This window comes from Diuraphis noxia, unplaced genomic scaffold, assembly GCF_037042655.1.
Source record: "Diuraphis noxia isolate RWA-SAM2 unplaced genomic scaffold, SU_Dnox_SAM2 contig0001, whole genome shotgun sequence".
In the NCBI taxonomy this organism is placed as follows: Eukaryota; Metazoa; Arthropoda; class Insecta; order Hemiptera; family Aphididae; genus Diuraphis; species Diuraphis noxia.
The window spans coordinates 70,417,180-70,489,268 of record NW_028301711.1 but is presented as its reverse complement, the minus strand read 5'-3'; the positions used below and the strand labels follow the sequence as shown (position 1 = coordinate 70,489,268).

General features: G+C 27.8%; 6 protein-coding genes, 1 long non-coding RNA gene and 3 pseudogenes across 11 annotated transcripts; 5 read left to right on the top strand and 5 right to left on the bottom strand.

Moving 5' to 3' along the window:
* Positions 1-15,387: 15,387 nt before the first annotated feature.
* LOC149061539 (uncharacterized) lies at positions 15,388-19,445 on the bottom strand. Its single transcript, XR_016190151.1, has 3 exons — positions 19,285-19,445; positions 16,978-17,083; positions 15,388-15,482 (listed from the first exon to the last, which is right to left on the bottom strand). It is a non-coding gene; the product is annotated as an uncharacterized LOC149061539 (long non-coding RNA).
* Positions 19,446-33,497: 14,052 nt separating this feature from the next.
* Positions 33,498-56,849, bottom strand: LOC149061533 (uncharacterized; annotated as a pseudogene).
* On the bottom strand, positions 36,261-38,157 carry LOC149061538 (uncharacterized; annotated as a pseudogene).
* Positions 37,972-40,446, top strand: LOC149061537 (uncharacterized). 5 transcript variants are annotated; one of them, XR_016189734.1, is made up of 6 exons: positions 37,972-38,260; positions 39,029-39,253; positions 39,314-39,373; positions 39,434-39,613; positions 39,674-39,973; positions 40,034-40,122. XR_016189734.1 is itself a non-coding variant. In XM_089217345.1 (5 exons), exons 1-5 carry the CDS (start codon positions 38,209-38,211, stop codon positions 40,183-40,185), a joined length of 549 nt encoding a protein of 182 aa, XP_089073471.1. In that variant the 5' UTR covers positions 37,972-38,208; the 3' UTR covers positions 40,186-40,446. The 5 variants fall into 5 exon arrangements, 3 of the variants coding, with proteins under 3 accessions (XP_089073471.1, XP_089073472.1, XP_089073473.1); XR_016189733.1 differs by having other exon boundaries at positions 39,434-39,973; XM_089217345.1 differs by lacking the exons at positions 39,314-39,373; positions 39,434-39,613 and having other exon boundaries at positions 39,794-39,853; positions 39,914-39,973; positions 40,034-40,446.
* LOC149061536 (uncharacterized) lies at positions 40,515-41,757 on the top strand. The gene is made up of 2 exons (XM_089217344.1): positions 40,515-40,666; positions 40,728-41,757. Exons 1-2 carry the CDS (start codon positions 40,585-40,587, stop codon positions 41,603-41,605), a joined length of 960 nt encoding a protein of 319 aa, XP_089073470.1. The 5' UTR covers positions 40,515-40,584; the 3' UTR covers positions 41,606-41,757.
* Positions 42,105-46,233, top strand: LOC149061535 (uncharacterized). The gene is made up of 5 exons (XM_089217296.1): positions 42,105-42,240; positions 42,937-43,108; positions 43,937-44,045; positions 44,550-44,686; positions 46,033-46,233. Exons 2-5 carry the CDS (start codon positions 42,943-42,945, stop codon positions 46,068-46,070), a joined length of 450 nt encoding a protein of 149 aa, XP_089073422.1. The 5' UTR covers positions 42,105-42,240; positions 42,937-42,942; the 3' UTR covers positions 46,071-46,233.
* On the bottom strand, positions 53,789-56,543 carry LOC149061534 (uncharacterized). Its single transcript, XM_089220936.1, has 8 exons — positions 56,312-56,543; positions 56,147-56,218; positions 55,789-55,881; positions 55,403-55,549; positions 55,063-55,277; positions 54,813-54,975; positions 54,637-54,736; positions 53,789-53,879 (listed from the first exon to the last, which is right to left on the bottom strand). The coding sequence occupies exons 1-8, from the start codon at positions 56,541-56,543 to the stop codon at positions 53,789-53,791; spliced, it is 1,113 nt and encodes a 370-aa protein (XP_089077062.1).
* A 309-nt stretch (positions 56,850-57,158) lies between the features above and the next one.
* Positions 57,159-58,710, bottom strand: LOC149061532 (uncharacterized; annotated as a pseudogene).
* Positions 58,711-61,203: 2,493 nt separating this feature from the next.
* LOC149061531 (uncharacterized) lies at positions 61,204-62,785 on the top strand. Its single transcript, XM_089218221.1, has 3 exons — positions 61,204-61,385; positions 61,474-61,571; positions 62,616-62,785. Exons 1-3 carry the CDS (start codon positions 61,275-61,277, stop codon positions 62,737-62,739), a joined length of 333 nt encoding a protein of 110 aa, XP_089074347.1. The 5' UTR covers positions 61,204-61,274; the 3' UTR covers positions 62,740-62,785.
* A 192-nt stretch (positions 62,786-62,977) lies between these two features.
* LOC149061530 (uncharacterized) lies at positions 62,978-65,854 on the top strand. Its single transcript, XM_089215020.1, has 8 exons — positions 62,978-63,361; positions 63,497-63,933; positions 64,012-64,143; positions 64,296-64,507; positions 64,572-64,755; positions 64,819-65,151; positions 65,286-65,626; positions 65,703-65,854. Exons 1-8 carry the CDS (start codon positions 62,993-62,995, stop codon positions 65,852-65,854), a joined length of 2,160 nt encoding a protein of 719 aa, XP_089071146.1. The 5' UTR covers positions 62,978-62,992.
* Positions 65,855-72,089: the final 6,235 nt, after the last annotated feature.

Below are 72,089 nucleotides of genomic sequence, written 5' to 3'. Positions count from 1 at the left end.
ATTATTTTTTTTAACATCCGGTATTGAATATCTTATCATATATATATATATATTATGAGGTTTTTATTTATCGAATTATTTAAATAGTGTTTAAATATCATTTATACATGTCCAAGTGTTGTAGCCTGGTCAGTTAATGCGTTTGTTTTAAATGTGTTCTTAGTAAGATCGTAATTAGTGGGGAATGTGTGGCGCCGCATATTCTCCTGCTAATTTAATCATGCTTTGAAGACGTTTACAGTAAATTGGATAGGTGTAGGCGCCCACCTATCTAGTTCTACTGAAAAACTGTAGTTGACGATCAACAACACTTGGATAATTTCTCCCTCCCACGATAGCTTTACAGATATCTGTAAAAGAGTTCCGGCCTCCTTTTTTCATAACGGGTATCTGTAAAGCTGGGAATGATTTTACCGATTTTTTGCATTTTTTTTCAGATTTTTTTTTTCAATTGAAAATATTTGTTATTATTATTATTATTAAATATTTTAAAGTCTGATAATTCATTTAATAATTGATATTATCAAGTCGGAACAGCACAGATATTATTTATATACTTATCTACACTATATACTAAAAGTTTACCCCTCACTTCATATTTTTGATTTAAGTATAACTCCGGTAATATTTATGTTAGAAAGTTCATTTTTGCTTTAAACATTTTTAATTTTAATTCTCTTTAAGTCCCCCTCATAGTCTGATAGTCTAAAATTATTTCCAAAGATTTTTTGAAAAATCAAATAAAAATTTTTGCAATATAAAATGAGCGATGAATTATTACAAACTATACATTGTCTTAAATGTAAAAAAAGAACAAAAAATTTAAATCCTATTAAAATACAAACAGTTAATGGTCGATGGAGAATTTCAACAAAATGTTTGGATTGTAAAACAAATAAAAGTAAATTTACAACATCATCTGAAATTGAACAACCCGTCACCAATAAATCTATAAATCAAAATATTTCAAATAATACAGACAAATTTTTATTAGCTAAAGAACTTCATAAACCAGTCAGATTAAGATTTCCTAAAAGAAGGATTATCACTAAAGGTATTGATGATCTATGGGCTGCTGATTTAGTTATAATGAGAAATTATTCAAATGAAAATAAAGGTTATTGTTATATAATTACTGTTATAGATACTTTTTCAAAATTTGTATGGGCATTACCACTCAAAAATAAAGATGGTATTAGTGTTTCAAAAACATTTGAAAAAATAATAAAACAATCTAAATCACAAAAACATCAACCACCAAAATCACTACATGTTGATAAAGGCTTGGAGTTTGTAAATAAACATTTTAAACAAACTTTGGAAAAATATAATATTCATATGTATCATACTCAAAACGAAGAAAAATCTGCAATTATTGAGCGATTTAATAGAACATTAAACAAAAAAATGAGAATAAAATTTGAAATGCAAAAATCTAAAAAATGGTTTAACATTTTACAATCTTTAATAGATGAATATAATTTTGATGATATACATAGATCTATTGGTATGAAACCTTGTGAAGTAAATAAATCTAACGAAGACCTTGTTCTACGCAAATTATTTTTTACAAAAAACAAACCTAAATTAAAAATAAAATTTAGCGTGGGTGATAGAGTCAGAATAAAAGCTTATAAAAAAACATTTGCTAATAAATATAGTAAAAATTGGACAACAGAAATATTTATAGTTAATGAAATTTTAAACACAAAGCCTATAACCTATAAAATTATAGATTTAAACAATAAAGAGGTTGAAGGGAGTTTTTATAACGAAGAGATGCAAAAAACAGAATTATGTAAGTTATTAACTTTAACCCGTAGAGGATCAATGTTAATAAATTACATAAATTCTAATAAATTTTCTATATTATTGTCTCCAGATATTATGTATTGTTATTTTTAATCGAAATTATTCTATTAATAAATTGAATCTAAAAAATAATAATATTTTTTATAATAAATAATGAATATATTAAATATTACTGAACCCTTAGTTAAAGAAATTGATAACAATAATAAAATGAATATATTAAATATTACTGAACCCTTAGTTAAAGAAATTGATAATAATAAAATGAATAACAAAAAAACATATCCTCCCAAAATTTGTGATAAATGTAACTTAACAGTTGATAGCAAAAATTGGGCTGCTCATTTGAAAACTATTCGTCATCAATCAAATGATATAGATCAAACAATTGTACCTTTTAGATATAATAAAACATACAAAGGATTACCAATTAATCAAGAAAAACAAAACAAATATAATTATTTGAAATTAATGAAAAATGATATAAAAAAATATATGAAAACATTTTCAAAAAAAGATAATTTATATGTTGAATTTTGTGCTATTGAATATCATGATAATACTGAAATAATTAAATATAATTTACATAAAATTCCAATTTATGGAAATATTTTCATTATTGATCAAGAAGATGATAATACTAGAAATCCTTATATTTCTAAACTATTACATTCACCAAGTTGGTTAGAACTTTGTAGAATAGCCAATGATATGATAATTACAACAGGTAATTATAGACATCGTTTTCTAGAAGATGTTAAGGTTGTTCAAGATTTAGGAAATATTAAAATGTGTAAATTTTTTATGGGATCTTAATATTAAAATAATATTAAATTAAATAAATCGACTATATGTTTCACATTGTTTTTAAATGACATGAGTTAAAGGAAGTGATATCTATAATACAACAGATGAGAGGTGGGATAGTAAGTAGGTCAACTCTTATCTGTTTTTAAAAAATGTATTTTTAATAGAATAATTTCTATTAAAAATTTGAATGTAAAAAAAAAATAATATCCTCTATAATAAAGAATGGAAAGTTTAAATAAAATTGATTCCTTAGTTAAAGGAAATGTTAATATTAATAAAATGGATAACAAAAAAACATATCCTAACAAAACTTGTGATAAATGTAACTTAACAGTTACTTACAAAAATTGGTCTAGACATTTGAAATCTATTCGTCATCAAACAAATGATGTAGATCAAACAATTAAACCTAAGTTTAATAAAACATACAAAGGTAGAACAACAAAACAAATAAGACAAAAAAAAGAGAAAATACCAAAAACAAATAACAAACAAATAAGAACAAAAAAAGAGATAATACCCAAACCACATAGAGTTTTCAATTTTAGTGCAAAAATGTTTGAAAAGAACAACATGATTCGCCCTATTTTAAAAAATGAAGAAACAGCATTTCAAAGTAGATTAAAAACTTATGTTATTAAAAATAATAATATGGGTATTAAAGATGTTCAAGTGTTTTTAAATCGTTTAGATAATTCAGTAATAGGACAACTTAAACATGCATTAAAGAAGAAAAATTTAAAAGTTAATATTATATTTCTTGCTATATATAAGAGAGGTACTAATGAAGAAAATATGGAATATAAAGAATATAATTTTAAAACAACAAATAAAATTTTAACTACAAATTCTGACTTAAATGATTATTATACAAATGAAAAAATTAAAATTTTAAATGAAATTGAAGTGTTTGAAATGAAAGATTCTCAATGGAGACTTCATCAAATTTTAAGTTTGGGAATAAATATAAATAAATATGTTCCTTTTAAGGGTTCTTCATATATTCCATTACCTAAACATATTGGAGATAAAAAAGCTATTATCAATGTTAAAAATAAAGATGATAAATGTTTTCTTTGGGCAATACTCTCTGCTTTACATCCTGCTAAAAAAGATGCGCAAAGAGTAACTAAATATATTCCTTTTGAAAATGAATTTGATAATGCATTAAAAGGTATTGAATTTCCAGTAAAAACCACAGACGTTCCAAAATTTGTTAAAAGAACAAAAGATATTTCTATTAATATTTATTGTTTAGATAAAAAAGTAATTGTACCTTTAGAAGTAACTATTATAGAAAAAACCAATCATATAGATTTGATGTATTTAAGAAAGGATAATAAGAATAAAGGTCATTATTGTTGGATTAAGGATTTATGGAAACTTTGTGGAAGTCAAATGACAAAAGATGGTCATAAAAGACTTATATGTAAAATGTGTTTAAATAGTTTTGATACAAAAAATAAGTTAAATGACCATCAAATTTATTGTGCTAATAATAAAGCTGCTAAAATAGTTCTACCAGAAGCCTATAATAAAACTTTAGAATTTCAAAATTATAATCATTCATTAAGAGTCCCTTTTGTGATTTATGCTGACTTTGAATGTACACTTAAACCAATATATACTTGTCAACCAAATGATACAGAATCTTTTACAAAATGCTATCAGAAACATATACCTAATAATTTTTGTTATTATATTAAATATAGTAATGATGATTATAAACCTCCTGTAGAATATTCTGGTCCAAACGTTGCTCAAAAATTTTATGAATGTATGAAAAATGAAGAAATACTTATTTCTAAAATGTATGATAAAATAGTTCCTATGAAAACTTTGAATGCAGAACAATTAAATAATTATTATAATAAATCTGATAAATGTCATATTTGTGAAAGATATTTATCAGATTTACCTCCAATGCTAGAGAAAAAATTTAAAATAATTAAAGATGTTATTGAATATTACAAACAATTTAAAATAGTTGAAGACGATGATGCTAAAAAAATTAAAAAAATTAAAGGTGTTATTGAATATTACAAAAAATTTAAAATAGTTAAAGACGGTGATGATGCTAAAAAATTAAAATTATATAAAAAAAATTTTAAAATAATTAAAGATGTAATTAAATATTACAAAAATTTTAAAATAGTTGAAGACGATGATGCTAAAAAATTAAAATTGTATGAAGATAAACTTAAAAACGAAATAGAAAATAAAAATAAAAATATGCGAAAAGTTCGGGATCATGAGCACTTAACTGGAGAATATAGAGGAGCAGCACATTCTATCTGTAATCTTAATTATCAAAATCCACGTTTTATTCCAATTGTTTTTCATAATCTTTCAGGTTATGATGCCCATCTATTTATAAAAGAATTTGGGAATGATAATGAAAAAATAAAATTACTCGCAAATAATGAGGAAAAATATATTTCTTTTTCAAAAATGATGCCACGTAAAGTAACTAGGAAAGGCGAAGAAATAAAAATTTATACAGAATTAAGATTTATTGATTCATTCAAATTTTTACCTAGTTCTTTAGACAAGTTAACAAATAATTTAAGAAATGATTCAAAATTAAATTTAAAAAATAAATTTAAAGAACTTAGTAAATATTTTCCTGAAGAACATTTAGATTTAGTTACTAGAAAGTTAGCTTATCCCTATGAGTATATGGATTGTGAAGAAAAATTTAATGAAACATGTTTACCTCCTATTGAAAAATTTTATAGTTCTCTTACTAATAAAAATATAACTAAAGAGGAATATGAAAACTCACAGAAAATTTGGAAAGTGTTTAATATACAAAATATGCGTGAATTCACTAGTTTATATAATAAGATCGATGTTTTATTATCAACAGATATAATAGAAAATTTTAGAGATATTTCTTTAAAAAAATATAAATTAGATCCTATGTGGTATTACACAACACCAGGATTTGCATGGGATTGTATGTTAAGAATGACAAAAGTAAAATTAGATTTATTAACAGATATAGATCAAATATTGATGTTCGAATCTGGAATTCGAGGTGGTTTATCTCAATGTAGTCAAAGATATTCAAAAGCAAACAATAAATACATGGGAGATAAATTTAAAAAAAAGGAGGAGTCAATATTTTTACAATATTTGGATGCAAATAATCTTTATGGGTGGGCAATGAGTAAATATTTACCTACTGGAGATTTCAAATGGGTTGATAATGTGAAGAATTTTGATGTAATGAATATTTCTGATAAATCATGTAAAGGTTATATTTTAGAAGTAGATTTATCTTACCCTAAAGAACTTCATGATATACATTCAGATTTTCCTTTAGCACCAGAAAAACATTTTGATAACGAACAACTCCCAAAATTATTAACAACTTTGTATGATAAGAAAAAATATATAATACATTATGAAACACTAAAATTATATATTAATTTAGGATTAAAGATAGAGAAAATTCATAGAGTGTTAGAATTTAGTCAATCTCCTTGGTTAAAAGTGTATATTGATTTTAATACTAATCTCAGATCAGAAGCTAAGAATGAGTTTGAAAAAGACTATTTCAAACTAATGAATAATAGTGTTTATGGACGTACTATGATGAATGTTCGAAATCATGTTGATATAAGATTATGTTCTAATGCACTCAGCTTAGACAAATTAATTGCAAAACCAAATTTTGATAGAAGGACAATTTTTACAGAAAATTTAGCTGCAGTACATATGAAAAGAACACAAATATCTTTCAAACAACCAATATATCTAGGAATGTGTATTTTAGATTTATCTAAAATGTTAATGTATGATTTTTATTATAATATTATAAAGAAAAAATATGGAAATAGAGTTAGATTGTTATATACAGATACAGATTCACTAATATTAGAAATAAAAACTAATGATTTTTATCAAGATATGAAAATTATGTTAGATCATTTTGACACTTCAGATTATTCAAAAGATAATATTTATGGTTTACCTTTAGTTAACAAAAAAGTCTTAGGAAAGTTTAAAGATGAGTTAAATGGAAAAATTATGACTGAATTTATAGGTTTAAGATCCAAATTATATTCACATCGAATCTTAGATACTGAAAAAGAAATTAAAAAAGCTAAAGGTGTTAAAAAAAATGTTGTGGAAAATAAAATATGTTTTAATGATTTTGAAAATTGTTTACTAACAAAAGAATCAAAATATGTTAAACAAAATTTATTTAGAACTAAGAAACATGATATTTTTACTGTAGAACAAAACAAAAAAGCTCTAAGTGTTTATGATGATAAAAGATTTATTTTGGACAATGGTATTGATACATTAGCTTGGGGACATTATAAAACAAACATAGATAGAAATGATTTTGTAAACCATCTGAATACACTAATTAGAAATCAAAATCAAAAAGATTAGACAATTCAATTTTTAATTATTAATTTCATATTTTTTGTGAAAAATATTTTTGGGGAAATATTGCATTTAAATTTTCAATTATTAATATCATAAGTTCTATGAAAAATATTTTAATAATTATTGCATTTCAATTTTCAATTATTAATATCATAAGTTCTATGAAAAATATTTTAATAATTATTGCATTTCAATTTTCAATTATTAATATCATAAGTTCTATGAAAAATATTTTAATAATTATTGCATTTCAATTGTCTGATCTTTTTACACATTGTTTTCTTTGTGATCTTTTACTGATAAAAATAAAAGTGCGCCAGGAATGGTACATCTATACTACTTACATAATAATTAATTTCAGTTTATCAATTATCAGTCTCAATAGAAAATTGATTTTGTGTACCTAGTAATTATTGGTTACTATTTAGCACTACCTATATGTATTTCACAGTTTTTTTGTTTTTTTGAGTGTCCAGAATTTTTATTTATCGGTTACTGATTACTGATGGCTGTTTTAACAAATTTTTAATTGCAGTAACTTTCATGGACAAGGTATAGAAATAATTTTTTCATTTTCTTAAACTTTGAGGGTTGGGAGGGAAGGTTACAACTACACCAGCACCACCATGTCTATAACACTGGTATCTTAATTATTATGTTACGTATAACAATTTAGTGATCAATTAACGACCTCAATTTTTTTTTATCGGACATTTGAGAAAGGTTTTTGAAATTTACGATGGGAATTTTTATTCATAAATAGCTTACAGATTATAATAATATTATAGCAATAAAATAAATAAATATTTATTGCCATTTACTCAGGTAGATGAGCAGTATTGAATTTTATCAAGATGAATATTTCACTACCTATCTATTATTTAAGAATACAAAAACAAAGATAATTTGTATCACCAAACTCTCAATACTTTTAAACGTTTTAAGTTTTATTCACAATTGAATGTCATTGAAATAAGAAATATATTTTTCTATCGCTATATTTTTTCAAAGTTTCTTAATGTTATTTAACTTTTTGTTTTCGATTATTGAATGTGTAATAATGCAGTTATAAACTGATTCGTATGTTTAATCTTTGAATATTAAATAAAATGTATTCTAGGTATTTCCGAAAAATAAAAATGTCATATTGTACCTACCTACCTTATTACGATAAAAAATAATATGAGTACAGCATAGTAGGGTATACCAATTTCTGGTATTTTTGTGATACAATTATGGATTGAATCCAAAATCGTCCTTTACGAACTATTTCGATTTGATACACGTCAACTTACCCCCCCCCCCCACCCACCATGGGGCTATAATTAATAGCTTCGGAACTATGGGAAAGAAACAGTCAACCATAAACATAATACGAGTATACTGCATTACTGCAGTGTTTATATGGAAATTTTATTTTAAAGTGTTAATTATTGATTGTACTATACCAAGTGTAAACATATCAAGAATGTGGTAATACTTTATACATTTATAATAATAAAATAAATAAAATTATATCGTGATTATATTTATACTTAGCTACTAGAGCCCAACAATGCTTGGCATATAGAGGTGATGAATAATATGAAGAAATTGTACTAAATTCCAATCAAATTGAATTAATTGTATCCAATTTAGAGTAAGTCAAAATTTGGAATTATCCATCATTTTTGCAAAAAAATAAAATTTATTCAATAAATATTTATCGTACGAATTGTACGAACCTTTCACCCATCATGTTCTAAACATAATTCCAGTAGTTTCAAAAATTCAATCAAAGTTGTAGCCGTGATTTGGTCTTCACTTAAAAATATCACATGCTACTTGTATTTTGTTTTTTAATTCCTGAAGATTGACAGGTGGATCTGCATAAACTACAGTCTTCAAATATCGCCGTAAAAAAAAGTAAGTTGTACTGCGTACCGAGAGAGGTAAAAATTTGAAATTGGTCTGAAAATATGTATTTAAGTAATCCCTATCACCTCTCAAACCCCATTTAAATACAAGGATATAGTGTGATCACACTATATATATTATAAAAAAAATAATACAAATTAAATTTGATAATATTTTTTATCATGCATACCTTATATACATATAAGTGGTATATTATTGGTGGTTATATTATTATTTTTTAATTTAAACCTTATTCAATATAAATTATTTAATTTTTTTTTTTTATCGATATTTGATAAAATATATACTTTTAAATAAAGATAATGATATTTTATTTTCATGTAATTAAACTTCTTTATTTATATTACACTATATATAAAAACCCAAAAATAATTGAGGAAATGTAGTCATATTATAGTAAGTTATTAAAATTACTGTTTTTTATATTATTTTGGTGGAATCTAATACATATACAGTGATGTAGTGGAGGGTATGCGTGAGTATGCGGTGCATACCCACTTTTCAAATTTTTAAAAGAGAGCATACTAAAGAAAAAACTTGAGTCCGGAAGTATGCGCTCAAAAACATGCGTATACCTACTTCACAAAAATTGTTTTAAACTAGCTGGCAGAAGTATTATTATATTATGTATTAGGTAAATAAATATACTTTATAATAATATTAATTACATTGTTAAAGTTATTATAATTTAAAATCAACTTAATAAAATAATAACTAATTATATGTTATTAATTTATATAATTGAAAGGATGTGGAGGTGGAGGGGTTGATGCAGGCCGTAGCCAGACCAAATTTTCTGGTGGTGCAAAGCAAACTTTAGGGGGGGAGCGTTATATATAAAACAATGTCTGTCTAATATTTTTAAGGGGGCAGCGCCCTTTCCCACTGTGGCTACGGACCTGGGTTGATGACAAAAGCTGCCACATACCTATGTAGCATACTCACAAATAACTTTAGGACTACATGCCTGTACATATACACATAAGATAATACATAATCTGGATTTGAATATTGTAGTGTCCCAGCATACAGGAGGACGAACGACTTGTGTTGAGTTAGATGGTTTGGGTGAAATAAGTATAATAACTTGACTTGTGATTAATTATTACACAATTATTTGCTTGCGATGTGGACAAAACATTATTACTGATACAAGAATGATTTAATTGAAAATATTCCAAGTCCAAATGATTAATTTGGAATGGTGACTGGCGTGAAGGAGGTATTTATAACATACAGAATGAATAATAATTTTATCATTATTTAATTAACTATTAAATTAGAAATTCTATAAGCACCAATCTTCATAAAACATTTCTAATAAATAGTTTTATAAGTCAAAATAATTACAAATTCTGTACTTAATCATCAAATTAATCTATGCTGTTTAGAAGACATACACAGTTATCAATTCGAGCTTTTTTCTATAAAGGTAGGTATCTAATTTGCAAAAAAAGAATAATGATCATTTTCTGATATACAATCGGTAAGATTTAAATTAGGTATATGTCTATTTTCTATTCAAGATTAGATCAGTGCTGTTTGGCTGAAATGCGCGCAGGGACTTTTCCTAGCTTTGGCCTTGTTATCGACTTGTTAGCAGAAGTTAATTGATGTTTTTCGAATATAATCAAAATAAATAAAACTTGTTGCCACTGGTAGTACCAGTCTGGTACCTACTGATGTCATCCTTAATAAAATAACAACGTTACCTACTCGTATAGTTCATTTTATACGTTATTATAGTAATTAGTTACCTAACAGCATATATAATATTTACTGTAACTAGTGAAACTTGTAAGTTGAACGCGAAATAATACATTTTTTAGTGATAATTAATAATATAAAAAAAAATAATTAGAATTAAGTGTTTGGTATTAGGTAATATCAGGAACCAAGTCACCGAGTTAACAGTTAATTCATGGGGAATTCTGTGGTATCAATCACTTGAAAAATTCAAGTCCACACACATGCGCAGATCAATGGTTATATGAGCTGGCGTAGCATGTTTTAAAATGTTGCCTCCTGTGCAGTGTGCACCGTACCATGAGCCCTTAAACGATAAACCTAAAAAAAAAAACATCCCTACGAGTATACAAACGGCCCTCTGTAAAACTCCCGGTATCCCGCCTGCCCAGTCCAGCCCTTATTAATGCACAATTCTTCCTTTCCATTCCAACACTGGATATTCTATCACTAATTTGCTGTTTACATAATCAATTGAGATTCAATTTAAAAGTATGATATCAGGTATTGTATTAAAGAAACTATAAAAAACATTAACATTTTGTCTTAAGATGTTTGTTAAGTTAAAGTTGTGCTATAAGTTTATGATACAAACTTTGATTTTTGTATATAACCATGATTATTAGGGCTCAGAAGTTGCATGTTTTTTTTTAACCATTAAATTTATTGCTTAGTGAGCTAGAAATTCATTCCAAGCCACTACGAAAAACATATCAAAAGGGTATAGTGCATATTTAGTGATTTTTAGATTTTAGAGCATATTTTTTAGTTTTCCAATTTTTTGGGGTATTTTTTATAATTTATGAAGATTCAGTATGAAAATTCTTAATTAAAAAATGAATACTTTGATATTGAGATAACATAGTAGATATTCTTTTGTTTCATATTTTTCAAATTTCCATTTGACATAAAAACAATGTTTTCCCCTATTGATTAATATAATATATTGATATTTATAAATTACAACTACAGTTAGCTTTATCTTAAATACGAGTATAATATTATACAAATATAAAAAAAAATAAAAAAAAATAGAAACAACTGCTATAAAAATATGATGATTTTCTAAAAATACTTTTCTAGAAAAATAACCCAATGATTAGATTATAGGTGATGGCATTGATAGACGTAATATTTTTATCAGTTCCGACTTCTACGTCCGTGTTACTTGTAGTTTTATGCGTCTTTGTTCTTGTTTCAATAACTTATTAACTTATATTATTTTTATTTTATTATGCTGAAAATTATACAATCTGTGACAAATATTGTTTGAATGGTTTTGTTTTGGAATATGGTACGGATATATTCAAAACCGACGGAAGTATTGTATGCTCTAGACAAGTTATTTGAAGTAAATGTTAACAGTGATCGAACATTTCTTGTGACTCAACACGTTTACACTGAAAAACATTAACTAGCGGCTATTAGAAAAAACGAAACGAACATAATATAAGTACGTATTTTTAGAGCATATTTGTACCTTTTTAAGCGCATAAGTGCATGCATATTTAGTACTTTTTAAGTGCATCAAGTTCTGATCCCTAAATTGATTATATTACAATACACGATGCCTAAGTACTGTGTACATTTTTGTGATATAAAAAATTATAAGTTCCCAAGTACTTAAAAAAGTACAAAAGTATAAATAAATAAGAAATTAGTAATTTGTTATTATAGGTACCAATAAAATATCATGATTGAATACACTTTTATGACCGTGTTAAAAATCTTTTATAGAAATTAAGGTAGGGTAAATCCACTGTATGTTTTGATCATGACTAACCAGTTTTAAACAGAATTAAACAAAAATTTTGAATTGTATATAGTTGGTATTTTTAACGGGCAATGGGGATCAGATAGTATGTATGTATTTTAATTGTAAACCAAAAGCTAGTCAGAATAGTATTATTAATAAGTATATTTTTAAATGTTTTATTCAATCAGTTAAATATTGTTTATTATATTTGTCTTAAACAATAAAAGTAGTACAAACCAAAAATGTCTACCGGCTGCCTCATTGGCAATTATTTTTATTCATATAAATACTGTTTATAGAACAACAAAATATAATTTTAGGTGTGTTTATTTTCATTTTTTCGATTTCAACAGACCGATAACTGAAAAACTATAATTTTAAAATAAAGATCTTAATAAATTAATTATAGAACCAAACTCCCTGGTTCTAGGCCACATGATTCGATTATTCAACCAGCACATCAGAAAATTTCCCGATCTTCTGGTCCGCCCCTGATAACATCACATGTACATCTTATGCTTATGATGGATTAATATATTAAATGTTTAATATCAATATAATGCAATAAAATATTTTCTTCTTCACTTAGCACTAAAAATTCATTATAATATTTTTGAACAATCATTTCTTTTTTTAAATATGCAACTTTTTCATCATTAATCTTATTGAGGAAGTTCTTCTATCTGCAAATGCTCTTAAACTTTTTTTATAATAATTTTCTAAAGCTGTACTAATTAATTTTATTAAGACTAATACATTGTATGCTTTTTCCTAAAATGTGATCTTAATAATGTCTAACTGCCACTACAATAGTTGTTAGTCACATGACCTCTAGAAAAACTGTCCCTAAAACATATACACTTTAATTCTTTATAAGTCCAATAATTTGGCAAATATTTTGTCCATTGAGGAAACTCTTCATTTTAACATCTTATTTGATATGCATTTTCTGCATCAATAATATTCTTCTGAATAAGTAATAATTTTATTAATGGTTTATGTTTTTCTGTAGGAATATTATGAGCTAAATCCCACAACCACCACTAAAAAGCTTGTTTATTGATTCAATTGCTTAAAAGTGTTAGGAGCATATTCATTACATTTTTAACGTTAAATATTATTTTATCAACTTAAAACATGAAAATGATTTTTGGTGCTATTTGAGTCAGTATAAACACACAAAATCAGTGTATAAGGTGATATCTCCAAGAAATATATAATTTAAATCTGAACTACCTACTATAAATTCATTAATCATAAATAACTAATTAGGATAGCCTTTAAGATATCTTTTAATTTGAATACAGATATATTATATAATACATTTTAAATTCAAAGTAATTTTGTGCGAAATGTGTAGTTTATATTTTTCTAACTTGAATATGTCAGTTTCAACTAGAATTATTCTACTTCTCAAAAAATAAACAATGTATATAAAATAAGTGAATATAATATTGAATTTGGTGACAGGGATCATTTAAATATAGTTTTAAATTTATTTATGCAATATGATATTCCTATATTCATTTTTATCATTTATTATGGTTGTTACGATAAGTATGTGAAGTATAATAGAAATACTTGTTTTTTGTAAACCTTATATATCAATTGCACTCTTCTCAAACTTTGTTATTTCGTAGTTAAAATTATTATTTATTAATTTGATTACATTTTAATTGATTGATTGATTTAAAAAGGATATTTTAATCTAATTATTTTAAATTTGAACCTCCCCTCTTAGAAACTAACCGTTGTCCGCTCTGCAAATCAAGGCTTTTGGAGACATTAATTTATTACTTTATTTAAATAATATGATTCTTAAAAGGTAATAAATATAAATATTATTATTATTTATAAGTCTCCTCTTACAAATAGTTATATGCATAATGTATTGAATTGTACACTGTCAAATTGACAACCAACATGGTAAATAACGCGCTTTACAATAGTTTCTTTAATAAATTGTTAAATCGAATAAAAATTTCAAAATATTTTGATTATTTTTGAACGATTTATAAACTTTTTAAATTTTCAAAGTTTTTAATTTTTTTCTCTAAGCATTGATAAAAAAATTGCATTTATATCTAAGATTTACAAATATGATACAAGGCCATGACTTTTTTACATAAACAATTTTAGTTCAAAATTGGACAAAAATGATAAAATTTAACAAAATTCACAAATTATTTTGTAATATAAATGAACAAAAAGTTATATAGACAAAGATTGAAAATTTCAACAAACCTTCTATAATTATTTCATTTTTTAAGTAATGATCTAAAAATAGATATTTTAAGTCTATTGTAGGTAGTTATTATATAGTATAAACAAATCAATTCTTTAATATTATGACAATTTGTATCCCCCCCCTCAATCACAACATAAATAATCCTTGTATCCTGATCTCATTGACACGGGTAGTACTAGTGTGTTACTGATCTCATTCTTAATAAGTATAATAATAAAAAAACAACACAACTCAGTTCATCATAGTAAGTTTATTTTTAATTTAACAATCCATATTGATTACCTACTGGATTGGATAATCTTTTGGAAAATCAGCTAATACACGTCCAACTGTAAAAACAAAAATAATTATTGAAGCAACTTTTATTTTGTGTGTTTCGTGGATTTAAGATTCAAAAGTTGAAGTATATCTAACGGATTCTAATCCAGCATAATACTTAATGATATTTGAGTTAAAAGAGTGCATAGAGAAAATAAAGCATAGTAGAGGGCCATAATTTCAGATTAAAAAATGAAATTAATTAGGTTATTGCAAATATTCCTTTGAATCATTAATATGTTATATAATTTATTTAGTTACTTGTTAGGAATTATAATAACATCTAACAATTTCAATATTATCTACTCTATGTGTTTTAAATTGCACTCTTTTATCTTTAAATCTCACCAGTAAAGTATTTTAAGCAGATACTTACTTAGGGGATAATAGTATAAAGAATAATTAATGAGACTTGATTTTCCGTCTGAATCTGTAGATTCTGCAGTAGTCACTGCAAATTGGGAATTAGATCTGCAATTTACAAAAATTAATTTATTTCTGAATAAATAATACATTGATTGGTAATTTTCCATTGAGAACAGTTTGGTTGGGTGTTTTGACCAAACATTATTAGCCTGTTTGGGTGATTGAAACTGGTTTTACCTGGTGACTTTACTATGGACGTTCTTAAAAATTGTGTTTGTTTTTGAATATTTCTACCCCGGATCTACATCACAAGTAGAATTATCTATTTTATGTTTTAATATCAGTAATTCTAGCCATAATACTGAATTTCGAAAACATTATGTTTTTAAAATGTAATAAAAAATTATTTAATAAATAAAAAATAAAAATGATTATAAACCTGCTATGTGTCTATTGGCTATAATACCTACATTGCTTAAAAACCAAAAGTATATGAAAAGTATTGCGAATACTTTAATAAAAAATTTGAGTAGTGTTCGAACTATGATACAATTTGAGTATTTGAATAGTATTTAAATACTTAAAAAATAAATATATTTGCAGAGTATTTACCGAAATACTTTTTAAATGTATTCTTTACAGGTCTGGACTTAGATATATATTTAGATAAGGTTTATTTACCAATATCTGTGATATGGATCATATGTTCGAATATTATGTACAATATTAGTTGTTACTGTAATATCAATATGTTTTTACAGTTAAGTGTTTATTATTTACTATTTATTATGTATTTTTTAAGTGACTTTATTTAAATCAAATACTTAATTAACAAAGTACATGACTAACATGTAATAAGTATTTTCATTTTTTTACGTTTGAACCTATTAGTAGGTAGTTATTGTTTATTCACTAAATAATGTTATTTTTTGTGAAATATAAAAAATAAATAGTTTAATAACTCGCTTATAATTTTACCTGTGTTTAAATATTTTGAATAAACGATCTATGCCTGTAGTGAGTGGTTAGCCAAGTCTCAAATAATTGGATAAATATCAGGCTACTTAAAATGAGTTTGAACAATTTTAACGTGCCAGATAAATTGAGCCATGACTATAATATATTTAATCTTTAAATAACCACAATAGGTATGAAAAGTATAAAATATGAAAATAAAAATATTTCACAACTTGAATTTGCTATAAACAAATAAAAAATATTACCTTGTACAATGTACATATAATAAAAATAAATAAATATAAATATATTATAATATATTATATTATATTTTTATGTATAACTTTGTAAATTCAAACATAAAGAAGCACATTTTCAATCATGCCTGTTAAATCTGGACAATCCTAAGCCTGTTAGAGTGAGAAGGAAAAAGTTTTTATGGGGAAACTTCATACGCCATATTAAACATAGGACGGACTCATCACTCATGATACTTTTTCTAAACGGAATTCTTTTAAAACGTTTGATAATTTTATCAAGGAGTTAGTTTTATTGAATAATCGATTTATATTTCCAATTTAAGATTACTAATCATAACCATTAAGCATCATTAAAATTTTAGAATAAATGAAAAATTACATACATCTGTGGTTCAGGAGCGCAATAATATTGTTTTAGGTATTTTCGTTTGCATGGAACTGAACAACATTCATCCACTATCCCTCTTGTTTTTCTGGTTTGTTGACTACCTGAAAATCAATATAAATAATTAGACAAAAATTTAATAAACCTATAATCATAATAAAATATTATATAATTGTTTATTGTATAAGTAAGTAATTCATACATTAAAATTCTTTATTTTACAGTAAATTTTATTATATTGTAATGTAAAGTAGGTAATAATGTATGTTTTAGGTGATTATAAAAAAAAAAAAAACTATTACAAATTAAGGTTAATTTTCTACCTATAAAAGATGTTTTTTAACTTGCACAAATTTCAAACATGCCAATAATATTATCATACATTTTTTTAAGTTTTAGTGCCTTTTTAATATTACTGACACTCTTTACTTCCTTAACTATCCACCATAGTAAAAAAAGTCGCTCATGTGGGACCTTTAGTAAATCAATGGGAGTAGTTTGGGTAAAGAGCTGGATAATAATGTGATTATAGCATAGTATTATAATAGTATGATTAAATAGTAGGTAATAATACTTGTATAATTCTAATATATATTCAAATCATTTGATAGTTAAAATTTAAGATAAAATAAAATCAAAATTACAATAAAATATGGACTTTTTAAATCACACATTAAAATAAATAAATCACTAGTCACAATAATCACTAGTCTGATTGTTGAAAAAAAAAATGGATGTATGAGATTATGTCTGGATCCACGCGATCTAAATGAAAATATAATTCGTGAATATTGTGTAATGCCTACATTATCAGATTTATCGTCAAAACTGAAAAATGCAAGAGTTTTTTCTGTTTTTGATTTGAAAGATGGTTTTTGGCAAATAAAATCAAAACTGATACATTTTATTATTATATATATATAGGTAATATATATATATATATATATATATATATTTTTTATTTTTTTTATTATCATTATTATACTTATTATTCTGTAGTTATTATCTTATATAAATTTAATTGTGTCATTGTATTAATTATTTAAATTATATATTATTGTATTATGTTAAACTGTTGTATAGGGCCCAGCCCGTTAACAAATAAATAAACTAAAAAATTAGATTTAGAGAGTTCTAATTTATGCACGTTTAGTATTTTTTGTTTCAATAGAATTCCCTTTAGAATAAATAATGCAGCTGAAATATGTCAAAAATGGAATATGAAAGTGTTCGGAAGTATTGAAAATGTATTCATATAATATCTTGATGATATTTTAGTTTTTGGTAACACTGAGACTCAACATGATTGTGCATTAAAACAGGTTTTAGATTTGGCTATGAAAAATAATATTAAATTTAATAAAAACGCAATTTAATATAAGGTAGATAAAGTTAATTACCTTGGACATACATTTTAAAATGAAACCAGATAGTGATCGTATTAAATCTATTTTCGAGTATTAGGTACCAAAAACTATAAAAGATTTGCAAAGGTTTTTAGGTATGGTTAATTACGTCGGAAATTTTATTCCTAATCTGGCAATGTTGACTAAGCCACTAAGAGATCTTCTTACAAAAAATAATGAGTTTGTGTGGACATCAATACATAATGAGTGTGTAAATAAACTTAAAACATTAATTGCTAGTCCCTCCGTACTTAGAAACTATGATAACACAAAATACGTGATCATACAGGCAGATAGTAGTAAATTTGCCAATGGATGTGTTTTGTTACAAGAAGGCAGACCAGTCTGTTTTAAATCGAAAAGCTTATCTGAAACCGAAATTAACTACGGACAGGTTGATAAGGAATTTCTGTCAGTCTTATTTGCGTGCAAGGTATTTCATCATTATATTTATATTTATATTTATATTTATATTAATATTATATTATATTTATATTTATATTTATAGTAGGCGCGTGACAGTTAAAACCGACCACCTTCCTTTAATTTCGCTAATGAAAAAGAACATAAATGACATTCCGTCTAAAAGGCTTCAATGCATTAAGGTCAAATTATCACGATATGATATTAATCTTATACATGTACCGGAAAAAAAATGTTTATCGCAGATGCATTAAGTCGAGCATGTATATCGTCTCGAGATAATGACGTTCATATCGATGTTTCCGATGTAGTTCATTCAATTAATATGTCTAAAAATATTCGAAATGAGTTTGTACAAGAAACAATTAAAGATGATTTATTAAAACAATTAGTATACGTGTGCAAGAATGGCTGGCCTAAGCATAAAAATAAAGTCTCGCGTGAGCTTATACCATATTTTAATATGCGTTACCTACCAAATATTATATGATGACGATTTACTTTTGTAGAACACTATATTTTTGGGTGTTCAGTTGGGAGCAATTATTAAAATAAAAGTAAAGTAAATAAAATAATTCGGGTTTACGGAAAAGAACTTTATTTAAATATTTAATAGTTTACGTGCCTTTAATCGGCGTTCGTCGGTGGCCGCACTATAACAACTGACTATCGGTACGACAAATATCTCCGAACGACGATCGCCTTATCTGACACGATAATTGCCGTGGACTTTCGGCATAGATATGGCGTTACAATAATACTCGTAATATATATATATATATACACAAAAAAAAATTACCACAGTCGGCCTACCTGATAATTTGGCGTCCCGACAAAACAAATGAACAATACAATACTATAAAAATTAACAATTGGTAGAATAACATACTTTTTTTTTTATATAATTACATATATATTTTTTTTCTTTTGAAAACACGTCTTTAAACATTACATTATTTTTTTTTATTTACAGACTCGCTTTAGACGGTCAAATCCTATCACCCCACTAAAACGGCCTTTGACCCAACTGTTCTCCTTCTACATCAGTGACAACGTATCGGTCATATCTTAGTTCTCGCGCTATTTGGTACGGGCCTTTGTACTTGGGCTCGAGCTTCCTGCTCTGCCCCGAAGCTGGCGCCTCCCACTTAATTAACACCAAATCCCCCTTACGAAACTTTTCAGGTCTTGTTTTTCGTTGGTTTATCTTACATAATTCTTTCTCGCGATGTTGCTGCAGAACCTCAGTCGGATTAATATTTTTTTCTGTTATACCCTTATCTTTGTTTACTTTCGACACCTCGCTCACTAATGGATTATCTACACGACTGGTAATCTTGAAACGGTATATTACGTCGGACGGCGTGTGACCTGTTATTCTGTGCCTACTATTATTGATTCCCCACTGCACTTCCATCGCCCTTAAATCCCAATCGCCGTTATCTGAATTCTCGGTCATCATCGCCAAACACCTGACAGCTACTCCGTTTATTATCTCAGCTTGACCATTACTGCGTGGACTTTTCGATGCTACCTTCACGTGACTTATATTTAGTTCGTGACAGAATTTTTCAAATATCGCTGCCGTAAACGCGGTACCCCTATCTGTGATTATTCGTTCGGGCCGGCCGTACGTACACACAAACTCGCGCATATAATACACAGTTTCGACAGCCGTTACGTCTTTTACGGCGCGTAGTACGACATACTTACTAAACCCGTCTACTATCGTAAGAATATATTTATTATCTCTCTCTGTCATAACGAAAGGTCCCACATGGTCGAGATGTATCACTTGAAACGGTTCACTGCCTTTATCTAAAGGATGCCAGTACAATTCTCTTTTTTTTGGTACTTTGTAAAACATACAGTTCACACATCTATTAATATATTTTGTTACAAACTCTCCCATTTTGGGAAAATAAAAGTTTTCTTTTATTTTAGATAGTGTCTTTTCTATCCCGAGATGTACTAATTCCCGATGAGTAGTACTAACAACATCGTACCTAAGGTCAGTTGGTAAATACAACCTCCACCTCCCTTTTGTTATCTTGTATAATCTATTATTTTCTATCATATATCTATCTTTCGTAGTAGGGTCATTAGTCTCTATTTTTGCAATCATCCTCGCCACCTCTTCGTCGTCTTTTTGGAGCGCCGCCACCCAGTCGGTCGTTATTTTTATTCCAAACACGTTTAAGTTAGCCACATCCACCGATTGTTCCGACTCTACGGGGTTCCTACTTAGGGCATCAGCAATTAAGTTTCGATCTCCTTTCAAATGTTCTATTTTATATTGATACTCCGATAATTTCATAAACCACCTACCTATCCTTGGGTTTAGATCTCGTTTATCTGCTAGAAGTTTTAGACTGTTACAATCAGTTTTAATTACGAAACAAATACCTATTAAGTACACGCGGAATCGTTCTAACGCGCTCACTATCGCCAGTGCTTCTAATTCATACGAATGGTACTTCGCCTCGTCCTTCGATGTCTTACGACTAAAATAACTTATAGGGTGCATTTTACCGTCCTCCGCTTGTCGTTGCATTAGTACGGCTGCTACACCATGTTGACTTGCGTCGGTGTGCACCTCTGTATATGCATTCGGTTCATACATCGATAGAATAGGTCGACTCGTAAGTGCTTTCTTTAACAGTTTAAATGCTTCATCTCGCTCGTCTGTCCACTCAAAACGCGTATTTTTACACAAAAGATCTGTCAGTGGTCGAGCAATCACGGCGAATCCTTTCACAAATCTACGAAAGTAGCTCGCTAGCCCTATAAACCCGCGTACCGCTCGCACGTTATTAGGAACGGGAAAGTTTTCTACCGCTAATATTTTTCGACGCCCCGGTTCTATACCATTTTTACTTATCTCAAAACCCAAATATTCGATTCTTCGCATAAAGAATCTACACTTTTCGATTTTTATCGTTAAACCCGCCTCTCTCAGTGACTGTAATACTAATCTCAATTTTTCGAGGCCGTCCTCCACACTTTTACTCGGAATAATAATATCATCTAAATAAGCTAGAGCGACCGTATACAATAATTTACCTAAGGCGGCAGTTATCATTCGCGAAAAAATTGCGGGGCAATTGGTTGGACCAAAAGGCATACGTTTAAATTGGAAATTACCGTCGGGCGTTACAAAAGAAGTCTGTGCGCGCGTATTTACGTCATTAATTGGTATTTGATAATAACCGCTAAAAAGATCTAGACTAGTAAAATACGTGTTACCGTGCAGCCTGTCCAGTTGGTCGTCAATCCTTGGTAGTGGGTATTTGTCCGGCACCGTCTTCTTATTCAATGCACGATAATCCACGCACATGCGGACGTCACCATTCTTCTTTTTCACCAACAGTATGGGGCTGGCGTACGGCGATTCACTGTCCTCAACTATGTCTGCTTCTTTCAGTTCGTCAATGATACTGCGCACTTGTTCTCGTTCTTTATAGGAAATCCGATACGGTCTATACACTACTGGTCGATCGTCCTTAAGTACTAACTTCATTTCGGTTAGGTTGGTACACCCTACTTGTCGCAAATTTCGAGCTACCAAGTCTTTATACTCGTTTAATAATGTTAATACTTCGCCGGCTTGATCGGCCGCGAGATCGCTCACAACTTCTTCGGGCGACACGGGTTCTTGGTTTACTTCACGATTACATTTTTCACCTTTCGAAAACACTTCATTGAATAGCACCCCTCTTGTTACTGTATCGCCTTTTTTAATCGTGACGTCTCCATCAGATAAATTTATCATTGGCACCACCGCGCGCCCCTCGCCGTCAGTCGATACCAAACAACGCGGCACCATCTGCCGGGTAGCGCGTATCCCTCCTTCAACACATAAATCTCGATCCGGAAGTGTCGTGACAACAGTGATATGTCCCACATGATTTTTAGGAATTACTAGTGCTTCTTTGGCCCACATTGGCGTTTTGTTGACGTGGTCCGTCATCTCGACGGACGCGACTTCTTCCACGCGTAATTCGTTAGGCGCACTTATTATCACGACGTGTGGCTGTTCCGTGAAAGGATGACCAACTAAAAGCGAAATTTCTTGTACGTCATCCGGAACAACATTTACTGTAACATATGCACTCACTTTGTCTATTATTATTGTAGTCTTGAATCGGCCCAACGAACTCACCCTGCCGAAACCATAACCGACAAATTCTTCCCGCGTAGTGTCGTCGTAATTAATCCTTAATCGATCAGCTTCCGACTTTCGCATTGCAACACACGCAGCACCCATGTCGATATATGCTTGTACTCGTTCGCCATTTATTATGGCGGTTTTGAAATATTTATTTTGACTCACTGTTCCGTCACTCAATTTCAACACCGATCGCTGTTTCCCGTTTACATTGGTCGTCGAAGAGGCTTGCGGCACAGAACTTGACGTCGTATCACTCACGTTTGGTTTATTACGGCATTCATATGATTTATGTCCTGGTTTAGCACACCGAAAACAAGTCACTGTTGGTTTCTTCGCACACTCCTTTGACGTATGACCAGCAACACGACACCGAAAGCAAATCAGTGACGTTTTGTTTGAATTATTCGTTCCCGTTGTACGTGTTTGTTTCACAATTGAATTTTCGTTCGATTTTTGTACATTTTTTTCTTTATCACGTTCGATGTAATCATTTGCCGATATCAAATGTGGTAATAAATCTGCCGGCTTTTTGTAGTTAGATAGTGGGCCCAGGTAGTCTCGGTATCGATCGTTGCCGATCCCGCGAACTATCCATTGTATCTTTTCGTTATCGTCCATGGCGGCCCGATTACACCTAGACAGTTTTTCATAAAAATATTCTATCATATTTTGACCTGTTTTCCTAGTAAAATTTTGAGCGTCCAACTTTATCCGTAAAACGTCTTCATTTGTCGACGGAAAAGTTTCTTTCAATAGTGGTACCCACTGCAACCACGTTCGTTCTTCTCTCGGTAGAGAGAACAGTCGAGCTACTCCCGCGAGTTTCGTTAATGCGAAATGTTGAATCGCAACATCGTCCCACTCGTATAGAATAGCATATTCTTCCACTTTATCGATCCATTTTTCGATCGTCAGTGCACCATGTACAGGATCAAATTCCGGTACTACCATCGCTATATCTGCCAAATATCGTCGGTGTTGTGTTGTCGTGTCACTATCACTATATCTATTACTCTCAGCCATCACGCGCACGCGATAAGTTCAGCTCTACAGGTAATAAAATATATATATAGTACGAACAACTCGCTCCGCTGAGCCACTCGCCGATAACGAACAGATATATAACACGTCGTCGGACAGCCCCAGCTAAAATAGCATGGCCTTCGTACACGCAGCACAAAATATAAGTACTATAATTACTGGTGAAAATATTACTTCATTAATATTCACTCGAAAAAAAAAATTTCACGTTCGCGTATCCTAACGCTTTATATGCATATATATGCAGAAAAAAAAAAAAGAGAAAAACAAACCGAATCGAGTTTAGCGCACACACACACGACCGACTTACCGCACAATTTCCGTATGAACCCCACACCTGAACTGTAGAACACTATATTTTTGGGTGTTCAGTTGGGAGCAATTATTAAAATAAAAGTAAAGTAAATAAAATAATTCGGGTTTACGGAAAAGAACTTTATTTAAATATTTAATAGTTTACGTGCCTTTAATCGGCGTTCGTCGGTGGCCGCACTATAACAACTGACTATCGGTACGACAAATATCTCCGAACGACGATCGCCTTATCTGACACGATAATTGCCGTGGACTTTCGGCATAGATATGGCGTTACAATAATACTCGTAATATATATATATATATACACAAAAAAAAATTACCACACTTTTTTCTTAATAATCGTGTGTTTGTCCCTATGAAGTTACAGAATAAAATTTTATTTAAACTACACGAAATTCATCTTGGAATTTGTAAGACTGAAATGAGGGCACGTTCCTTGTTTTATTGGAAAGGTTTAGATAAAGATATCGAGAAATATGTTGCTAATTTTGCAGTATGTAGGTAATAACTTTAGAAATGAGAATATTAAAGACCCTATGATATGTCAAGAAGTTTCTAATCTACCTTATGAGAAAGTTAGGTGTGATATTTTGGATCATGATTCATGGGAAAGATATTTACCTAGTATAAGTTGAATACTATTCTGGTTGGCTTAAGTTTAATTATTTATCTTCTAAAACCTCAAATAATATAATTAAAATACTAAAAGTTATTTTTTCGATACGTTGGATTCCAAAGCAACTTGTGGCAGATAATATTTATTTATTTATTTTTTTTTTTTTTTATTAATCAGAAAAAATAATACTTAACAAGATACATATTAAATAAAACATTAATTGATTTATCTTTCTCCTGTAAGCTTACGCTTCTGTTGGAGAAAGAGAGTTATAAAGTGGTAGAATTAATTACATAATATCGACTATCCAGTTCAAGACTGCAACAACTCAAAAAAGAACTTTTTTCAGGAGAGCGATTTGAAAAATCATTGAATGTTTGGTCAATTGTAATATATAAAATATATTAGCTAGGAATACAATTTTTGGTATACACATAGGTCTTTAATTAATGTTTCCATTGTTACTAATATCATATAAATATATCAATTAATTTAATGAGTTGTGATCACATATTGCAGTTTTGAATTGAAATATTTTTTTAATAAGGCAGTATGTCAAAATATTGCACTATTGAATTGAAACCCAATACATATTTTATTAGTTATAACTATGAAAATAAACCAAAACAAAATTCCTTTATTTAAAAAATAATAATAAAAAATAATTTTTGAATAACTTCTATATACCTACCTTCTTATAGGTTAATAACAAAATAAAACAAACTAAAAAGAATTACACTTTTTTTAAACAAATAATTAAACAAACTAATTTTGATTACTTTTTACTATCACAAATATTATTATTTAGATCTAATTTTACATTATTATATTTATTAAAAAAAACTTATAGTTAACTATATTAAAATAGTTAAAAAATGTGTTAGTTGTTTAAAATATTTTAAATTAAATCTAAAACTAGGTATTTAAGTTTCACTATCAGTATCAACAATTCTTTTTGAATTTTTTGAGTCTACTTCTAATTGTTGATAAAATGCCCAATGGTTTTTAGGAATTGCATGTGAGTTACATAATGATAATAAGTCTTTCTTTTTTTCTTGACTAATTTTTGGTGTATTCTGTAAAGCACACAATTTTAAGTCTTTAAAAGTTTTTCTGCATTTTTTTCTGGTATCAATAATTTTATAACTTGTATCAGCATAGCTTGTTTTATATTTTAACAAATATGGATTATCATGTTCGATTCTTATCATTTTGATTGAATTCCATAATACATTTTCATCAGTTTGATTTATTTTAAAATTTTGTCCAACATCTAAAGCCAGTTGCTTAAGGTCAAAAAATTGATCTTTTTGCATTTCATGTACAACGTATGGTTTTCCTGTTTTTTTTGCACATTTTATAACTGAAACCCATTGAGATGGCTCATATATGGGCCCACCTTTTAAAATTCGTTTAGCCTCATCCTCAATTCTCGCATGCATAGAGTCCCCCTCGTTTTGTGTATGTCCAACAATTAAATATTTTAATGTAATTGAACGGATGCTAAATTTTTTGACACAGTATATAAGAAGAGAAATTATATACTTATTTTTATTCTGTCCTCCACAATTGTCCGAATAAAATATGATATCTTTACCTTCTTTATTTTGTAAAAACAAATGCAAACATGACCCTATTTCATTTGACCCCCTTTTACTGATACCTTCATGCCAGAAAAAGCATGTACCTTGGTTATTTTTGATGTCATACACAGTAAAGTTGTAACTTGCCAATCTACGTTTGTAATAGAATTGAGAGACTTCTCCCCGAGGAGTAATTAGTACAGCCTGCAAGTCAAAGCAACAAACCACAACATCTTCACCTAGTTTACTATCCTCGTTTTTTTCTTTTCTGCTCAAATTTTTTTCATGTTGATGTTCATTATATTTGTTCTCTTCATTCAACTTGTCATCACCACTTTTGTTTTTATATGATTCACAGCACATACAAAGGTCTTTTTTGGGGGAATGGAAAGAAATATTGAATTCTTCATTAAAAATTGTTTCATAGATATGTTTTTTGCCATAACTAATTTTTTGATTTATACAATTTTCAACATAAAGTTTATACATAAGACTTATATTTAAACTCCCATCAATGAACTTTTTTGATGTTGCTGACCTGCAGTAATGAGATTCAATTGCAGGAAAGGAAGTTATGTGTGATCTTATGTTATCTTTCACTTCTAAACTTATTGCACGTCCATGTTTACCATGCTTGCCACGTTTGTCTTCTTCTAATATCCCATCACACATCTTTTGGGTTGTAGTAAATATAACTCTGCTTGATATACCAAGTGTATTCATGAACATTGTTTTACATACCTTTATTTTTTCATCGTTTACTGTAAAATTGTAACTGTAATTAAGAGATCTATTGGTTGGTAATTTTGATCTATATTTAGGATTAATAGTACTCATATGTCTTATTATAAACTCTCTTTGCTTATTGATGTCAGCCAATTTCCAATAATTATTGTGTATAATAGCGCGTTCATCAATTTTTAATTTATCAGTACATTTCAGTCTACATTTTTCATTGCAGGGAATTTTCATTATTTTTGCAGCTTTAACTTTGTCGTTAGCACCAACATACTCTTTACCAGAATTTTTTAATTGCTTTTTAATATTTTTCTGCCAGTTTTCTTTATGAATTAATCTTTTTCTGGTATTAGTTATAATACTTTTATCAACTGGTGATGTATCTTCCACAACATTTAAGTGCTGGTTCATCACCACATTAGAATGATCATCAGATTTTGATGATGCTAATGAATTATGATCTCCTGGTGGTAAATAATTTGCATCTTTAGTACTGTCATCATATTCAGAAACTGATGATAATTGGTCAAAAATATCTAAAACAAATTCAATTAATCTAGGTAATTACATTATTGTAAAAATTAATAAACATTAATTGTATTATAAAGTTGTATATACCTGTAATATTTAATTCAGTATTCCTTTTTTCCTTAAAATACTGAGAGGAATGTGAAACTAAAGGATCCATAGGTTGCAATTCTAAACATAATGGTTTATCGGTAGCATTTTCTGGGTTTGAAATGTTCTGATTGAATTTATAAAAACAATTAAAATAAATAAATAAAATTGTTTATTAAATTTAAACTATTACCTATGGTAATAAAAGGCACTATTAAAATAAATACATAAATAATTACTCTTTTTATTTCTACTATAGGCACAATTCCAGATGTCTCTAAATTTGATTCAGGTGTAACAGTAAATTCATTATTGGGTTGGTCCATTAGAGTTTCTGAATACTGTGGAATAAATAACTCCGTACATTGCGAATCTAACCACTTTTGTACAAGTTGATTCTTAGTAGGACTTAAATTAATATACTGAAAAGTAACAAATAAAATTAAATGCTTATTAAACAAAATATTTATCAGAGTTATAATTACTAATTATTAATTAGACTTTGTGCATTTTTATTATGCATACTATAATAAAATAATTACCTCATCATTTTTAGGGTACTTTTTTATAATGGGTAAACATTTAGATTTTCTTAAATTTGATACAGCTGTCAATTCATTGTTGAATTTGTTCATTGTAGAATTATAATATACTTTTCTCTTTTCTGCAATAGGGATACAATCAGTTTTGCTTAAGCCTGACGCAATTAATTTTGCTCTTTTTGATTGCTGTATAGACATTTTTGTAATTAAATAACTATTTAAACTATTTAACTAATTAGACTATGGAACTTTATTCACATAAAAATATAGGTAAGTAAACAAACATTTAACGAAAATCACCATAACATAGTTCCACCTAATAATATTACTATCATAATAATAATAATATTATTATGTTTATTAAATTGAATATTAGTCGTTGGTCACTATTTAATTTGTATTATCTTTTTCATTATTTACTCAATTAAGTGATAACTAAAACAAAATCCTTACCGATAAAACTCAACCACGGTTTAAGATATAAATAACTATGATTTAAACATAATTATTATCATAATATCGACATGTTACTTGTAATCGATTAGATTATCAGTTCAATACTGCAATAAGTATACTTATTGCAGTCTTGAATTGGATATGAATAACAAATTTATGTTATTATAAAACGAAATAAGAGCTCTCTAGCGGTCAATAATTTAACTATATTTTATTGCGTTCTTGAACTGAAATCGTCATAATATAATATATAAGATGGTGTACATAACTCGGATTTGTTAAATTTCGAGTTGTTGCAGTCTTGAACTGGATAGTCGATATCATTTAAAAATAAATTTAACATTAAAAAATAAGAAATAATTATCAGAAACAAGTACACATAAAGGTAAAATATTACAACTAGGTAAAAATAAACATAAGAAGACATTTAACAATTACATTTATCATATTATTATTTTTTTTTATATAGCATAATAATTTGTAACACTAGTACAAGTATTAAAGTTTTTCCATGTTAGTAAATAACCAATCAGAAACCAATTTTTTCGCATACTTAGGTGTTATACAAATTGTATTTTTTAATTCATTATTCATGGAGTTGAAGATAGTAGGACTTTGATAGTCCAGAAATCTTTGACCATATGAGGTATTTGTATATGCTACAGGAGCATTATATGCTCTGTTTATTCTCTTATCTTCTACTCTTTTTAAATTAAACCAAGTGTTTATATTTTTAATTACCCATAATATTGCTAATTTCTGGTAAATTAATTTAAAAGGCAAAACGTTTAGCTCTTTATAGTTATGTACAGTTGACCCTACTAAATCTATTTTACCCAGACATACTCTTATTATTTTATTTTGCTGTAGTTGTAGCGGTTTTATTACATTCGCAGTTGCACCACCCCAAATCTTTACACCATATTGGAGAACAGCTTGATATAAGGATATATATACTATTCTGATGAGGTGCTTAGGTAAAATTGACTGGAGTTTATAAAAATGATTCAATGAAATACGCAGGCGTTTAAGTAAATAATTAATGTGCAGATCCCATCTCAGGTGTTTATCAATAGTTATACCTAAATATCTGATACTTTGAACTCATTGAATTTTTTTACACGTATTTGTGTCAGCACACTTTTTAGCATTTTCACAAAAGTGAATTTTTAAATCACTTATAGGGATTTGAGTACTATTTATAGTGAACGTCATGTAAAAGGTCTTACTAGTATTCAATGACAATTTCCTATTTGTTAGACTACGCACAACTCTATTTGGCCCATTTGTTGCTTTGTCGTGAACAGATTTCCATGTCGTATGCTATTTAATTCTAATGAATTTCAGAATTTTGCGACTGATTGGGAATTTGTTATAACTACGTCAAGCCTTAGATACCCAAAAATTAAACGGACTTGCGGAGAAAGGTTTAAGTATTGCGAAATCAATACTAAAAATATCGGATGAAGGTAAAGTTGATAAACAATTAATGTTGTTAGAATATCGAAACAGTGCTATCATAGGCTCTAAGTTTTCCTCAGCACAACTTTTAATGAGTCGCACTTTAAGATCGAAAATTCCAATCTTAAACAATGCTCTACAGCCTATGGTTAGTAAATGATTTTAAATTAGTACGTGAAAATAAAAATATGAAAACAAAACTATATTATGTTTAGAGATTTATTCTAAAACTTGGAAGCCAGCTAAAATCATCAATAAAACAATACGCCCAGATCATATGTTTTTAGTGATAACACGGGTAATAATAAACTACGAAATATTGTACATTTACGGCCTGCCGGTAAACAGATCAGGTATAATTTGAACAAAGATAATGTTGTTTCGAAGCCTAGTTGGATATGTAAGCGACGTGTTGTATTTTCAACTAAGCTTAATTTATAATTTGTATCATTATGTATTATTTCACTTTTGTAAACTCAATCTATAGGTAATCTGTTTTGTTTATATATAAAAAGGGAGATGTTACATAGCTATAATAGCTATGATACCTACCTGCTATCTACAATAAAGGTTATGCAATTATGATGTATTAACGCATGTACTGCTATCGGTACTTTATACACAATAAAATCGGTATGCTTCTAGCACTCGAGTTTAGAACATGTATTTTTCACCTACACTCCTTATGAGATGCAACACATCATGCTAACAGTGTCGCATTGTACACTATTTTAGTCCGTGGACCAATGCATTGGTAGGCAACTATGGACAGGGATGTTCCAGATATAATTATGGAGCTGGAACAGGAACTCTCTCTGATTACACCTCGAGAAGACAGCGGACAACGATTGTAACGGAACCATTGAATAATATAATAGTTGCGTTCCGGAAAAATGGGTAGGTAAATAATAGCTGATCAATATTGAATATTTATAGAATTAGAACCGTGGGAAATCACTAAATTCAATTTAAAATTGTTTAATGTAGGACAATTTTTTTCATTCACATTATATACCATAGTCGCATAGTTTCAGTTTCATAGCCTGAATTTTTAAATGGGGAGGGGGAGAACTGCAGTCTAGATAAACCAAAAATAAAAATAAAAAAATACCACCATTATGACAATTGGCAGTTTATACTTGTTATATGTATACATAACAGTTTAATAGTTAAATAAACATAGCATAGTTTAATAAACCATACTGTAATCAGTGTAATCATGTAATCAACAGAATTTAATATAATAATAACTATAATAAATACTAAATAGCATATATTATTTAATTCGTAACAAACTTAAAAATTTCAGTAAATGCAACTATGCATCTAATGAAAACTTATACAATAAAAAATAATAAACAAGACTTTTACAAACAACAATAGCCAATAATAACAAAAATAATCATTTGAAGGAATATTTATATTGACTCTTCTCCAACTTAATTAAATCTTTGTTCTTTTTTACTGACTAAGAAAATTCAAAACAGTCTTCTTTATAATTAAAATAAATTAATTGTTCAGATTTTATGAGAGCTGTTGAACACTTATTTCTCTCAAAAATCCATAACAGAAAATACTCTTTCAGTAAATGCACTACTTAAGGGTAGTATTAATAAAAATAAACCTAACCGATAATAATAATGTAAATATACTATATCAACCATATTATTACACAATCAGTGGTTTGCACCTTATGAATTTTAAATCCAGTCAATCCATGGGGGGTCCAGGCCCGAAAACCCTCCCCTTGGGTACGCCCCTGTCATAGAGTCTATGATAATCTTCTATCACGTCGATAATAATATCATATTGACATATTGTGATAATAATATAAAGAACATTCAACATTTCAATGTCTATTTTTGTAAAATGTAGGAATTTAGGATTGTTCTACAAAAAGTGTAAAGCTTTGTAGGACGCGTAGGACAAATCTAAGTTCTAACAAATGTAGGACAGTCCTGCCCAATGTAGGACGGTTGGCAACCCTAGTAAATTCCATTGTCTAAATGTTATTTAGTGTATACTTATGTAGATAACAACAACACTAAAAAAAATGTGGTTAATGTTTTATTATATTAGGTGTCATTAATATAATGTCGTTAGTATGTCCAAGGTTTGACAGACGTATTAAAATAGGTATGTGATTTACGAACTTTGGTAATTAATGACGAAATATTTTGATTGAAAACATACTGAGCTAATTAAACCCATATGAGTAACTACCACTTAAAATAGTTAAGCTCTATAGTATATCTAATTTTTATATTAGTGGGATTAGTTACAATATTTATGTATTACACATAAAAACAAAATTGTACATAATCAGAAACATGCACAATTATTTATTATCCATAGAACTATCAAAATTCAATCATTATTTGATTAAGTGAGTTAGTGATAGTGAGTTCCTCTATTTATTTAAAATTTTATTTAATTAGTAGCTACTTATACAAATAATAATGTTTTAAAAATATAAAAATATACCAGACAGATTAATTAACATTTTTAAATAAACAAAAAAGGTTTTTAATATATTTTTTAAAAACTTTCTAAATGTTTTTTAAACATATGCAGTTTAAAAATGCAGTGTTTTCAGCTTATTATAGGTAGGTACATATGTTAATTTTTTTTATACACACCCTATGTATATAGAATTGCAAGAAATTGTTTATTAAAAAAAAAAAAAATTATTAATTTATAATTCAATATTATGAAAGACACAAAAAAAATTAATTTTAAATAAAATGATAAAGAACCTTTATGGTTATAAGCATAATATCAATATGTATACAATTAATACAAAATAAAATAATAATATATATACTTAATAAAATATATATAATGTATACATAAGTAATAGGTATACTATAATAGGGTATACTTTAGTACTACTAAAAGAAAATAACAACTTTTAAGTATAATTATATAATAAAAACTGCAATAACTAAACTTGGATGTAACAAATAACAATATAAGTATATAATAAAATTTGTACCTATAATGTATACATAGGTATAATTATTTATATAAAAAAAACAATTTTTAAGTATGAAATAAAAATAATAATAACTGAACTTGGATGTAACGAATAGGTAACAATTAAACAATTGTAAATAAGACTATACATTAAAAAATGCTGGTCAGGTCAGATAGGCTGGTCAGATGTGGCAAGATCATCATCTATTGCTGCAGTAGTCTAAAGATAATTTAATGGCATTTCTATAATTAATAAATACAATCATATTAAAAAATGTATATTTAATTTAAATCTTATAATAATGTAAATAAAATAACTGAAAATGTGTACCTTTTAATTCTGGTTTCGCTCTGAGCCATCCATGGGCTTATGATTTCTATAATACCAGCTTTTGTAGTGGTAGGAAATTTGTGTTATATCGCACCTAATAAAAAAGTATAAAACAATATAATATGACATAAAATAATGTACCTAATACAAAATATGAGATATACACATTTAATTTGGAAACAAGCTTCTCTACAATTTTGAACATTATATTATAAAAGTGTGTGATTTACTACGAGATTTATGAAACATTAATAACTCTATTCAAAATTATTCTTTATTACTGTTAGGGTCGTTCTTACAATATACGGTAGTGTCAGTTAATGCTAACAGACTGATAACAGATTTTATTACCGGCAGAATTCCGGAGGTTATAAGAGTCCGACAACTTTAACTGGATATTGTAAGAATCAGCCTTAGAAAATTAACAATGTTGTGTGTAATTCAAGGATGTGAAACTTCTTAACAAATATTAAAATTGTAAATAATAAAATATAGTTGATATGAATATTGCCTACTTATTATAACTTTGTGAATTGGACTTGCTTCAAGACTTTTTTTTTTGCCCCTTCCAACTATAATCTGCTATAAATTCATCGAAAAACATTATTCTCATTGTCGATGTTGTCATTTTAGATAAACTCTTTATCCCACCATTGGTAAATGCAATTGTGGACACCTATTAAGTTAATTGTACATTATTAATGCATGGTCTAAAACATATTTTAAAATACAGAAAATATAATTTTATTAAAGGATATCACAAATTCACAACACTAACTTTTTTTTTTTTTTTGATTTTAAGTTTATTTGTGTATTATTGTAGCTAAAATAATTACAATATTTTAGTAAAAATCCAAAGTTGAAAAAATTATTATTTATCAAGATAATGAGTTGATAGATTCAGAGATTTTGGCGCTATATATAGAGCCTATGGGTGACACAGATAAACACAATTTTTTTTAATAACTTACAATAGTATTTAATAATTTTGTTCTTCATAACCCTAAATATATCTATGTGCTTAAAATATTATATATATTGTTTTGTATACATATTATATAAGTACTTGTTTTTAGTATAGTGATGTTCTTTAATATAGGTAGGAATAATGAAATTATATTACTTAGGAGAGAATTTTTATTTAGGAACTATTTATATATATATATATATATATATGTATTGTTTCAATTTATAAATTGGTTTCTAGTAATAATATAAACTAACCTTGGCTTATTAATTTAAAAGAATTTAGGTATGTACTATAATATTAAATCAAAATGTGTTATTTAATTTAACTAACACATAAAATATTATTATGCATTAGTTAAAACTTTCAAAAATAACAAAAAAAAAATATTAATTTAACTACTAGCTACCTTAAACATTTCATAATTACCAGTTTATGGAAATATTCAATATCTTCAAGTTTTTTTTCTAACATTTTAAGACCATCTTCACTTTTTATTGGAAATACTACATTGTCCATTTCATAATTAGATACTACTACAGGTTTTTTATCATCGGTTGTATCTTTATTATCAATGAGATGATGTTTAATATAAGAAACAGTATTTCTTAATTTCATAATATTGGCTTCAATAATGGTACAATTAAAATTAATAACTTTAAAAATAATCAGTAAATAATTTAAGATTTTTAACTCATCAGAAATGAAACACAGGTCTGATGAAGAGCATCAGTGTTCGTTCTTACTATAACGTGTACCTATTAAAGGACATACAGACTTAGAAATCTTATCACTATCGACTGGAGTACTCATAATTGCACTAGAAATTGAGCTTGAAGTAGAAGGTGACAATGTTGATATTGAATTATATGTCCTCTTTGTAGCAGATTTCAACAATATAGGTGGAGGAGTAGGAAACTGACGATCAATGTTGGTTGGTCGTAAACTGGCTTGTGGTTCTAGGATTTCAGTAGAACTGGTCAGAGGATGTAGATCATTTTTATCCAGAGCAATATCCTCATTGCTACTACTAATTTCAAAAAGTAGCCTTGAAGAAGTTGTTTTATTTTGGCAACCTTTACCTCTCATTTCAAATTCTGACTCTAAATTTGACTCGCTTTGTTTTTTATTTGCTTTTATCATAATTTTGTATCCTCTTTCATAATCACCTATATAAGAATAAATCAATTTTGATATAAGTATTTTTTTCAAATATTATATGATATAGGTTAATAATAACTTGTTGGGGCATAAAAATAGCACTATAAAAAGTAGTCAATGATAATTTTGTAATTAATTGCACATTGCAGTAATAAGAAAACAATTTAATTGATTATTAACACAACAAATTTATATATTTTTTCTATTTTATGCTCGGCCTCAATTCATAAGCAAACATAAACAACCTTAAACTTAAAATAAAATATATATATATGTAACTGAAATCTGAATACATAATCATTAAATTTACATCATTCAGCATTTAAGTTTTAAATTAAATTAACAAATATTTTACATGCTTTAGAAGTAACATTCTCCATCTTATTGTTCAGAAATCTAACACTTATAACCTAATATTTAAAGTACAAAATATACTTATCCTAATAAATAATCTTTACATTTACAATAGGTATTTAACATAGATGAATTAAAGGTAAGACAATATAAGACTGGTTTTTGTATGGGAAATATATATATTTTAAGCAAATTTCTGAAACTGGCCACATTTTTAAGATGGATAAATGTTGAACAACATAAATTCCAAGTGATGAGCTATTACACGGCACTGAATAGTAATCTTCTTGTGATATAAATTTTTTACCAATGACAACTTCAGTTTTTAGTGACTTTGAATAAGCAAAGTTGTGCACCATTATAATATCACCATTTTTTGACCCACAGCAATTATCAGGTTTTGTTATTCTTAATTGAAAGTGTTGAAACATATGAATCTTGTATTGTGGTCCACGACAATTTGCTAGTAGAGGACCATCACAGTGAATATTTGATATTTTTGATAATGATGATTGCCGAGGAGTTTCAAAATAGTTTTCCAATAAAAAACATTCACCTAATCGATTACAAATTTGTTCAGCTGGTTTATTATATCCTCGCACCATGGATTTAATTTTTTGCAAATAATTTCCAAATTGAAATGCAAATATTGTTTTTAAAGTAAAATTTGATGTTATTCCTGAATAGTAATCAGAGTCATCTACTATATGAATTAAACCGTGGAAATTATGAGTGATAAAGTCTTTATTATACAGATGAATAAAGTCTTCAACAAAATACTGTAGTAATGATCTGGCATAATTACACATCCACTATCTTTACACATTTTAGGTGACAATAATATAGTCACTGCAAAATAAAGAGTTGAAAAGTTCTCATATTTTTTACTAGTAAAAACAGATTTTAAGACAACTGGTCCTAAATATAGCAAAAATGTTCGAAATTCAATAGCTTTCAAAACGAAGAAATGTTTCAGTTCTCTTGGCTTCCTATTAATTTCAATAGGTACACATGAACGATATTCAACTAATAATGATGATAATCTAAGACAGAGTTGGCTAGACAACTTGTGAGGAACATTTCCTGTACTCCATGTTAAAATCATAGTACGAATTACTCCTAAATAAACAAGGTGCATTTTATCTAAAACAAACGAGTTGTTAAAATGCAGTCCTGGGATTTTTGTAAGTAACGTTTCAGTTTTTCTAAATTCTGTATCTAACCAATATTATAAAAAGTTATACCCACTAAAAGACTTTATACCAAGAATGTCTGCCTTTACAGGGGCATCACAACAGACAGCAACAACTTTTACTGGAATTGTTTTTCCACTTTGATGTAAAATACCATTCTCTGATAAATAATTGACTTCATTAACAAATTCTTCTAGGTAACAATCCATATCATGAGGTTTACCTTTACCAAAATATAAACCAATTGGGAACACTTTATTTTGTAGTTAATTTATATCTAAAATATATCCCAAATAAAATTGGTATCACGTGTATGTTTGAACTTTTTTTAACCTATATGGATATATTTTCCAGGAAAAACTATTTTTGAACAAAATTTAGTCTTGGATATTTTCAATAATGTCCTAGAATCTCTTGGTAAAGCAGAGGTTAAAGCAGGACTCTTTGAATTTCAGAATCATCAACAAGGAGGGGGGAATAGTTAACTTTGGGAACTCCTGGCCTATAGCCTATAACGTACCTTTTTCACCACATACAAGTGTGTGGTTTTATCAATCCCCTCCTCTTCACTACTTTCTCAATCTATAATAACTTTATATATTTAGGTGAGAGCTGCGTCAGGACTCAGAACCAGGCTAAGGCAACTCAATAGCATAATTTTGAACATTGATACTAGTACGATTCACCAGCCACGAGGAGCGCTCAAGTTGCTGCCGCCGCCGTGGCGGCCAACTGTCAACACCGGTGTCTCACGTCTGGCACAACTGCTCAAGCATAGACAAGTGTACTTTACTATACAAATGCACAATTTTGTAATTTCCATGTGGTGAATTATTTTGTACTGTAATTTGTTTTAATTTTCAAAACAATCTTGATGATGGGTCGTGCAGCATACAAATGTTGTGTAAAAGGTTGCTCGTATAAGGGTAAGTGTTTTTAATTTATTAGCTACTAACTTTGATTTCGTATATTATATTGTAAAATGTAGGTATTTTATCTAAGTTCTGTGCAAACAATCCAGTAGGTACTGTTAATATTAGGTACATCATTACCCATGTTCTGGCTTATTTAGATAAATAGTTACAAAGTATCTAAACGTTTATCTTACATCATTTTTTTACTAACCTAAATAAATTCATCTAGATACATTTTTTATTGATAAACGAAATTGTTCAAACGCATTTTTAAATTTTTATTTAGAAACTCGTACAAAGTTTATAAACAGTTTTTAAAATCATCTGTAAAGTTATATTTAATAGTATGTACAAATAACGATTGTATTATTAGTTATTTCCACGGACTAAGATATTCTAAGTATATGTATAGTCCCTCGTTATTTCCCATTTAATATTTATTTATGTATTATCTTTACCTTTATCTAGATAAAAAAAATACTTATCCAATCTGAACACTGATTATTACTAGGTATATAATATATTAATACCTATTTATTATATTACCTGTTCTAGTATTTCTGATAGTACCTGTGTACCTAGTGCCATTGATTATAAATACTAATAATACTTATAAAGTTATAATCAACGATATTATTAAAATTAAAACGAACAGCACATACTCCATAAACTTAGTATACCCAACATAACTTTAAATGTATTTAGTACTATAATGAAAATGAATAATCTTTTGCTCAAACTAAGTACTTAAATATTTTATTTTATAATACATGAATGTAGGTGGAACATCACATAGATTTCCCAACCCCCAAAAAAATTTGTTGATGTTTCAAAAATGGATGGAAGTTATAGGGAATGATGACTTCAAAGATATTGAGTCTTCTGTGATTTATGAAAAGCGCAGAGTATGTTCAAATCATTTTAGTAAAGAGAATTTTAGCCCTGGTACAAAAGTCATAAATCGCAATGCATTCCCACATCTCCATATGGCCAATCAAAGTACAAGTAGGAAATAAATTTCTATTTAAATTTAGTTAATATCTGTTAATTCAATTTCTTTTTTAGCTGATACTGTTATGCCCATACCAGATTTGCCACATCTCCATATGGCCAATCAAAGTACAAGTAGGAAATAAATTTCTATTTAAATTTAGTTAATATCTGTTAATTCAATTTCTTTTTTAGCTGATACTGTTATGCCCATACCAGATTTGCCACATCTCCATATGGCCAATCAAAGTACAAGTAGGAAATAAATTTCTATTTAAATTTAGTTAATATCTGTTAATTCAATTTCTTTTTTAGCTGATACTGTTATGCCCATACCAGATTTGCCACATCTCCATATGGCCAATCAAAGTACAAGTAGGAAATAAATTTCTATTTAAATTTAGTTAATATCTGTTAATTCAATTTCTTTTTTAGCTGATACTGTTATGCCCATACCAGATTTGCCACATCTCCATATGGCCAATCAAAGTACAAGTAGGAAATAAATTTCTATTTAAATTTAGTTAATATCTGTTAATTCAATTTCTTTTTTAGCTGATACTGTTATGCCCATACCAGATTTGCCACATCTCCATATGGCCAATCAAAGTACAAGTAGGAAATAAATTTCTATTTAAATTTAGTTAATATCTGTTAATTCAATTTCTTTTTTAGCTGATACTGTTATGCCCATACCAGATTTGCCACATCTCCATATAGCCAATCAAAGTACAAGTAGGAAATAAATTTCTATTTAAATTTAGTTAATATCTGTTAATTCAATTTCTTTTTTAGCTGATACTGTTATGCCCAAACCAATTCATACCAGCTGCATGCCCACAAATTTAAATATTTCTGGCATAGAGGAACTGAATGAATCTATCAATGTAACTGAGCATAATATTCAATGCTCCACCGTTGACCTGATTTGTATGTACCTACTATAAAAAAAGTCTTATAAAAAATTGCAATTTAATAATGCTTGCAATGCATGAGCTTATATTAGGGTTGCTACGCACTCACTATTTATCGCTATTTTTACTTTTTTTACACTTATTTCACTGATATCTCACTTTTATAATGCTCATTAACTACAAAATAATTATTAAATTTTAAACTTGATAAATTTAGTTAAAGTTTGAACTTAAAATGCTTATAAAAAAAACGTATAACAATGTATTTTTAATATCTTTCAACTGCTATAGTAACAATATATATTGAGGAGATATCAGGAGCTTTGTAGTATTAGTTTCAAGATTTTTTACCAAACAAACAAAATTTATTGACAATTATAGAATTCTCCTCATCACAAATTGTGGGAAGAGTCTTTGAAAGTTTTGAGTACCATGAAATTTGTGAATCCTTCTACTAACAAACCATGTACTCCTCAACCACCCACATTAAAGAATTGGATTAAAACTATTAAAAGTAAGTTTAACTTTTTTTAGTAAGTGGGTTATTTACCTAATTATTTATTAATCCAAAACAGGTTTTCAAAATATATTCAAAACATTAAATGACAACGGTATTAAGGTATTGTTGCCAAGGCATTTGAACCAAGATGCTTTGGAGAATTTATTCGGTGCAATACGGGCTTTAGGATATAGAAATAATAATCCGACATGCGATATGTTTGCCTCAGCATACAAGACCTTACTCCTCAACAACCTAATGTCAGCCCACTCTCCAGGCAGTAACTGCGAAGAAGATTTCTCAGGTGGCTGTTTGACTTCTTACCAAACATTATTTGAAATGTATACAAACTGTGAAGCAAATACCATTGAACATGAAATCGAAGAACGAGTCGCTGATGTTTTGCCAAAAAAGTTTGAAGACAATGATAATAATTTAACATTATTAGGAAGTCAAACCCAGAACTATATAGCAGGATATATTGTTAAAAAGTTGAATTCTGTCTTGTTTAAAAACTGCCGTATATGTCTAAGTGAAATTTGTTCAAAACGGTCAAATGACCATCAATTAATTCAGGCTAGAGACTATAAACATAATGGTAATTATCTACTGAAATATCCGAATTCTAAATTCTGTATGTTGGTGCAAAAAGTAATTAATATTATTTCTCATAATTTACCAAATATATGCCATCATAAAAATTTGAAAATAGAATTGATTAATATTATTAAAGAAAAAGTTGATGTAAAATACATAACATGTCCTGACCATAAATTAATTTTTCCACAAAAATTTATTAATTTTGTGGTAAAATTAATGGTACATAATTGGTGTACGCAAATTAATAGAATTTTATCTGGAAAAATAAATTTAAATAAAAATGAATCGGATAAAATTAAAATAAATGCTTTTGAAAGGTACAAATTGTTTTCTAAAAAAAAAAGGTCCTCTTAAGATATTATTATTAGACTTTTATGTTATTCACTTTGTTAATTTTAATTTTGAAATATGTGTAAATATTCCCACTGACTAGATATATGTTTATTGTATTGTTAATTATTAAGTATAAAATATATGGCTGAGAAATGTAACAAAAGTTCCTACTAATTTTGTATTTGTATATTTAAAATGTATGTTTAATATTATAATATATTGTTATTATTTCATAGTTTTTGTATATTGTTTTAGTATATTGTAATAAAAATTAATTCAATTTATTTTTGATGTTTGTTTTATTAATTTCAATTGAGTATTTAAAATAATAATTAACAGTGGTTAATGCGCTCAGCGCCTGGGGTTGGCAATCTATATACGCGGCGGCGGCACTGAGCTATGAGAAGGTGGAGAGAAGGGATCGAAGTTTCATTCACCAGCCACCAGTAGCGCAGTGTTCAATGTCCCGAATATTAACATTGCGGTTGCCTATCTATTAGTATACTTGTCTATGCTCAGAACTACACCATACTGCGAATGATCACAATTCATTTTGACTGCAGTGTTCGTCCAATATTATTGTTACTCTTCTAGTCTTCTACCAGATAAATCGAACTATCTACTATATCCTACACGGACATTGTACCTCTAATAAGGTATGTTATACTTATATACTATCAACAGACTACTTATTGTTCTTATTGTTAGGTAATTTCAATGGTAAAATTTAATATAAAGTTAATCAAGATACATATTGAATAAATATTTTTCACAAACAAAACATATAATATATTTATTTAGAAATAAAGATTTACATTCAATTAGTATGTACTTATGTAAATTCTGATGGAAAATTACAGTTAAATTAGTTTTCAATTTTTAAATACCTAACGTTAAATAATTTTATGTGCAGTCTAACCTAACCTAACTTAAAATAAATAGAATGCAGTAGAAATATATTTCTTATATTCGTAGAATAAATTAACCTACCAACGGCCAAAAAATTATACAAGTATGAATAATAGGTACCTATCAACATAGGCTTTCATATATTGATACTTAGCATGATATTTTTTGTTACTTACCTATTAGTTGGTTTATTATTAATTAAAAAAAACTAGGTTTCAACAATTTAAATTTATATAACAAAAATCGTTCGATAATTTCATAAAAATTGCATAAGATATGCTATATTTGTGTGATAAAAAAATATTATTTTTAGTATTTAATTTATCAATAATATTAATTTACAAATGAATTTAACAATAATCAAGATCAAAAACGTATTAGTTTTATTCTGCAGGTTTTTAACATATTATAGTCACATCGTATAATGTTGTGTATTATTTCAGAAAATCATGAAGTTCAATTTGATTATTTTGGTACTGAGCTTGTGCGTTGACTTAATTCTTGGATCTATCGCTAATAATAGTTCGTACTGGGAAGCTCCGTTCAGGTTTTGTGGATCAAATCTCGCAGTTGAGCTCTCAATCATCTGCAAAGGCCGCTACAACGAAGATCCACGTGAATATAATTTTCTATAGTACCTTATTCTTAATTATAATAGTATCGTCTATTGGTCGAAATTAACCTATAAAGTTTATATTAATTGTAAAATCAACGAACTCTAGAATACAAAATTAGATACCTATCACACACACACAGTTAATTATCGGGGTTTGTGTTTCTTCTCATTTTTTATAAGTATGAAAAAATAAAACGAAAATTTCATAACTTAGTTAGATCATTTAAAATCTTTCTCAAAGACTGCGATGCCCCCCTCCCCCGCGGTTAAGGTTTCTAGCCACAGGAGTCATGATGGTGGTATAAGTCGTATCGATGATATCGATTATATCAATCCAATTCACTATCGAACAAATAGCGAATTAAATAATATCGTAAAACTAAGAATATAGTAAATATTATACATTTTGTTTTCAAAATCTATCGATTAATCGAAATAATCGATTATTTTGACACTATTGACTATCGAGTGTATCTTACTAAGATACGGAGAAATTTTGATTTATCATTATGGTCATAGCGTGCTGATGTAGATTTGACGAAATAAACATTATGTTTTCTCGTAATGCTCTAATATAATACATTAAGAACTAAAAAGCAAACTTTTTTTAAAATTTTTTAACATTTTAGGGGTTCTAATCTTCCCTTTCCTTGCTACTCCTTGTATATTTTAGTTTGTAATTAAAACAATTTAAAATTGAATAAAATGTAAAAGAAATATGGTAAATGGTAATCTGATGATCATGTTAACTTATTATAAGCATATTCTATTTAGTTAGATTTATTGAAAAATGTTTGTCTTTGCTAATGATTTACCTTTGTTTTCAGGAAGTCACTCGTTCAAATCTAAAAGGGCTATCGCTAATGAGTGTTGTAAAATAACTCCGTGCAGCAGGAAATATTTGAAAGATCATTATTGCCTTCCTGAATCGAAATGGTATGTAATAACATAAATAAAATATCTAAAATTGTAAACTTAAATTAACCATTCAACAAAATTTATATAAAAATAAACTTACGATAAATTCATAAACAAAGTTACAAACTTAACAGGTTAACTGCTACGTTATTTTTCAGTACATTGCCAAAAGCGCTACGTGTGCCATTTTTGGTACACTTGTTGTTTTGCCAATATGTTTTTGCGTGCCTACTATGGTACACTTAAATACGATTTTAACACAGGAAAATATTTCGTAGCCCGCTAGACAAACAAATTTTCGACTAGCCCATTAATATCTTATAAATTAATTTGTTTAGGTAAAATTAGAATACGAATGGCAAATCAACCATGTACCAGAGATGGTACACATGGCGGTTAACCTGTTAATAATAAAAAATGTTCTAACTTAATTTAATAGAAATGTATCTATATAAGATTCTACTACATTTCAAATTACTTATGTAATTTTTTCAGTAACTAATTAATATGTATAAATTCCAGGGCTACAATTGCAACTACAACTTTAACTTCAACTTCTACTTCAACTACAACTACGACTCCAAAACCAAAACCGGGATTTACGTTTAAAATCCGAAAAACGGATTACACTAATATTTTATTTTATTATTTTGATCTACGTAAGTACCTACATACTTTAAATCGGAGTGTCCGAATTGGTTCTGAAATGCCCGAATTGGTTCCCGGGTTCTTTCAAAGGGTATATCCGAATTAGTTCCCGAGTTGTTAAAATTTTGGCTTAATAAATAATATATAACAAACATTAAAAAAAAATTAAAATCTTAATTTAAAAATATAAAATAAATACCTAATAATAAATATATGCGGTATATCGTTTTTTTTAATTCGTTTATTTTCTTTATAGTTATTATTTTCTATTATTGAGGTAAAAACTTATAACAAACATTTAAAAAAAATTTTAATCTACTGATTTCATTATTTTTATATGTTCGGATGTGCGGAATAAAAGCAACTGTTGAATTTTCTGTGAAATGATTCACAGCAATTAGTATAGTTCGTTCTATACTACTGGTACATTCAGCCCACATTGTTGGTGGAAGTGAGCTATCTTTTTCAATATAATTTTTAAAATATAATCGAAGAATTCACCAATTTTTTCATTTAAAATATTAATTATAATATTAAATATTTCATTTATATTATATTATATTTTGCTTTTTCGTAAGTCTGTATCGGGAAGCAATTCGGACGTGTGCCGCCTACCTAGAATATCGGGAACCAATTCGGATGCAGCCTTAAAGGGCTCATGAGTGGCTTGTAAGGGTCTTGGAGTGCATTTGAATTCCTTGGAATTTGTTGAAATAGAACTAGATACTTAGACGTTATTGTGATTTCTTACAAAACTATTTATAAACAGTTCAATATAGTTTATTTTTAATAGTAAAAATAATTTTATTTTTTAAAATGACAATATTCTTATATCTTGACACCTTGTCCTAGAATTTAGGACACCTAACTACATTTTTACTTGTTCCATTTTAACTCAAATACCATTAAGTATGCTCTCAGATTCAACAAAATAAATTTTAACCTTTTTCGTTCAAATTCAAGTTTAGTTATGATACATTGAGTATATAGTTAGAATGAAAAATTTAGCTTATAAATATAAAACTCAAAACATACCTTCTAATGTTGTGTAAATAAAATGCTGCCCTACTGCACTTAAAGCTTCTTGTACTGGAGGGATTTAGATGCTTATAATTATCTTAATAAAAATATAGTGTGGTGGAATTGATGATATCATATTTTTTCACACAAACACACAAATAGGTTGAAATAAATTATCTACAAATGGCTCTAAGCGAGTATCATCGTATAAACATCTAATGTTCCATAATTTCAATATTACCCATCCAATGTATATAATCATAGCAATAAATACACTTAAATAGTATCCAAATCCACAAACTAAAAGTTGATTTAATAATTTGTTTCAATTTTTCAGTGATGCAAGTATTGGAATATCTTCAATTGGATAAGTAACAAGTACACCAAGCAACTGTCAACATTATATTGCAGCTTCAAAAATATATTTCAATCTTTTGTTATAATTAAATTATTAATATGATATACTATCATATATGAACTATCTATAGATATCCCAACATTTTATTTTTCAATTTTAAACATTATATTGCAATTTAATTTATAGTGCAAAATAAAATAATAATAATATAATATGTATCAAATACTTAAATTAGTATGTATAAGAAAGTAAATGTAGATTTAACAATTATAAATTAGTTTTTATTACCCAACTCAAATAATAATATAAGTTTTATATTTTTATACATGATTTTCTGACTTATTATTTTTTATTTGTTTTGTTTATCATACACTAGTAATTTACATTCGATGTAAATGTTTCAGTTAGAATAATAATAATTATTAAAGAACAAAGAACTAAAATTGTACCACAAAATGTAATTTTAAGAAATCATAATATGTATGATTGATTATTATTTTAATATAATAAAAAGAAAATAATTTGTTCATTGGTTGGTTTAGGAAGCAATTTTACCATATTAAGTTGGTTAAATAAGATAATTTGAATAAAGCAAATTGAATTATGATTTTTAAACAACATTTTTATCTTATGACGTATATAAAACTAAACTAGAATATTTCAATATAGAACATTATATTTATATATATCTGTTTATACAAGCGACACTCTTCGCCGGTCTAAAGTTATGACTTAAGAGTCCAAAATTTTGAATATTTTGTAACTTCATACCTTGCTGGTGTGTTTAAATATTGAACATCACGGAAGTGAACGTTTTGGGTGGCCTACAATAATGTGTCTAGGGTGTTGAGTGTTTCAACTTCTTTACTTTTTATACTTTACATATGTACATCCTATGTAGTGTGCTAACATACCATAAAATGGCATTTGATGTGGTCATATCTTGTGATTTCTATTATGATAATATTATTTTAAATCTTAGTTAACATCAACCTGGGCTCACCAAAACACCAAATTATAATCCTAGAATTTATATGATAAAACTGATAACCAATATGATAATGATTAATTACGTTACTTGTGGGTGTAGCAAACTCTTAAAATATAGCACAAACAATACATTTAAAAAGTCTACATTTCTTCAATATATTAGTTGTTTATTTATACTATAGTGGACTCCCTTTAATTAAATCTTCTAGCAGTCAGTTTTATCCAATTTTAGCATTGTTAAAAATTATCAACCATTATAACCGATAATGTTGTATTTCCGATTGGTACTTATATTAACCATGACATATTGTTTAAACAATTGTTTGTAAGATATTATAGTAATTGAAGCTAATAGTTTATACGAAAAAGATATTACTGTATGTGATATAGTAGGTACATTATGTATTAGATAGTTCCTTTACTGTAAAACTAAACCATTTAATACAAACTAACTATCTATTGATAATAATATTATAATTGTAAATTTTAATTTTTGTTTAATATTATATAGATTTATATAACTATTTTAATTGTACATGGATGAACTTGGTTGGTATGTAATTAAATTAATTTGATTAAAAAAAACCTTGGTACCTTTTTGTGTTTTCAAATTCCAAAAATCAAAGTTTGTTTTCATTCCACATTTAAAATCAGAATTTTATTTTTAATGACATGATTACAAAATTGAAAAAGAGTTACCCAAAATATTTAAATTAGTACTTTCAATAAAACAACATAGGTACTACAAAAATGAAAAAAATAACATGATTGACATTGTTAGCTATATATAAATTAAACCTTCATTTAATTTGTTGTACTATATTACATTTTGTCAAGTAACTTATATATACATTTTTCATACCTACATAATAATTAATTTCAGTTTATCAATTATCAGTCTCAATAGAAAATTGATTTTGTGTACCTAGTAATTATTGGTTACTATTTAGCACTACCTATATGTATTTCACAGTTTTTTTGTTTTTTTGAGTGTCCAGAATTTTTATTTATCGGTTACTGATTACTGAAGGCTGTTTTAACAAATTTTTAATTGCAGTAACTTTCATGGACAAGGTATAGAAATAATTTTTTCATTTTCTTAAACTTTCAGGGTTGGGAGGGAAGGTTACAACTCCACCAGCACCACCATGTCTATAACACTGGTATCTTAATTATTATGTTACGTATAACAATTTAGTGATCAGTTAACGACCTCAATTTTTTTTTATCGGACATTTGAGAAAGGTTTTTGAAATTTACGATGGGAATTTTTATTCATAAATAGCTCACAGATTATAATAATATTATAGCAATAAAATAAATAAATATTTATTGCCATTTACTCAGGTAGATGAGCAGTATTGAATTTTATCAAGATGAATATTTCACTATCTATTATTTAAGAATACAAAAACAAGGATAATTTGTATCACCAAACTCTCAATACTTTTAAACGTTTTAAGTTTTATTTACAATTTAATGTCATTGAAATAAGAAATATATTTTTTTATCGCTATATTTTTTCAAAGTTTCTTAATATTATTTAACTTTTTGTTTTCGATTATTGAATGTGTAATAATGCAGTTATAAACTGATTCGTACGTATAATCTTTGAATATTAAATAAAATGTATTCTAGGTATTAACGAAAAATAAAAATTTCATATTGTACCTACCTACCTTATTACGATAAAAAATAATATGAGTACAGCATAGTAGGGTATACCGATTTCTGGTATTGTTGTGTTACAATGATGGATTGAATCCAAAATCGTCCTTTACGAACTATTTCGATTTGGTACACGTCAGCTTACCCCCCCCCCCCACCATGGGGCTATAATTAATGGCTTCGGAACTCTGGGAAAGAAACAGTCAACCATAAACATAATACAAGTATACTGCATTACTGCAGTGTTTATATGGAAATTTTATTTTAAAGTGTTAATTATTAAAAGTGTAAACATATCAAGAATGTGGTAATACTTTATACAATTTTTTTTTTATCAATATTTGATAAAAAATATACTTTTAAATTGATCTTTTTTGAATAAAGATAATGATATTTTATTTTCATGTAATTAAACTACTTTATTTATATTACACTATATAAATTATTAATTGTTGATGACTGTATTGTTACAATTATGAAACTAAATCAATCAAGATTTTAACCCTGCTCAAGACTCACAGTACATTATACATTATTGATCTAATTGAGTATTCCTTAGATATCTAATATATTCATTAAGGTTTCTATCTCTTTTTGAATATCAACATACTGTTACAATCAAAATTGACAATAACAACAGGAATTAACTATGCATTGTCGTGAGTCATTACACAGACATAAGTAATAAAAACCCAAAAATAATTGAGGAAGTGTGGTCATATTATAGTAAGTTATTAAAATTACTGTTTTTTAAATTATTTTTGTGTAATCTAATACATTTACACATAAGATAATACATAATCTGGATTTGAATATTGTAGTGTCCCAGCATACAGGAGGACGAACGACTTGTGTTGAGGTAGATGGTTTGGGTGAAATAAGTATAATAACTTGACTTGTGATTAATTATTATACAATTATTTGCTTGCGATGTGGACAAAACATTATTACTGATACATGAATGATTTAATTGAAAATATTCTAAGTCCAAATGATTAATTTGGAATGGTGACTGGCGTGAAGGTGCTTGCACTGACTCAGGTGGCTCACGTCTGCATTTGGTCTATTCAGGGCTCTCCAATATAGGTTTGCTTTATCGGTATCTGAGACAACCTATGTGTTATCTTCTTTCCGAAGGGGAGAGGGAGTTGAAACGGTTTTAAGAATTTTTTTTGTCGCTTTCCAGAGGGAAGAGTGTTGAGTTGTTAAGTTCTGTATGTATTTTTGATAAGTTCTAGAACTGTGTTGTGAGAGCGCTTTTCTTAGTTTGTTGTTTAGTTGGTTGAAGGTTTGTTTATCGATGGGGTATTTGTGTCTTTGCCACCGGGACCTGGCTTTTCGTTTTTCTTGGAGAAGAAATTTTATGTGATTCGGTAGTGGGTATTTTTCGTGGTGGATTGGACTATGAAATGTTGCCAAGTGTGTGCAATCTTGAATGTCTATCGTGAGTTTTTGAATTGTTTCATCAATATCGTCACTTGACTTTAGGGATGAGTTGAGTTGAGTGCGAATTTCAACGAGTTTTTTAAAAGTAGGCCAGTGTATTTTTTTGGGAGCTTGGAGATTTGTGGTAGGGTTCGCAGAGGGTATTTCAAACTCCAGTATAACAGGTGAGTGGTCGGATGAAAGGTCATTAGTGTTAGTGACCGTGGTAATGCAGTTGTTTGGTGTTTTTGTGATAAAGATATCAAGAATATCTGGACGTCTGATCCGATGAGAAGGCCAATAGGCGGGGTGAGGTGGGGGTAGAATTTTTATATTGGAGTTGGCTATAGAGTTGAGTAGGGTTCTGCCTCTTGTATTAGTTGAAAAACAACCCCAAGAGGAGTGTTTGGCGTTTAGGTCACCGGCGACGATAAAATGTTTACCTAGAGATTCGAAGAAATTTGTAAAGTTAACTGAGCTAATTTTAGGTCCTGGGGGGCAGTAGGTGGAAGAGAGTGTCAGATTTATATGTTTATTTACGGGAACAAGAATGCTTGTTGCTTGGATGTAAGTTTCACTGATTTTAGGAAGAGAGGAATGGGGCAAATTATTCTTAACAAGTATCAAGGAGCCAGCGTGAGCCGTGTTGTCGGGGTGATTGCTTTGATAAGCTTTATAAAATGAAGCTTTATATATGAATAGCTTTATCCGAGTATTTTGATAGATTTTGACGGGGTAAGATAAGACTCGGATATCATGGCTGTCTATATTAAGATCACTAAGGATTGTCTGGAGTTCTAGTTTGTGGGGTGTAATACCGTTTGCGTTACATGTGAGTAATTTGAGTTTAAAGTTAGTTTCCATTGTTGGAGCTTAATTTGTTTATTAATGAGGTAAGAAGGGTTATTAGAGGATTGAGAAGTGTTATGAGGGGAGAAATTAGTGTTTTAAATTCGGAAATGAACGATGTTAGTTGGTTTGATAATTTTTGATTGGGAATATGGTCGTTGGTATTATTAAAATCTGATTTTGATTTGTTACCTATTACTGCTTGTGAATATGATGTGTGCTGGGTGTTAATGGGCTCGTTATGAGTAGTTGTGGGTGCGTTGTTGAGATGTTGACTTGCTTCGTGATGAGGATGACTGTTGTGTTGGATTTGAGATGAATCTGAATTTTGGGCTAATTCTCTTGAGATGGAGTTTGGTTGAAGTTTCTTTCGGAGACGTTGGAGATCCTTGTGTACCGTGCAGCCTCTGTAATTTGCCGGGTGAGCATTACTACATAGTGCACATTTAGCAGGGAGGTCCTTGGGTTTGGAGCATTGGTCTGAGGTATGGTTATCGCCACATCGGACGCATTTAAGCAAACGATTGCAGTATGATTTAGTGTGGCCGTACTGTTGACAGCGATGGCATTGGACTAGATCCCGTCTGATGTGTGGGGCTTCGAATTTGACTTTAGAGAAACATAAATTGTTTATCTTGAAGATGTCTTGGTTGTTTGGAGATGGGTTGAGGTCTACAAAGAATAGTGGGAGGGGTTCTTTTGATTGGGATTTTAGGATGTTAGTGACATTTTTTACCATAAACCCATGTTTTTCAATTTCATCTTTAATGTAGTCAGTAGGAATTGTATGGTGCAGATTCCTAATAACAACTCTGTAGGACTTTTCTTCGTGTGACTGGTACGTGTGGTATTCAAGTTTATTCTCGTTGAACAATGATATAACGGCACGGTAAGAACTGGCCGAGTGAAGGTTTATTTTTATGGTTTTTGAGTTGGACTTGCAGAGGAAGCCCTCGTTTTTCGTTATTTGTTCTAAGTTTTTACAAAGAGTGACGAAATTAATCGGAGATGTCAAGAAAATTGGTGGCGGAGGAGGTGGTGGAGAAGTTGACTCGATGATTTCTGTGCCTGTTACGATATCCATATCATCTATATTATTTTCGTCTGTGTTGAGTAGAGAGTAACGGTTTGGTGAGGAGAAGTGAGACGGATCGCTTGTTTTTTTGTGAGAGGCGAAGTAGAGTTGTTGGGTGACCTAATGCGTTTGTTGGTGTCAACAATATTCCATTCTTGGTTTTTGGCCGAAGAGGCGGGTGAAGCGGTTGCGACCTGCGTCGTACAAGAAACAGTATTTGCGATAACTAACGGAGATAATTTCGGATTGTTTTTAGATTTACTTGTGACTGAGTTATTTCGTTGCATGGTGCAGCAGTTGATAAGTTGCAGGTCGCGGCCTACAGCCGGTTAAAGTACGGTGGTGGCAGGTAGATTATATTTTTGTTTAAACGTGTGGAATACGGAAAACGAATATAATTAAACTGAGAAATATGGTTTGAATTTGAACTCATTAATTTTAATGATGCGATAGGCGGAGGGCGATAGTGTACGCGCACGACGGTCAACGGACGTGTGGTACGAACGACGTTTAGATTAAATTCTAATGAAAAAAGCATAATGTCAAACTGTTATAAGACACATAATTATATATTTTTGCAACATTTTCTTGAATTAATATAATTTTTCCCAACAATATACAGTTTTCATAATGGATTGTCTGTATTTAAGCACGTCAATATAAAACTGTAAAATACGTGATGTGATTCAAGTTATGTACAATAACAATTCAAATGAATTTCAAACGATTTAGTTCATCTGAAAAGAAATGTAACTACCAGGGGAATATGCTATTGACATCGCCATCAATAAGTGTGTCTTCGATATTTAATGGAAGCGCCAAAAACTACATATGATTAAAAATTCAAAAGTTAATTTTAATAAAATATTTTTGTAGTAACAGTATGAAAATTAGGTACGATCTTAAATAGAGTTTACAGGTAATTTCAAAATAATAGCTATCGACGGAGGACTATTTGAGATTTTAAGAATTATCGAACCAGGATTAAATGCGTAATATAAACTCTGTGGGCAATCTAATGTAGGCATAGTCAATGGTGTGCATCGTCCAAATTTCATTCATAATCTCAATGATTAACTGGTATTTACCCAAGTAGCAAAGAAATGTTTTTGAAACGTTTTAAAAAATGTATGAAAAATATATAATAATATTATTAAAAATGTTTTTTAAATATCTTCATGGCCGCTTTTACATTACTTTGAAAATGTTTAACTAACATTTTAAATAGGTTGTAAATACATTTTGTTTTCAATGATAAAAAATATTTTTAAAACCATTCTTAAAAATTTATTTCATATACTTAAAATATCTTTTTTTTATTGTTTTAAGGTATTTTTAAAATGTTTTTTTTTTTTATAAAACACCCAAATATCATCTATAATATAAGATGATGTGTATAAATTATCAGATCTATATATAAACTATATATAGACAGACTAAAGGTTCTTAAACTCCATCTCAATAATATAGGTAAAAATAGCTTTGACGGAAACAATAAAATTGACATTCACATGCTAAATCATAAAAATTACATAAAATATATAATTATTTATTTTGCAATATTTTTTTTTTATTCAGGAAAATAAACAAAATCAACAACTGTTATTATTTTTAAAATAACATTCATAATATATTTGATATAGCCCAGGCTATAAAATATAATAATATTATAATACTAAATATATAATGATAATTAATAGTATATTATAATATTATATGAATAATGAATTATATAGTATCATCTTCATCAAATGATGATGATTGTAGTAGTCCTTCGGCTGGCATATTTTCAGTAGATTTTATGTTTCTTTTTTCGTCTCTATATTAAACAAAACAAAAATAAATTCAACATAAATATATTACTATAATTATAATACAATTTTATATTTGGATTAAAATGTATTATTTAGATATTGATGTATAAAGATGATAGTTATTTATTTATACTATGTCTATAAATATGTACACATAAATTATTTGTGTCCTTGGGCCCAGTCTATATATAAAATAAATTCAAAATATAATATATGCTACTTGTGAAAATTCAAGTTTAATAATTTTTAAAAATTATCACTTATTGGTACTATATACTGATAAGTATGTAAGTATTATGTAGTTTCAAAATTAATGGCTATAATTCTCAACACAGAAACCAGTTCTTATAATGATGTGATTAAGAAATATAAAATATACTCAATGCCATATTATTATGTTTATAAGTTATAACTAATAAATTTATCATATTGAAAGAATAAATAATATCACTTATTTATTTTATTATCATTTAAATGAATTAATAATAAATACCAATGTTTAAGCTATAACACCCAACAAAAATTAAAAAGATTATAAGAAACTAGGTAATTTAGTTAAAACTGATACATTCTCAGTATTTATAACATAACAGAACCTATAAAACTTATATATCTTCCATTATAATACAAGAAAACAAATTTCAAAAATCAATATAAATTATTGACGTTGTATCATAAATATTTAATGTTTAGTGTATAGTGCAAAAAACTACTATATATTATATATATATTATTTATATATTATATGTATAATAAACATACCTAAGAATTCTAGTAGGTGCTTGGGCAAACCAATTCATTACACTTGCAATGACATCCATCTTGTAGTTTTCTGAATTAGGAAATTTTTTACCAACACAGTCTAAAACAATATTTACACAAATTATGTTTACCTCAATAATATGTTATAATAATAAAAAAATAATAATATGACTTACTTATAATAACTTTGAAAATTTTATAATTTTCTAATTTCTTTTTTTCTTTTTGACCTTTCCAGCTAAAGGCAGATGCAAATTTATCAGTAAATATTGTTTTCAATAAACTATTGGTTACTTTGGAAATTGATTTCCCTTCAGAAGCAAACATAAATGTTGACAACTGTTATTCATACATGTATAAAAAAAACAAACATTATTTAACACAATAATTTAATGCTTATAAAATAAGTTATAGATAGGTAGGTACCAATTTATCACTATATCCAAGGTCATAAAATGTGAGCTTTGATTCGAGAGTCAAAAGCTTTTCCTCGTCATTAATTGGGAATGTTGATAAAACATCATCAGTTTTTTCCTGATTGAATGTATTATTTTGAAGTGTTGAAGCCTCTTTATTTTCAATGAATGAAGTTAATTCCAGTTTTAAGTAATTCATGTTTGATTTGAACTTCATAAAGTCAGCTGTAATTGTTAAAATATTTAATTAATATATTTTCATATCTAACATTATAATACATTGTCATTTAGTGTTAATAAACATACAAATTTATGTAGTTTAAGTAATAATAATTTTTTTTTTTTATTACCAGATAGACGACAAAGTTGATGTCCCAACGATACTAATAGTTGATAGTTTTCATCTTTGTTTGTATTGTTATTTTGAGATTCAAACGAACAATGATGATTATTTTTCTTATTTAATTTGCAGTTTACATTACTTAGAGCTGAGTCATCTAAAATTAAATTAAACAATAATTATAAATAATATTAGAAATAGTCATAAACAACTAGTCCAAAATCTAACTTAGTTTCAAAAAAATGTAAAAACTTTAAAAATATATTAAGATAAGTAAATTATTCTATGTAATGCTTGAATTACAATAAATAATTCACTTATAAAAAATGTTCATTTTATTATAATAAAATACTGCCATAATTTATTTACTAATATAACGTTATATAATATTCTTACAGTTATTATGTATTCCAATATGAGGAGTCTCAAAATCAGTATCAATTAATTGATGATTATCTAATGGTGTACTTGTATTTATTGCAGATAATCCTGTTGATTAAGAAAGTTACATTTATTATTAATTTAAAATGTATTAAACAATTACATTACACAACATTTTATTAAATAAGTAATTAGAATATCAGCTGTAGGTATTTCATTTTACATAATTATCTCATTTTTCTTAAGCAAGTTCATTTGAATTATTAAAATATATTCCCATTATCAACAAAAATAGAATTTGACATTTGTGTTATTTTAATTTCTGAATTTTATGATCACAATAATTTTATTTAAGTCTATTAATTATACATACCTAACTTATTGCTTTGGCGGGGAGTGCTTGTTTTTTCTTTTAGTACAGCGCATTCATCAAAATTATGATTTTCTAAGAAAAACAAAAATGTATCATTTAAACATAAACTATACCTAGAAATAATAATAATAACTCACTACTGAACTAATGTAATCATATTAATACCTTTTTTTTCTTTTGGAAAATTCGGATAGTCTAACTGGGTTGTTGATGATGACTTCTGTTTGATACTGATATGGAAAGCTTCATCAGAATTATCAGAGTCAGATGTTAAATTAGAAAATAAATTTTTAGTATTATGATCTTCATATTTTAATTTTTTTCTCATTCCACGTCCTTTCAATTCAGCATCAGAGTGTAAATTTTTTTTGCTTTTGTTTTTCAACAATTTATACATAAGTTTTATACCATAATCATAATTATCTGTAAATTAATAAATAATCAGTTTAAACAATAATGTAATAAATTTACAATAAATAAATATAGTAAATTAGATACCTATGTTACTCTCAACTATTTCAATTTTAAATTTTTCCCAATCATTTGTATTTGGTTTTGCTTTTTCTCTAGCAAGTGATTTTATTTTAGATAATCGAAATGACATAGGGTACCAACATGTATCATTATCGATTATCCATGCATTTGGAATTAAATCCGGGGTTTTTGCATCTGGAGGTTCATATAAATGTATGAGTGTCCACATTCTAAAATAAAAAACTTAATCAATTATATCTAACATAAATCATGGTATGCTGTTTTAATAATCATTAAAATAAATTAATAAGCACCTGAATAAATAATTAAAATTCTTCATATAAATTGTGATATATAATTAAGATAGAAGGAAAATAATGGATAAAATATAGGAAAAAATTATAAATAATGTTATACCATATAGACAGGTGTATTTATATAGTTGAATATGATGCTAATAATGATTTATATACAATAATGTACAAAATTATAATTTGTTTGGAAATTAATAAAATTAAAAATTAGCTTGTTGTATTATTTATGCTGTATGCAATAGGGGGAAAACAACATAAATATTATGTTTATGCTTGAAATACACATATTTTTTACAAATAAATGAAATGGGACACAATTCAGGCTCTGATAATTTTTCAACTTCATAAACACCTATTAATGAGCTACTACAAGGAATTTCAAAAAAGTTTCGTTTGATTAAAAATGTTCTACCAATAATTACAGTACAGTTTAAATCAATAGAATGACATATATTTTCTACCATGACTATGTCTCCACATTCTAGACCACAGCAGTTATTTGGGGATTCAATTTTTAAGCTAAAATTAGGAAAATGTATTTCCTTGTACTGGAGACCCACACATTTAAGAGGTAATGCACCATTATTATAATGAATATGAGATAATAAAGGAAACTGTTGATTCAGAGTTCTCAAGGATGGAAATGACGAACTAATATCACAAAACAGTTCTGCCATTCGGTTTCCAATTTGCTCTAGGGGCTTATTTCTACCTCTAACCATCGACTTAATTTTTTGTAAGTAATTCTCAAATGGAAATGCTGAGATCTTATCCAATGTAAATTCATTTATTTTCGATGAAAAATAATCAGCATCATCAACCAAATGGATCAATCCATGAAAGTTATGTGTAATAAAACTTTCATCATATATTTTAATAAATGATTGAACAAAATGCATTAGTAATTGCCTAGCATAGTTTCGCAAATCTAAATCACCACAACTATTTGGGTTAAGTAAAATGGAAATTGCTACATTTAATGTCATGAAATTATTATATTTGTCTCTGTCTAAAACTCCTCTTGTGGCAACTGGTCCAGTATATAATAAAAATGAACGAAATTCAGTAGCTTTCCAACGAAGAAGATACTTTAAAGCTCTTGGTTTTCCTATAAATTCTTCTGGAAGATTTTGGATTTCCATAAAATCTGATATTTTTTTAATTAACTGCTGTGATAATTTATATGGAAGAGTCCCCTGGTACCACGTTGTTAGCATAGTTCGCATAACTCCCAAATATATTAAATGCATTGGATCTAATATAAATGAATTTACAAAATGAATCTCAGGAATTCTAACTAAAGCAGTATCGCGAAGACGATAATTAGAATCAGCCCAGTTAATAAAATCTTCATGTGTTCTGGCTGTACAATTTAATTCTGTAAATACCCTTTTACGGCTGACTGTAGAACCACGAACATGAAAAATATCCTCCGTGCCCCTTTATACCTAGTAAATCTTTTTTAGCTGGTGCATCACAAACAAAACCAACAATTTTTATAGAAAATAATATACCATTACTGTTTGTTATACCATGCTGCGATAATTCTACTATTTCTGAAATAAATGAATCTAAAAAAATATTCATATCACTTGGTTTTTCTAATCCATAATACAATCCAACTGGCAAAACAATTTTTTTTAAATGAGGTATATTGATTATTGTAACTAAAATTGGAATCACTTGACCAGATGAACTTTTGAACAATGGTAAACCATCAACATTAACTAATAAATTTAGTTCATAAATATCATTAAATGAATAATTATCAACAATTCAAATGAATTTCAAACGATTTAGTTCTTCTGAAAAGAAATGTAACTACCAGGGGAATATACTATTGATATCGCCATGAATAAGTGATAGTGAATGTGTCTTCGATATTTAATGGAAGCGCCAAAAAAATACATATGGTTATAAATTCAAAAGTTAATTTTAATAATATATTTTTTTAGTAACAGTATGAAAATTAGGAACGATCTTAAATAGAGTTTACAGTTAATTTCAAAATCATAGCTATCGACAGAGGACTATTTGCGATTTTAAGAATTATAGTACCAGGATTAAATGCGTAATATGAACTCGTTGGGCAATCTAATGTAGGCATAGTCAATGGTGTGCATCGTCAAATTTTCATCCATAATCTCAATGATTAACTGGTATATATCCCACGTTTTTATTTAACAAATGAACATCACCGCTATTACATTAGATATGTTTATAAAAAAGTTTAAATAATACACTATGGCTGGAACGAATAACAAATAATATACTAATAAGATTCGTCTAAGAATTTTTTACCACATTTTCTATGAAAAAACCATTTGTTGAACAGTATATAACATTTAATGAATTGAAATACCAGAAACACTAGACGTGTAACATGTACTGAGTACGTACTCCTGATGAAGGCGTATTCAGTTCTAAATGGTTTGAAAATTAAATATATATAGTAACATTAATCATATCATCTTAGAATCTACTTTTATTCGCACATTTTATTAAAATAAAAACAAAAATATAGATTATATTTTGGCTGCTAGTAGAACACTTGTATATATTTACGAATTAGTATGTCTGGACACACATGTACAACTTAGGTACTGTCTTGATATTCTGTTCCAGGCAAAGTTATAGCATATAATTTTAAATATACATGATTTTAATACCAACCTTCATTGAAACCAAAATTTTGTTTTTAAAATACACCCTCATGGTATTTCATTTATATAGATTAATAAAATAATTTAGATTAAATTCTAACGAAAAAAGCATAATGTCAAACTGTTATAAGACACATAATTATATATTTTTGCAACATTTTCTTGAATTAATATAATTTTTCCCAACAATATACAGTTTTCATACTGGATCGTCTGTATTTAAGCACGTCAATATAAAACTGTAAAATACGTGATGTGATTCAAGTTATGTACAATAACAATTCAAATGAATTTCAAACGATTTAGTTCGTCTGAAAAGAAATGTAACTACCAGGGGAATATACTATTGATATCGCCGTGAATAAGTGATAGTGAATGTGTCTTCGATATTTAATGGAAGCGCCAAAAAACTACATTTGGTTATAAATTCAAAAGTTAATTTTAATAATATATTTTTGTAGTAACAGTATGAAAATTAGGTACGATCTTAAATAGAGTTTACAGTTAATTTCAAAATCATAGCTATCGACGGAGGACTATTTGAGATTTTAAGAATTATCGTACCAGGATTAAATGCGTAATATGAACTCGGTGGGCAATCTAATGTAGGCATAGTCAATGGTGTGCATCGTCCAATTTTCATTCATAATCTCAATGAGTAACTGGTATATATCCCACGTTTTTATTTAACAAATGAACATCACCGCTCTTACATTAGATATGTTTATAAAAAAGTTTAAATAATACACTATGGCTGGAACGAATAACAAATAATATACTAATAAGATTCGTCTAAGAATTTTTTACCACATTTTCTATGAAAAAACCATTTGTTGAACAGTATATAACATTTAATGAATTGAAATACCAGAAACACTAGACGTGTAACATGTACTGATTAGGTACTCCTGATGAAGGCGTATTCAGTTCTAAATGGTTTGAAAATTAAATATATATATTAAGGGAATTCAATACCGACCGTTTTTTCGACTAAAACATACCTATCTTTTGTCCATCAGTCCGATGGACCTAATAATGCGATAAGACTTTTAAAAACTGATTTGAATTTGTTATTATGTCTTCTTGAGATCGGCCACGCCACTTTTTAAAATTTCGGCCCCTAATCTTTATAATATGGATTTAGAAATTGTGAAATTTAAAAAATTGTAAGTTTTAATTATACTGAATTAAAATTGTAAATTCGAAAAAGTGGCTCGGCCGATCTCAAGAAGACATGATAACGAATTCAAATCAGTTTTTAAAAGTTGTATTGCATTATTAGGTCCATTGGAATGATGGACAAAAGATTGGATGTTTTAGTCGAAAAAACGGTCGATTTAATTTCCTCGCGCGCGCGACGTTGTACGCGTTGACATGTGTATGAGCGTGCGTGAGTGCTTATTTCTACTAACACCGTCATAAGAGAAATAACTATTTATAAGTTTACAACCGGTCCTAATATTTAATAATAAACTATAAACGATTACGATTTCGCGATTACAATCTAATTGTATATTATAATATTATTAGTATATTATATTACCTACTTTGTCTATGATCACTGATCCTATCCTATAATACTGCAGGTTTATAATGTTATATTAGTTACAACTTATTCGTTTTCTTTGTACTATCATTATATTGTTTTATATATTTAAATTATACGTGCTTTAAAAAATGAACGACATATCGACAAGAAAAAAAAAAGTAAGATTGTCAAAAAGAAAAAAGAATAAAGGATTTATTGAATCGCTTACTAAATGGCGAACAAATCGTATAAACCAAACGGTAAGTCAGATATAGTTTGAAATTTGTAAAATGCGGTATACAATTCAGAAAAAATGTACTTTTGTGTTTTTATGGTTTTTTTTTGTAGGAAAACACTGATTCTGTAACTTGTCCGAATGAAAATCAAAATAATATTGACGAAAATCAAATAAATGATTTGCACTCCGATGAATCTTCGATTGCTGAGTAAGACTAATTATTAATAAGTATTATTTTCCAATTTATGTGAATATCATTTTTTTTGCCAATAGTGGTAAATTGACCACATTATCATTGGTTACATTTTTAGATTCTGAGTGGAACGAAGAATGTATTGATTTTACAATGATGAGTGTTTTTTTTTTTTTTTTATTTTTTATTTTTTTTTTTTGTGTCTGTCATCACCTTTTAGGACAGTAGGTAAAAGTGGTTGGATTTTCTTAAATAGTATCTTTTCTGATAGGAAAGTGAATCTAGTTGGTACTTTGGGGGATCAAAAATGTTCCAGTAGTTTTCAAAAGCGCCGTGAAAAACAAAAGAAAAATTAAGGAAAAACGGGAATTTTTACACAAAATCTGTTTTCGGAAATATCGATTTTGGTTTTTGACGTAACTCTTAAAAAAATGACCGTAGGTACATGAAATTTTGACTGAATGTTTATATTAGCATATTCTATACACCATTTAATTTTCAAAATAATTTGACTCTTTTTGAGCTGTTTACAGACAAAATCGTCAATTTTCAATATTTTTAGTTTTTTTTTTCTATAAAATTTTATTTGTTGGGTGAAAAAGCTTGAAAATTTAATACGAGGCTCCTGATTCATTTTTATAATAGCAATCGTAAAATATTAAAAATACATAGGCATACATTTTTTTTATAGGCATTTGAAGTTCAAATTTTGACAAAATTTATCAAAATATCGAAAATTATCAATCACTGTAATTAAAAAATTATAAAATGTTCAGTTATTATAACTAAGGATTACAAATTTAAAACAAAGATTCTCATAAATAGTTCATACTGTAACCAAAAAATCTAAAAAATACATAAATAAAGTTTTTTTTTACAGACATTTTAAATTCATATTTGGACGAAATGTTTAATATTTATATTATTATATTATATTATAATAACTTTTTTGTTTATGTTTAAAATAGCTTGAAAAATGAAACAAAATGATTTCATTTATTTTATTATGTTAGGCATACGTTTTAGTTTTACCAATAAAATTTTTTATGATAATTAAAGGGTAAATTCTGATAGCATAAGTATGGACTTTTATCCACTATCGCCAGAAGCTTCACAGCATATACTAAAACCAACATTCAGCCTCAGTACCGTAACGTCAAATAACGATTCGACTTTAAGGTAAATAAAACATGAAATAGTGTGTTTAATATTATAAGTAACTATAGTCAGTAATCTAAATATTTAATTATTTTTTAGAGTTCAAAATAATGAATAATGATAACATATTAAGTGGTCGAAGAATAGTCGACATAAGTTATCTTTTTAAATCTATTTCAGCAGTTTACCACACACCATTTAATTGTTCATTTAAAGATCTAATTTTTACACATGAAATTTGCAAAGGATATTTGTCTGAATTTTATTTTGAATGTTCAATGTGTAATAAAAAAGAAATAATTTATTCCGAATCTCCAACCTTAAATGACAAATTAACCGTTAATGACGCAGTTGTTACTGCTACATTAAATACAGGACAAGGTCACTCCCAATTGGAACAATTTTCTGCGATTTTAGATATGTCTTGTATGTCTAATACAAAATACCAAAGAGTGCATGAATATGTAGCAAATAAAACAGAAATGATAGCATGGGAATCAATTGTAGCGGCTGGTAAGGAAGAAGCTCGACTAGCGATAGAAAATGGGGATGTAAATAGCGACGGTATACCCTTGATAACTGTCGTTGCAGATGGTGCGTGGTCAAAAAGATCCTACAAACATAATTATAACGCATTATCTGGTGTGGTAAGCTATTATTTTAATAATTTATCTAAAATGACAAAATAAAATTGACAAATATATAAAAATTATAGTAATATATAATATTATTTTATAACAATTGACAATATTATATAATTGTATATTTATTATTTGATTTAGGCGTGCATTGTTGGTTATCGGACAAAACAGGTCTTATTTATCGGAGTTCGAAATAAATATTGTTCAGTTTGTATGAAAGCTTCTTCAATAAATAAAAAACCTACAGAACACGTTTGTTATAAAAATTGGGATAGTACCAGTACAGCTATGGAGTCGGACATCATTTTAGAAGGTTTTCGACAAAGTATGGCTATGCATGGTTTAATTTATCACAAGCTCATAGGAGACGGAGATTCGAGTGTTTTAAAAAAAATTATTTTGGCAAACCCATATGCACTGTATGATATAGACGTAAAAAAAATTGAATGCGCCAACCATATACTTAGAAACTATATTAATCGCATTGTAGAAATTACTACTAGAAGAAAAAGTTCAAGGGGGGATGTGGTTCCTGGAGTCTTACGGAAAGTTTTAAAAGACAAGCGTTTAAAGTTGAGGTATAATTTTGTTTATAATTTGTACATTATTTTAAGTATTTAAAAAAATGAACTTTTGTTTATGTTATTGTTTTATAGGTGTGCTGTAACAAATGCAATTAAATATAGAACAAAACTAGATGTACCTCTTAATTATAAAATTACTCTTTTAAAAGAAGACATAGAAAACGGTCCATATCATGTTTTTGGTTCACATGATAAATGCGCTAGGTATAAAATTCATTAAAAAATAAATTGTATTTATATACTTATATCAGATAAGTTTTGATTAAATTATAATGTAGTAAATACATAAATACCTATTCGTTTTTTCATTATTTTAACAGTAATTTTGTTTTTTATTAATAAGTCTAAATGTTTAGCTATTTTTGTAATGGACCCAAACTTGGCGAACAAAACTATGTATCTGAAATGGAAAAATATGGATTATGGCAGAATATTTTAGCAGCAAGAAATTTAGTAGTGCATCATTCAGACAGTCTTATTCATTTTGTAAATAATAATCATGTTGAAGGATATAATAGCATCGTAGCTAAATATGTCGGTGGTAAACGTATAAATTATTCTTTAAGAGGTAAGAGTGAGAGACAAACAAATTAATAGATTGTTTTTATAGTTAATTTATATATCATTGATAGGATCCTACCAATCTCGCTGTAATATAGCAGTTTCAGCATATAACTATGGACCTAGTTATATAAGGTACTTCCACAAAAAAGCCACCAACCAAAGCCCCGGAATGTACACAAAACAGTATATCAACAAAAGTATTCAACGTCGAAATAAGTCTTCCCAAAGACGTTTAATTTTTAGTCAATTAAGGTTTGTGTAGTAAATAGTAATATTTACTGAAAATAAATAATAACATAAACATAATATTTATAGAAACGCAAATAAAAAGAAAATTATTTCACAAGGGCCTGATGAAGACTATGGTGCAGTTCAAACTGAAAATCAAATTGTAGACATGCCATTCACTGAATATGAAAAAAAAAAAGTAGATTTTCTAAGTAAATTAAAGCTCACTTCAGATGAAATTCATGTATTAGAAAGGAGAACTGTAGATCAATCTAGTAGTGACGAATGGCGGAGACAACGTAAAATGCGTCTCACAGCATCAAATTTCGGAAAAATTTCAAAACTTAGAGCTACTACTTCTCGGGCAAATACTGTCAAATATATATTGTATGAGCTATTTTCCGGCAATGTTGCTACAAGGTTATTTATTTTTTATTTAATTTATCAATTATAAATACGAGTACATGATAATAAATAAATAAAGTTAAATATTAATTATTTATTATTTACTTCTAAATAATAATTATTAATTGACACCTAGCTTTTTCGTTTAGATATGGAATTGAAAATGAGCCGATTGCGAAAAAATGTTTAGAAATTAAACTAGGTGTAAATATTCAGCCTTGTGGTCTTTTTGTACATCAAAAATTAACATTTTTGGCAGCTAGCCCCGATGGTTTAATTGATAAAGATGGAATAGTGGAGATTAAATGTCCAGCCTCCATTAAAGATAAGACACCAGAAGAAGCTTTTGAAAATAAAAAATTAAATTTTATGAGTCTTAAAAATGGAATTTTGAAATTGAAAACCACACATAATTATTATTTTCAAGTACAGGGGCAATTGGAAATATCAGAAAGAAACTACTGTTACTTTGTTGTGTGGACACCTAAAGGTATTGTTTTAATAAATTAACTATTTCTAATAAATAATATTTAATTTATATTGATGATTCTAATGTTGGTATATAGGGATGGTAATTGATAAAATATATAAAAATTATGATTTCTGGAAAAAAATTGAACCTCAGTTAGAGAAATTTTACATGGAATGTTTACTTCCTGAACTTATCGACTCCCGGTTTGACCGAGGACTTCCCCTAAGAACTGGGCTGAATTTATAAAAATGTAATTTTTTATTTTAGTTTTATATTATGACTATTGTTTGACTCCAGCCCTACTACAATAGATTATTTTTTTATATATATGTATACTATATTTTAAATAAAAATATTAAAAATAAAAATAATTATTTTTCTCTACAGCCAACTATTTTGATTGTTTTATTGTTTATGTAATGTTTAACAGGTTCTTATCGTTATCGAATTATTATTGACATCAATCGTGTCGTATGCTCCGGGCTACCCAATTACTCATGTCGCCGATAATAAATACTCGTAATTACCAACATATACAATACACTTATATGAGATGAGTGGTGGTGCGGGAGTCACTCACACTAATAATCAGTTACTACACACACATAACCATGTCTTGCACGCACGTATTATAGAAATTGCCTATATTTAACTCCTTAAAACAGGTCGGTATCGAATCCCCTTATCATCTTAGAATCTACTTTCAATCACACATTTTATTAAAATAAAAACAAAAATATTGCTTATATTTTGGCTGCTAGTAGAACACTTGTATATATTTACGAATTAATATGTCTGGATACACGTGTACAACTTAGGTAATGTCTTGATATTCTGTTCGAGGCAAAGTTATATCATGTAATTATAAATATACATGATTTTAATACCAACCTTCATTGATACCAAAATTTTGTTTTTAAAATACACCCTCATGGTATTTCATTTATATAGATTAATAAAATAATTTAGATTAAATTCTAATGAAAAAAGCATAATGTCAAACTGTTATAAGACACATAATTATATATTTTTGTAACATTTTCTTGAATTAATATAATTTTTCCCAACAATATACAGTTTTCATACTGGATCGTCTGTATTTAAGCACGTCAATATAAAACTGTAAAATACGTGATGTGATTCAAGTTATGTACAATAACAATTCAAATGAATTTCAAACGATTTAGTTCGTCTGAAAAGAAATGTAACTACCAGGGGAATATACTATTGATATCGCCATGAATAAGTGATAGTGAATGTGTCTTCGATATTTAATGGAAGCGCCAAAAAACTACTTTTGGTTATAAATTCAAAAGTTAATTTTAATAATATATTTTTGTAGTAACAGTATGAAAATTAGGTACGATCTTAAATAGAGTTTACAGTTAATTTCAAAATCATAGCTATCGACGGAGGACTATTTGAGATTTTAAGAATTATCGTACCAGGATTAAATGCGTAATATGAACTCGGTGGGCAATCTAATGTAGGCATAGTCAATGGTGTGCATCGTCCAATTTTCATTCATAATCTCAATGATTAACTGGTATATATCCCACGTTTTTATTCAACAAATGAACATCACCGCTATTACATTAGATATGTTGATAAAAAAGTTTAAATAATACACTATGGCTGGAACGAATTACAAATAATATACTAATAAGATTCGTCTAAGAATTTTTTACCACATTTTCTATGAAAAAACCATTTGTTGAACAGTATATAACATTTAATGAATTGAAATACCAGAAACACTAGACGTGTAACATGTACTGAGTAGGTACTCCTGATGAAGGCGTATTCGGTTCTAAATGGTTTGAAAATTAAATATATATATTAACATTAATTATATCATCTTAGAATCTACTTTTAATCGCACATTTTATTAAACTAAAAACAAAAATATTGCTTATACTTTGGCTGCTAGTAGAACACTTGTATATATTTACGAATTAATATGTCTGGACACACGTGTACAACTTAGGTAATGTCTTGATATTCTGTTCGAGGCAAATTTATATCATGTAATTATAAATATACATGATTTTAATACCAACCTTCATTGAAACCAAAATTGTGTTTTTAAAATACACCCTCATCGTATTTCATTTATATAGATTAATAAAATAATTTAGATTAAATTCTAATGAAAAAAGCATAATGTCAAACTGTTATAAGACACATAATTATATATTTTTGCAACATTTTCTTGAATTAATATAATTTTTCCCAACAATATACAGTTTTCATAATGGATTGTCTGTATTTAAGCACGTCAATATAAAACTGTAAAATACGTGATGTGATTCAAGTTATGTACAATAACAATTCAAATGAATTTCAAACGATTTAGTTCGTTTGAAAAGAAATGTAACTACCAGGGGAATATACTTTTGATATCACCATGAATAAGTGATAGTGAATGTGTCTTCGATATTTAATGGAAGCGCCAAAAAACTACATATGGTTATAAATTCAAAAGTTAATTTTAATAATATATTTTTGTAGTAACAGTATGAAAATTAGGTACGATCTTAAATAGAGTTTACAGTTAATTTCAAAATCATAGCTATCGACGGAGGACTATTTGAGATTTTAAGATTTACCGTACCAGGATTAAATGCGTAATATGAACTCGTTGGGCAATCTAATGTAGCATAGTCAATGGTGTGCATCGTCCAATTTTCATTCATAATCTCAATGATTAACTGGTATATTTCCCACGTTTTTATTTAACAAATGAACATCACCGCTATTACATTAGATATGTTTATAAAAAAGTTTAAATAATACACTATGGCTGGAACGAATTACAAATAATATACTAATAAGATTCGTCTAAAAAATTTTTACCACATTTTCTATGAAAAAACCATTTGTTGAACAGTATATAACATTTAATGAATTGAAATACCAGAAACACTAGACGTGTAACATGTACTGAGTAGGTACTCCTGATGAAGGCGTATTCAGTTCTAAATGGTTTGAAAATTAAATATATATATAAACATTAATCATATCATCTTAGAATCTACTTTTAATCGCACATTTTATTAAAATAAAAACAAAAATATTGCTTATATTTTGGCTGCTTGTAGAACACTTGTATATATTTACGAATTAGTATGTATGGACACACGTGTACAACTTAGGTAATGTCTTGATATTCTGTTCGAGGCAAAGTTATATCATGTAATTATAAATATACATGATTTTAATACCAACCTTCATTGAAACCAAAATTTTGTTTTTAAAATACAACCTCATGGTATTCATTTATATAGATAAATAAAATAATTTAGATTAAATTCTAATGAAAAAAGCATAATGTCAAACTGTTATAAGACACATAATTATATATTTTTGCAACATTTTCTTGAATTAATATAATTTTTCCCAACAATATACAGTTTTCATAATGGATTGTCTGTATTTAAGCACGTCAATATAAAACTGTAAAATACGTGATGTGATTCAAGTTATGTACAATAACAATTCAAATGAATTTCAAACGATTTAGTTCGTCTGAAAATAAATGTAACTACCAGGGGAATATACTAATGATATCGCCGTGAATAAGTGATAGTGAATGTGTCTTCGATATTTAATGGAAGCGCCAAAAAACTACATATGGTTATAAATTCAAAAGTTAATTTTAATAATATATTTTTGTAGTAACAGTATGAAAATTAGGTACGATCTTAAATAGAGTTTACAGTTAATTTCAAAATCATAGCTATCGACGGAGGACTATTTGAGATTTTAAGATTTATCGTACCAGGATTAAATGCGTAATATGAACTCGTTGGGCAATCAAATGTAGGCATAGTCAATGGTGTGCATCGTCCAATTTTCATTCATAATCTCAATGATTAGCTGGTATATATCCCACGTTTTTATTTAACAAATGAACATCACCGCTATTACATTAGATATGTTTATAAAAAAGTTTAAATAATACACTATGGCAGGAACGAATTACAAATAATATACTAATAAGATTCGTCTAAAAAATTTTTACCACATTTTCTATGAAAAAACCATTTGTTGAACAGTATATAACATTTAATGAATTGAAATACCAGAAACACTAGACGTGTAACATGTACTGAGTAGGTACTCCTGATGAAGGCGTATTCGGTTCTAAATGGTTTGAAAATTAAATATATATATTAACATTAATCATATCATCTTAGAATCTACTTTTAATCGCACATTTTATTAAAATAAAAACAAAAATATTGTTTATATTTTGGCTGCTAGTAGAACACTTGTATATATTTACGAATTAATATGTCTGGACACACGTGTACAACTTAGGTAATGTCTTGATATTCTGTTCGAGGCAAAGTTATATCATGTAATTATAAATATACATGATTTTAATACCAACCTTCATTGAAACCAAAATTTTGTTTTTAAAATACACCCTCATCGTATTTCATTTATATAGATTAATAAAATAATTTAGATTAAATTCTAATGAAAAAAGCATAATGTCAAACTGTTATAAGACACATAATTATATATTTTTGCAACATTTTCTTGAATTAATATAATTTTTCCCAACAATATACAGTTTTCATAATGGATTGTCTGTATTTAAGCACGTTAATATAAAACTGTAAAATTCGTGATGTGATTCAATTTATGTACAATAACAATTCAAATGAATTTCAAACGATTTAGTTCGTCTGAAAAGAAATGTAACTACCAGGGGAATATACTTTTGATATCACCATGAATAAGTGATAGTGAATGTGTCTTCGATATTTAATGGAAGCGCCAAAAAACTACATATGGTTATAAATTCAAAAGTTAATTTTAATAATATATTTTTGTAGTAACAGTATGAAAATTAGGTACGATCTTAAATAGATTTTACAGTTAATTTCAAAATCATAGCTATCGACGGAGGACTATTTGAGATTTTAAGATTTATCGTACCAGGATTAAATGCGTAATATGAACTCGTTGGGCAATCAAATGTAGGCATAGTCAATGGTGTGCATCGTCCAATTTTCATTCATAATCTCAATGATTAGCTGGTATATATCCCACGTTTTTATTTAACAAATGAACATCACCGCCATTACATTAGATATGTTTATAAAAAAGTTTAAATAATACACTATGGCTGGAACGAATTACAAATAATATACTAATAAGATTCGTCTAAAAAATTTTTACCACATTTTCTATGAAAAAACCATTTGTTGAACAGTATATAACATTTAATGAATTGAAATACCAGAAACACTAGACGTGTAACATGTACTGAGTAGGTACTCCTGATGAAGGCGTATTCGGTTCTAAATGGTTTGAAAATTAAATATATATATAAACATTAATCATATCATCTTAGAATCTACTTTTAATCGCACATTTTATTAAAATAAAAACAAAAATATTGCTTATATTTTGGCTGCTAGTAGAACACTTGTATATATTTACGAATTAATATGTCTGGACACACGTGTACAACTTAGGTAATGTCTTGATATTCTGTTCGAGGCAAAGTTATATCATGTAATTATAAATATACATGATTTTAATACCAACCTTCATTGAAACCAAAATTTTGTTTTTAAAATACACCCTCATCGTATTTCATTTATATAGATTAATAAAATAATTTAGATTAAATTCTAATGAAAAAAGCATAATGTCAAACTGTTATAAGACACATAATTATATATTTTTGCAACATTTTCTTGAATTAATATAATTTTTCCCAACAATATACAGTTTTCATAATGGATTGTCTGTATTTAAGCACGTCAATATAAAACTGTAAAATTCGTGATGTGATTCAATTTATGTACAATAACAATTCAAATGAATTTCAAACGATTTAGTTCGTCTGAAAAGAAATGTAACTACCAGGGGAATATACTTTTGATATCACCATGAATAAGTGATAGTGAATGTGTCTTCGATATTTAATGGAAGCGCCAAAAAACTACATATGGTTATAAATTCAAAAGTTAATTTTAATAATATATTTTTGTAGTAACAGTATGAAAATTAGGTACGATCTTAAATAGAGTTTACAGTTAATTTTAAAATCATAGCTATCGACGGAGGACTATTTGAGATTTTAAGATTTATCGTACCAGGATTAAATGCGTAATATGAACTCGTTGGGCAATCAAATGTAGGCATAGTCAATGGTGTGCATCGTCCAATTTTCATTCATAATCTCAATGATTAGCTGGTATATATCCCACGTTTTTATTTAACAAATGAACATCACCGCTATTACATTAGATATGTTTATAAAAAAGTTTAAATAATACACTATGGCTGGAACGAATTACAAATAATATACTAATAAGATTCGTCTAAAAAATTTTTACCACATTTTCTATGAAAAAACCATTTGTTGAACAGTATATAACATTTAATGAATTGAAATACCAGAAACACTAGACGTGTAACATATACTGAGTAGGTACTCCTGATGAAGGCGTATTCG

What these genes read in the sequence shown, in the direction of transcription:
- LOC149061537 (XM_089217345.1), top strand. Translation starts at nt 38,209, where the DNA reads ATGATGGGTCGTGCAGCATACAAATGTTGTGTAAAAGGTTGCTCGTAT. An exon ending in TATGGCCAATCAAAGTACAA is followed by an intron (nt 39,254 to 39,793) that starts GTAGGAAATAAA and finishes TTTCTTTTTTAG; the next exon opens with CTGATACTGTTATGCCCATA. An exon ending in TATAGCCAATCAAAGTACAA is followed by an intron (nt 39,974 to 40,033) that starts GTAGGAAATAAA and finishes TTTCTTTTTTAG; the next exon opens with CTGATACTGTTATGCCCAAA.
- LOC149061536 (XM_089217344.1), top strand. Translation starts at nt 40,585, where the DNA reads ATGAAATTTGTGAATCCTTCTACTAACAAACCATGTACTCCTCAACCA. An exon ending in TTGGATTAAAACTATTAAAA is followed by an intron (nt 40,667 to 40,727) that starts GTAAGTTTAACT and finishes AATCCAAAACAG; the next exon opens with GTTTTCAAAATATATTCAAA.
- LOC149061535 (XM_089217296.1), top strand. Translation starts at nt 42,943, where the DNA reads ATGAAGTTCAATTTGATTATTTTGGTACTGAGCTTGTGCGTTGACTTA. An exon ending in CCGCTACAACGAAGATCCAC is followed by an intron (nt 43,109 to 43,936) that starts GTGAATATAATT and finishes CTTTGTTTTCAG; the next exon opens with GAAGTCACTCGTTCAAATCT. An exon ending in ATTTTATTATTTTGATCTAC is followed by an intron (nt 44,687 to 46,032) that starts GTAAGTACCTAC and finishes TCAATTTTTCAG; the next exon opens with TGATGCAAGTATTGGAATAT.
- LOC149061534 (XM_089220936.1), bottom strand. Translation starts at nt 56,543, where the DNA reads ATGTATAAATTGTTGAAAAACAAAAGCAAAAAAAATTTACACTCTGAT. An exon ending in TTTTCCAAAAGAAAAAAAAG is followed by an intron (nt 56,219 to 56,311) that starts GTATTAATATGA and finishes TGTTTTTCTTAG; the next exon opens with AAAATCATAATTTTGATGAA. An exon ending in TTGGATATAGTGATAAATTG is followed by an intron (nt 54,976 to 55,062) that starts GTACCTACCTAT and finishes TATGAATAACAG; the next exon opens with TTGTCAACATTTATGTTTGC.
- LOC149061531 (XM_089218221.1), top strand. Translation starts at nt 61,275, where the DNA reads ATGAACGACATATCGACAAGAAAAAAAAAAGTAAGATTGTCAAAAAGA. An exon ending in CAAATCGTATAAACCAAACG is followed by an intron (nt 61,386 to 61,473) that starts GTAAGTCAGATA and finishes TTTTTTTTGTAG; the next exon opens with GAAAACACTGATTCTGTAAC. An exon ending in GATGAATCTTCGATTGCTGA is followed by an intron (nt 61,572 to 62,615) that starts GTAAGACTAATT and finishes TGATAATTAAAG; the next exon opens with GGTAAATTCTGATAGCATAA.
- LOC149061530 (XM_089215020.1), top strand. Translation starts at nt 62,993, where the DNA reads ATGTGTAATAAAAAAGAAATAATTTATTCCGAATCTCCAACCTTAAAT. An exon ending in ATAACGCATTATCTGGTGTG is followed by an intron (nt 63,362 to 63,496) that starts GTAAGCTATTAT and finishes TATTTGATTTAG; the next exon opens with GCGTGCATTGTTGGTTATCG. An exon ending in TATAAATTATTCTTTAAGAG is followed by an intron (nt 64,508 to 64,571) that starts GTAAGAGTGAGA and finishes TATCATTGATAG; the next exon opens with GATCCTACCAATCTCGCTGT.